This window comes from Nycticebus coucang, chromosome 3 (genome assembly GCF_027406575.1).
Source record: "Nycticebus coucang isolate mNycCou1 chromosome 3, mNycCou1.pri, whole genome shotgun sequence".
NCBI lineage: Eukaryota > Metazoa > Chordata > Mammalia > Primates > Lorisidae > Nycticebus > Nycticebus coucang.
The window spans coordinates 62,409,551-62,481,639 of record NC_069782.1 but is presented as its reverse complement, the minus strand read 5'-3'; the positions used below and the strand labels follow the sequence as shown (position 1 = coordinate 62,481,639).

At 41.3% G+C, this 72,089-nt stretch overlaps 1 protein-coding gene, 1 non-coding gene and 1 pseudogene across 10 annotated transcripts; all 3 read right to left on the bottom strand.

Annotated features, from left to right (window-relative positions):
* Positions 1-19,709: 19,709 nt before the first annotated feature.
* LOC128581747 (nucleoside diphosphate kinase 7-like) lies at positions 19,710-20,820 on the bottom strand (annotated as a pseudogene).
* A 1,161-nt stretch (positions 20,821-21,981) lies between these two features.
* Positions 21,982-42,087, bottom strand: LOC128581744 (zinc finger protein 121-like). Of its 9 annotated transcripts, none has more exons than XM_053584908.1 (6): positions 42,026-42,068; positions 28,116-28,184; positions 26,473-26,632; positions 25,758-25,828; positions 25,182-25,257; positions 21,982-24,721 (listed from the first exon to the last, which is right to left on the bottom strand). In XM_053584908.1, the coding sequence occupies exons 5-6, from the start codon at positions 25,182-25,184 to the stop codon at positions 23,555-23,557; spliced, it is 1,170 nt and encodes a 389-aa protein (XP_053440883.1). In that variant the 5' UTR covers positions 25,185-25,257; positions 25,758-25,828; positions 26,473-26,632; positions 28,116-28,184; positions 42,026-42,068; the 3' UTR covers positions 21,982-23,554. The 9 variants fall into 9 exon arrangements, with proteins under 9 accessions (XP_053440883.1, XP_053440886.1, XP_053440885.1 ...); XM_053584911.1 differs by lacking the exon at positions 42,026-42,068 and adding an exon at positions 37,303-37,827; XM_053584910.1 differs by lacking the exon at positions 42,026-42,068 and adding an exon at positions 28,356-28,373.
* On the bottom strand, positions 31,294-31,395 carry LOC128582776 (U6 spliceosomal RNA). Its single transcript, XR_008379220.1, has one exon. It is a non-coding gene; the product is annotated as a U6 spliceosomal RNA (small nuclear RNA).
* Positions 42,088-72,089: the final 30,002 nt, after the last annotated feature.

Genomic DNA, 72,089 nt, shown 5'->3' with positions numbered 1-72,089 from the left:
TGCAGTATAAATATATTCCTACGAAAGTTGATCCCTACGGCAGACATATAGATGTATATAGGTATATTTCTACACGCAAGAATATTTTTGAAGTTGGTGCGTTTCTTTTTTTTTTTGTTTTGTTTTGTTTCTGGTTTTTTGGGGTTTTTTTGTTTTGTTTTGTTCTGTTTTTCCTCACCATTTTCTTGGAGGAGCTTTCGATAATTTTTATTAATACTTTTTATATAGATATATTTTTTATTTCTCTGTTTTCTAATTTTATTATTTTTTTTATTTTGAAAAGAGTAAGCAAAAAATTCTCTTATCTTTTATTTCTCCTATCAGAGTTTATCTGTTTTCTAATTTTAATTTCTTCTTTCTTCTCTTTTAACATTTCTACTAACACCACTTTTTTCTCTCTTTATTTCTTTCTTTCAATTATTCACGATTATCACTATTTTCATTGCAGTTGTTTTTATATTGATATTGCCTGTTTATCTATCTGTTTACGTCTGTCTCTGTATCTATGGGCCCGTGTGCCTGGTAACCTTTGTATCTCTTTATTTGTTCATTTGGTCTCAATGAGCTTGGTGTTACGACCTGCAAATCTGAGCTCCCAGCACTCCCCTCCACTCTCACTCAATGATCTGAGACCTTCCCCCTGGGAGTCCAGATTCTTGGGTGAACTCTCGAGAGGTGTAGACAGGACCTGGACTGCAGCTGGCCAGTGCTGATTCTGCAGCACAGGAGTGAGAAGACGACAGTTAGCGAAGAGGGAATCACACTGGAGCAGTGGTGCCCCGAGGTGCAGAGCAACAGCCGACTTCAGCAATAACAAGGCCCACCCCCAGATATCCCATAGCCTCTCCTCCTGTCTCTCTGGGCAACCAGATGAGGCTGAGCATCTTCTCAGATGGCAACCACCACAGAACAGAACTGAGACTGAAACACAGGCCCCGTGAGTAAAGGGTTTGCCTGAGGCAGTAGTGACCTGGGTGGAACACAGAGACTAGAAAACACACCCACAGAGCTGGGAAACTCCCAGGGTGGGGCTGATACAGAGAACCACTTCACTGAGCCTAAGATGCACCTGGCCCTCAGGGGATCACCAGCCTATAGACAAAGGAGGCCAAGAGGCTACAGCCAACAACTGATCGTGCTGCAAATACAAACCCGCGGGAGTAAATGTAGGGCCTGAGGAACAGGTTCTGGGAACTCGAATCAGCCTCTCCTCTGCAGAGGAATCTAGCAGGGTCAGAAACAAACTCCCACAGGGTTGTTCTGTTCACCCAGTAACATAAACTAAGGGTGGGGCTGGAACTGAGTGAACACCTCCAGCCTCCATCAAGTGCCCGAGGTTGACAGGCCACACCACTCCCTCCTGGATAAAGACATAGAGCAGCGGCCGAGACGAGCAGACACAGACTACCCTGTGACTTAGGCAGGTACAAACCTAAGGAGTATCTGCTTACTGCAAACAACTGACTGAGTCACAGCCCTGTGGGGCTAGCAGTGACTGGGTGTGACAGAGCTGCAAGGTGGGGAAGGAGGCATCAACCTTCCCAGACTGATCTATTTACTGGGTGGCTCCTCCTGACTCCACGCAGCACTGGAGCAAGCCATATTAGATCTGTCACCAGATCCCTATGATCCAGTTCCCAGGGACCTCTTGAACTCTCCCACCCGAGACAGCTCCTGACTGAGACAATTGATTTCGACCTTTTGAACTGAGCCACTCACCTGGGGACTATCCAGGTGGTGCCCTGAGTGTGTGGTTGTAGGAAGGTTTGATTTTCCTTTTCCATTTGTTGCCTGTGGTGGGTGGGGTGACTTAATTGCTGGTATTTCTCCACAGCTCAGACTTCAAGCTAAAGTAACTGTTTCACTAGGGTCAAACAGAAACCAGCTGAAAACAAGACAGAACCACTTAGCCCCTCTAAACCAAACAGGGCCCCAGGTTCTCAGGCCACAGTACTGTACGGATCCTTGACAAAATGCCAGGGGACAAATCAAAGGGAGAAAAACAATCATGGGGCGGAATCAGTGGAAAAATTCTGGTAACATTAATAACCAGAATAGATCAACCCCTCCAAGGAAAGATACAGCAGATGTAATTGAAGATCCCATTCACAAACAACTGGCTGAGATGTCAGAAATCGAATTCAGAATTTGGATGGCAAACAAGATTAACAAAATGGAACTAGGAATTCGAGGAGAAATTCAAAAGCTGTCTCAAGAATTTAATGAATTTAAAGACAAAACCACCAAAGACTTAGACATACTGAAGCAAGAATTTGCAACCCTCAAAGATATGAAAAACACAGTAGAATCCCTTAGCAACAGAATGGACCAAGCAGAAGAAAGGATTTCTGACATTGAAGATAAAGCCTTTGAACTCTCCCAAACTCTCAAAGAGGAAGACAAATGGACAGCAAAAATGAATCATTCCCTCAGAGAGCTCTGTGATAACTCGAAGAAGGCAAATATCCAACTCATAGGAATTCCTGAAACAGATGAAGTGGCCTCACCGGGCACAGAGGCCCTTCTGCGTGAAATTTTGAAAGAGAATTTTCCAGACATGCCGAGAAAACCTGAAATTCTGATAGCAGATAGCTTCAGAACTCCAGCATGACTCAACCCCAATAAGACATCCACCAGGCATATCATAATTAACTTCACTAAAGTTAATATGAAGGAGAAAATTCTCAAAGCAGACAGGTGAACGAAAACTATTACCTTCAAAGGGAAGAACATTAGAATGAGTGCAGATCTCTCTGCTGAAACTTTTCAAGCCAGAACAGGGTGGTCATCGACCTTTAATCTCCTAAAGCAAAATAACTTTCAGCCCCGGATCTTGTGTCCAGGTAAACTGAGTTTCATTTACGATGGAGAAATTAAATACTTTAATGACATTCATATGCTAAAGAAATTTGCCATAACCAAACCAGCTCTTCAGGATATTCTCAGACCTATCCTCCATACTAACCAACCCAATCCTCTACTACAAAAGTAAACTCACTCAGAAACTTCTCATCAAACTCCAACTTCCACAATGGTGAAAGGATTAAAAATGTCCACTGGACTTTGGAAAACTCGATACCCAAAATTTCACCAAACTTACCAATACTCTCCATTAGTATCAATGGCTTAAACTGCCCTCTAAAGAGACATAGGTTAGCTGACTGGATACAAAAACTCAGGCCAGATATTTGTTGCATACAAGAGTCACGTCTTAACTTAAAAGACAAATACAGACTCAGGATGAAAGAATGGTCATCCATATTTCAGGCAAATGGTAACCAGAAAAAAGCAGGTGTTGCAATTTTAGTTGCAGATGCAATAGGCTTTAAACCAACAAAAGTAAGGAAGGACAAGAATGGTCACTTCATATTTGTTAAGGGTAAGACTCAATATGATGAGATTTCAATTATTAATATCTATGCAGCCAACCAGAATGCACCTCAATTTATAAGAGAAACTCTAACAGACATGAGCAACTTGATTTCCTCCAGCTCCATAATCGTCGGAGATTTCAACACTCCTTTGGCAGTGCTGGATTGATCCTCCAACAAAAAGCTGAGTAAAGAAATTCTAGATTTAAATTTAACCATCCAGCATTTAGATTTATCAGACATCTAGAGAATATTTCATTCCAACAAAACTGAATACACATACTTCTCATCAGCCCATAAAACTTACTCCAAAATGGACCACATTGTAGGTCACAAGTCTAACCTCAGTAAATTTAAAGGAATAGAAATTATTCCATGCATCTTCTCGGACCATCATGGAATAAAACTTGAGCTGAGTAACAACAGGAATCTGCATACTCATACAAAAATATGGAAGTTAAATAACCTTATGCTGAATGATAGCTGGGTCAGAGATGAGATCAAGAAGGAAATTGCCAAATTTTCGGAAAAAAACAACAATGAAGAGACGAAATATCAGAACATCTGGGACACCGCAAAGGCAGTTCTAAGAGGGAAATTTATAACACTGCAAGCCTTCCTCAGGAGAACGCAAAGAGAGGAAGTAAGCAACTTTATGGGACATCTCAAGCAACTGGAAATGGAAGAACACTCCAACCCCAAACTCAGTAGAAGAAAAGAAACAACCAAAATCAGAGCAGAACTAAATGAAATTGAAAACAAAAGAATAATACAACAGTTCAATAAATCAAAAAGCTGGTTTTTTGAAAATGTCAACAAAATAGATAAACCTTTGGCCAACTAATCAGGAAAAAAAAGAGTAAAATCTCTAATCTCATCGATCAGAAATGACAAACACAAAATAACAACAAACTCCTCAGAAATCCAAAAAATCCTTAATGAATATTATAAGAAACTTTACTCTCAGAAATATGAAAATCTGAAGAAAATTGACCGTTACTTGGAAGCACATCACCTTCCAAGACTTAAACAGAATCAGGTGGAATTGTTGAACAGGCCCATATCAAGTTCGGAAATAACATCAACCATACAAAATCTTCCTAAAAAGAAAAGCCCGGGACCAGATGGTTTTACGTCAGAATTCTACCAAACCTTTAAAGAGGAATTAATACCTATATTACTCAACCTGTTCCAAAAGGCAGAAAAAGAAGGAAGACTACCCAACACGTTCTATAAAGCAAACATCACCCTGATCCCCAAACCAGGAAAAGACCCAACAAGAAAAGAAAATTATAGACCAATATCACTAATGAATATAGATGCAAACATATTCAACAAGATCCTAACAAACAGAATCCAGCAACATATCAAACAATTCATACATCATGACCAAGATGGTTTTATCCCAGGGTCTCAAGGCTGGTTCAATATCCGTAAATCTATAAATGTAATTCAGCACATAAACAAATTTAAAAACAAAGACCATATGATTCTCTCAATTGATGCAGAAAAAGCTTTTGATAACATCCAACATCCCTTCATGATCAGAACACTCAGGAAAATTGGTATAGAAGGTACATTTCTTAAACTGATAGAGGCCATCTACAGCAAACTCACAGCCAATATCATATTGAATGGAGTAAAATTGGAATCTTTCCACTTAGATCAGGAACCAGACAAGGCTGCCCATTGTCTCCATGGCTTTTTAACATTGTAATGGAAGTTTTAGCCACCGCAATTAGGGAAGAAAAGGCAATCAAGGGTATCCACATAGGGTCAGAAGAGATCAAACGTTTGCTCTTCGCAGATGATATGATTGTATATATGGAAAACACTAGGGACTCTACTACAAAACTCTTAGAAGTGACCAAGGAATACATCAGCATCTCAGGTTACAAAATCAACATTCATAAATCGATAGCCTTTATATATACCAACAATAGTCAAGTTGAAAAAACAATTAAGGACTCTATCCCATTCACAGTAGTGCCAAAGAAGATGAAATATTTGGGAGTTTAACACAGGACGTGAAAGATCTATATAAAGGGTACTATGAAACTCTAAGAAAAGAGATAGCTGAGAATGTTAACAAATGGAAAAATATACCATGCTCATGGTTTGGAAGAATCAACATTGTTAAAATGTCCATAATACCCAAAGCAATATATAATTTCAACATAATCCCCATTAAAGCTCCACTGTCATACCTTAAAGATCTTGAAAAAACAATACTTCGTTTTATATGGAATCAGAAAAAACCTTGAATAGCCAAGACATTACGCAAAAATAAAAACAAAGCAGGAGGAATCACACTACCAGACCTCAGACTATACTACAAATTGATAGTGATCAAAACAGCATGGTACTGGCGTAAAAACAGAGAAGTAGATGTCTGGAACAGAAGAGAAACAAGAGGTGAATCCACCTACTTACCGTTATTTAATCTTTGACAAACCAACTAAAAACATTCAATGGGGAGAAGATTCCCTATTTAACAAATGGTGCTGGGTGAACTGGCTGGCAACCTGTAGAAGACGGAAACTGGACCTACACCTTTCACCATTAACCATGATAGACTCTCACTGGATTAAAGATTTAAGCCTAAGACATGAAACTATAAAAATACTAGAAGAGAGTGCACGGAAAACCCTTGAAGAAATTGGGTTGGGCAAGTTTTTTATGAGAAGGACCCCTCGGGCAACTGAAGCAGCTTCAAAAATACACTATTGGGACTTGATCAAACTAAAAAGCTTCTGCACAACCAAGAACACAGTAAGTAAAGCAAGCAAACAGCCCACAGAATGGGAGAAGATATTTGCAGGTTATGTCTCCGACAAAGGTTTAATAACCAGAATTCACAGAGAACTCAAACGCATTAGCAAGAAAGGAACAAGGGATCCCATCTCAGGCTGGGCAAGGGATTTGAAGAGAAACTTCTCTGAAGAAGACAGGTGCACGGCCTACAGACATATGAAAAAATGCTTATCATCTTTAATCATTAGAGAAATGCAAATCAAAACTACTTTGAGATATCATGTAACTCCATTGAGACTAGCCTATACCACAAAATGCCAAGACCAGAGATGTTGTCGCGGATGTGGAGAAAAGGGAATACTTTTCCACTGCTGATGGAATTGCAATTTAATACATTCCTTTTGGAAAGATATATGGAGAATACTTAGAGATCTAAAAATAGACCTGCCATTCAATCCTGTAATACCTCTACTGGGAATATACCCAGAAGACCAAAAATCAAATCATAATAAAGATATTTTTACCAGAATGTTTATTGCAGCCCTATTCATAATTGCTAAGTCATGGATAAGCCCAAATGCCCATCGATCCACGAATGGATCAATAAATTGTGGTATATGTGCACCATGGAATACTATGTAGCCTTAAAGAAAGATGGAGACCTTACCTCTTTCATGTTTACATGGATGAAGCTGGAACATATTCTTCTTAGTAAAGTATCTAAAGAATGGAAGAAAAAGTACCCAATGTACTCACCCTTATTATGAAACCAATGTAGGACCTTCACATGAAAGCTATAACCCAGTTACAACCTAAGAATAGGGAGAAGGGGTAAAGGGAGGGGAGGGAGGGGGGAGGTAAGTGGAGGGAGGGGGATTAATGGGATTACACCTGTGGTGCATCTTACAAGGGTATATGTGAATCTTAGTAAATGTGGAATGTAAAGGTCTTAGGAAATTAACTAAGAAAATGCCAGGAAGGCTATGTTAACTAGTGTGATGAAAATGTGTCAAACGGTCTATGAACCAAGTGTATGCTGCCCCATGATCATACTAATGTACACAGTTATCATTTAATTAAAAAAAAAAAAAAGGAAGAAAGGAAATAAAAATGAGAATTCTCTACTTTATGAGGAAGACCCCCCCCCGGGCAATTGAAGCAACACCAAAAATACATGACTGGGATCTGATCAAACTAAAAAGCTTCTGTACAGCCAAGAACACAGTAAGTAAAGCAAGCAGACAACCCTCAGAATTGGAGAGGATATTTGCAGGTTATGCTTCCGACAAAGGTTTGATAACCAGAATCCACAGAGAACTCAAACTTATTAATAAGAAAAGAACGAGGGGGAGGAGACAAGATGGCTGACTGAAACCAGCTTTCCACAGAGGCTCCCGTTCAGAAGGAGAGTTAAAGGACAAAAATTCTGCAAGTAACCTCGTGGATTTGAGCTGCACTAAGAGAGAATGTTGAAGAATGCACGTCAACCCCACTGAGGCCAGCTGCAACCACAAGGATACAAACAAAAGGTACAAAATCCATCACCAAGCAGACGGGAGTTCCCTCCCCCATGAGAACGTCTCAGAGTGCCCCACAAACAACCGGGCAGAGTTCAAAGGTCCTCCCACTACACTCCACGGGAGAGACCCTCTAAAAACTGGACCAACCTCCCCTACTGGGGTGCCACGGCGTCCTCCTGCCAGGCATAAAACTGTATAAACTGTATATGGTCTCCACCTGGAATTCTGAGCTCCCAGAGCTCTCCTTCGCCTCCACTGGGGTCTGGAGGCCAGTCCTGGTTGGTCAGCGGAGAGGGGACTGCACCAGAGTGGCAGTTCCCTGAGGCACAGTGTGACAGCCGTCTTTTGGTCATAATACGGCCAGGCATAAAACTCTGTAAAGCTGTGTGCGTTCTCTGCCCGCAACCCCAGGCTTCCAGCGCTCCCCGCGCTCCACTCTGCTCTCGCTCCAAGGTCTGGAGACCTGTCCCCCAGGGGTCCAGACTCTTGGGCGATTGCTCGAAGGGTGTAGACAGTGCTGGGCTGCAGCCTGTCGGTGCAGACTCTGGGGTACGGAGCAGAGAGAGGACGATTGGCCGGAGGGGAGCTACACCAGAGCAACGGTTGCCTGAGCCATAAGGCAGCAGCCCTCTTTTGCTAGCAACACGGCTCACTACAGAATAGTCTGAAGCCACACCCCCTGTCTCCCTGGGCAACCAGAGACTTTGAGTTTGCCTGAGGCAACATAAACTTGCAAACCAGGGAAACTCTCAGGGCAGGGCTGACCCAGAGGTCCGCTTTACTAAACCTAAGACGCACCTGGCCCTCAGGGGATCATCAACCTATAGACAATACAAGAGCAAAGACAAGCTGATTTGGAACTCAATTCAGCTTCTCTTCTGCAGGGGAAACGCAGAGTTGTTCTGTTCTGTTCTGTCAGTAACATTAATCAGGGGTGAGACTGGACCTGAGTGAAAACATCTAGTGCCCGAGGTTATCAGGCCTCACCTCCTCCTGCTGGAGAGAGGCAGAGCGCAGCGGCCTGGCAGACTTCCTTGTGATTCAGGCAGGTACAAACTCCTGGAGTACCGATTCACTACAGGCAACTGGGTCAGCCAACTGCAGGGCTATTAGTGACTGGGTGTGAAGGGGTGCAAGGTGGTGAAGGAGGCAGCAACATTCCCAGACTGATTTATAGGCTGGGTGGCTTCTCCTGACTCCACGCAGCACTGGAGCAAGCCACACCAGAGTAGTCACCAGAGGCCTATGATCCAGATCCCAGAGACCTCTTAAACTCTCTCACCTGAGAGGTGCAGACTGACACAATCGATTTGGAAATTTTTGAACTGAACCAATCACCTGAGGACAAATAAGGTGGTGCCCTAGGTGCACAGTGGTAGGAAGGTTTGATTTTTCTTTTCCAATTGTTTGCCAGTGAGGGCTGGGGTGACTTAATTGCTGATATTTCTCCACAGCTGAAACTTCAATCCAAAGTATCTGTTTCACTAGGGTGGAACAGAAACCAGCTGAAAACAAGGCAGAACCATTTAGCCCCACCACACCAGACAGGGCCCCAGTTTCTCAGGCCACAACACTGTACGGGCCCTCGACAAAGCCCCAGGGGAAAAAAATAAGAGGGAGTAAAACAACCATGGGTCGGAATTAGTGGAAAAACTCTGGTAACATGAATAACCAGAATAGATCAAACCCCCCCCCCCAAGGAAAGATATGGCAGATGCAATTGAAGATCCCATTCATAAACAACTGGCTGAGATGTCAGAAATTGAATTCAGAATTTGGATTGCAGACAAGATTAACAAAGTGGAATTAGGAATTCGAGGAGAAATTCAAAAGTTGTCTCAAAAATTTAACAAATTTAAAGACAAAACCACTAAAGACTTAGACACACTGAAACAAGAATTTCCAGCCCTCAAAGATATGAAAAATACAGTAGAATCCCTCAGTAACAGAATGGAGCAAGCAGAAGAAAGGATTTCTGGCATTGAAGATAAAGCCTTTGAATGCTCCCAAACTCTCAAAGAGGAAGAGAAATGGAGAGCAAAAACGGATCACTCACTCAGAGAGCTCTGGGATAATTCGAAGAAGGTGAATATCCAAATTATAGGAGTTCCAGAAACAGATGAAGTGGCCTCACGGGTCACAGAGGCCCTTCTGCATGAAATTATGAAAGAGAATTTTCCAGACACACCTAGAGATTCTGAAATTCAGATAGCGGACAGCTTCAGAACCCCAGCATGACTCAACCCCAATAAGACATCCCCCAGGCATATCATAATTAACTTCACTAAAGTTAATATGAAGGAGAAAATCCTAAAAGCTGCCAGGAGAAAGAAAACCATTAAAGGCAAGAATATTAGAATGACTGCAGATCTCTCTGCTGAAATTTTCAGGCCAGAACAGGGTGATCACCGACTTTCAATCTCCTAAAGCAAAATAACTTTCAACTCCGGATCTTGTATCCAGCTAAACTGAGTTTCATTTATGATGGAGAAATTAAATACTTTAATGACATTCATATGTTGAAGAAATTTGCCATATCCAAACCAGCTCTTCAGGATATTCTCAGACCTATCCTCCATAATGACCAACTCAATCCTATACCACAAAAGTAAACTCACTCAGAAACTTCGGATCAAACTCCAATTTCCACACTGGCGAAAGGATTAAAAATGGCCACTGGACTTTTGAAAAACTCGATACCCAAAACTTCACCAGACTTATCAATATTCTCCATTAATGTGAACGGCTTAAACTGTCCTCTAAAGAGGCATAGGTTAGCTGATTGGATACAAAAACTCAGGCCAGATATCTGTTGCATACAAGAGTCACATCTTAACTTAAAAGACAAATACAGACTCAGGGTGAAAGGATGGTTGTCCATATTTCAGGCAAATGGTAATCAGAAAAAAGCAGGTGTTGCAATTTTATTTGCAGATACAATAGGCTTTAAACCAACAAAAGTAAGGAAGGACAAGAACGGTCACTTCATATTTGTTAAGGGTAAGACACACTATGATGAGATCTCAATTATTAATAGCTATGCACCCAACCAGAATGCACCTAAATTCATAAGAGAAACTCTAATAGACATGAGCAACTTGATTTCCTCCAGCTCCATAATCGTCGGAGATTTCAACACTCTTTGGCAGTGTTGGATCAATCCTCCAACAAGCTGAGCAAAGAAATCTTAGATTTAAACCTAACCATCCAATATTTAGATGTAGCAGACATCTACAGAACATTTCATCCCAACAAAACTGAATACACATACTTCTCATTAGCCCATGGAACTTACTCCAAAATCGATCACATCTTAGGTCACAAGTCTAACCTCAGTAAATTTAAAGGAATAGAAATTATTCCATACATTGTCTCAGACCACCATGGAATAAAACTTGAGCTGAGTAACAACGGGACTCTGCATACTCATACAAAAACATGGAAGTTAAATAACCTTATGCTGAATGATGGCTGGGTCACAGATGAGATTAAGAAAGAAATCACCAATTTTTTGGAACAAAATGACAATGAAGACACAAGCTATCAGAACCTCTGGGACACTGCAAAGGCAGTTCTAAGAGGGAAATTTATAGCACTGCAAGCCTTCCTCAAGAGAACGGAAAGAGAGGAAGTTAACAACTTAATGGGACATCTCACGCAACTGGAAAAGGAAGAACATTCCAACCCCAAACCCAGTAGAAGAAAAGAAATAACCAAAATTAGAGCAGAATTAAATGAAATTGAAAACAAAAGAATAATACAACAGATCAATAAATCAAAAAGCTGGTTTTTTGAAAAGGTCAATAAATAGATAAACCCCTGGCAAACCTAATCAGGAAAAAAAGAGTTAAATCTCTAATATCATCAATCAGAAACAACAAAGATGAAATAACCACAGACTCATCAGAAATCCAAAAAATCCTTAATGAATATTACAAGAAACTTTATTCTCAGAAATATGAAAATCTGAAGGAAATAGACCGATACTTGGAAGCACGCCACCTGCCAAGACTTAACCAGAATCAAGTGGAAATGTTGAACAGACCCATATCAAGTTCAGAAATAGCATCAAATATACAAAACCTCCCTAAAAAGAAAACCCAGGACCAGATGGTTTCACGTCAGAATTCTACCAAACCTTTAAAGAGGAATTAGTACCTATATTACTCAACCTGTTCCAAAATGTAGAAAAAGAAGGAAGACTACCCAACATGTTCTATGAAGCAAACATCACCCTGATCCCCAAACCAGGAAAAGACCCAACAAGAAAAGAAAATTATAGACCAATATCACTAATGAATATAGATGCAAAAATATTCAACAAGATCCTAACAAACAGAATCCAACAACACATCAAACAAATTATACATCATGACCAAGTTGGTTTTATCCCAGGGTCTCAAGGCTAGTTCAATATACGTAAATCTATAAATGTAATTCAGCACATAAACAAATTAAAAAACAAAGACCATATGATTCTCTCAATTGATGCAGAAAAAGCTTTTGATAATATCCAGCATCCCTTCATGATCAGAACACTCAAGAAAATTGGTCTAGAAGGGACTTTTCTTAAACTGATAGAGGCCATCTACAGCAAACCCACAGCCAATATCATATTGAATGGAGTTAAATTGGAATCATTTCCACTCAGATCAGGAACCAGACAAGGCTGCCCATTGTCTCCATTGCTTTTCAACATTGTAATGGAAGTTTTAGCCACCGCAATTAGGGAAGAAAAGGCGATCAAGGGTATCCATATAGGGTCAGAAGAGATCAAACTCTCGCTCTTCGCAGATGATATGATTGTGTATCTGGAAAACACTAGGGACTCTACTACAAAACTCCTAGAAGTGATCAAGGAATACAGCAGCGTCTCAGGTTACAAAATCAACATTCATAAATCGGTAGCCTTTATATACACCAACAACAGTCAAATTGAAAAAGCAGTTAAGGACTCTATCCCATTCACAGTAGCGCCAAAGAAGATGAAATATTTGGGAATTTACCTAACAAAAGACGTGAAAGATCTCTATAAAGAGAACTATGAAACTCTAAGAAAAGAAATAGCTGAAAATGTCAACAAATGGAAAAACATACCATGCTCATGGCTAGGAAGAATCAACATTATCAAAATGTCCATACTACCCAAAGCAATATATAATTTCAACGCACTCCCTATTAAAGCTCCACTGTCATATTTTAAAGATCTTGAAAAAACATTACTTCGTTTTATATGGAATCAGAAAAAACCTCGAATAGCCAAGACATTACTCAGAAATAAAAACAAAACAGGAGGAATCACACTACCAGACCTCAGACTTTACTACAAATCGATAATGATCAAAACAGCATGGTATTGGCACAAAAACAGAGAAGTAGATATCTGGAATAGAATAGAGAACCAAGAGATGAATCCAGCTACTTACCGCTATTTGATTTTTGTCAAGCCAATTAAAAACATTCAGTGGGGAAAAGATTCCCTATTTAACAAATGGTGCTGGGTGAACTGGCTGGCAACCTGCAGAAGACTGAAATTGGACCCACACCTTTCACCATTAACTAAGATAGACTCTCATTGGATTAAAGATTTAAACTTAAGACATGAAACTATAAAAATACTAGAGGAGAATGCAGGGAAAACCCTTGAAGAAATTGGTCTGGGTGAGTATTTCATGAGGAGAACCCCCCGGGCAATTGAAGCAGCTTCAAAAATACACTACTGGGACTTGATCAAACTAAAAAGCTTCTGCACAGCTAAGAACACAGTAAGCAGAGCAAGCAGACAGCCCTCAGAATGGGAGAAGATATTTGCAGGGTATATCTCTGACAAAGGTTTAATAACCAGAATCCACAGAGAACTCAAACGCATCAGCAAGAAAAAAACAAGGGATCCCATCGCAGGCTGGGCAAGGGATTTGAAGAGAAACTTCTCTGAAGAAGACAGGCGCACGGCCTTCAGACATATGAAGAAATGCTCATCATCTTTAATCATCAGAGAAATGCAAATCAAAACTACTTTGAGATATCATCTAACTCCAATGAGACTAGCCTATATCACAAAATCTCAAGACCAGAGATGTTGGCGTGGATGCGGAGAAAAGGGAACACTTCTGCACTGCTGGTGGGAATGCAAATTAATACATTCCTTTTGGAAAGATATATGGAGAACACTCAGAGATCTAAAAATAGATCTGCCATTCAATCCTGTAATTCCTCTGCTGGGCATATACCCAGAAGACCAAAAATCACAACATAACAAAGATATTTGTACCAGAATGTTTTTTGCAGCCCTATTCATAATTGCTAAGTCATGAAATAAGCCCAAGTGCCCATCGATCCACGAATGGATTAATAAATTGTGGTATATGTATACGATGGAATACTATGCAGCCTTAAAGAAAGATGGAGACTTTACCTCTTTCATGTTTACATGGATGGAGCTGGTACATATTCTTCTTAGTAAAGTATCCCAAGAATGGAAGAAAAAATACCCAATGTACACAGCCCTACTATGAAACTAATTTGGGACTCTCACATGAAAGCTATAACCCAGCTACAACTTAACAATAGGGGGAAGTGGGAAAGGGAGGGGTGGGCAGAGGGAGGGGAATCGGTGGGATCACACCTGTGGTGCATATTACAGGGGTATTTGCGAAACTTGGTAAATGTAGAATGTAAATGTTTTGGCACAGTAACTGAGATAACGCCGGAAAGGCTATGTTAACCACTGTGATAAAAATGTGTCAAATGGTATATGAAGTGAGTGTATGATGCCCCATAATCATATCATTGTATACAGTTATGATTTAATAAAAAAATTAAAAAAAAAAAGAAAGAAACCGCCAATTTTTTGGAATAAAACGACAAGGAAGACACGAACTATCAGAACCTCTGGGACACCTCAAAGGCAGTTCTAAGAGGGAAATTTATAGCACTGCAAGCCTTCCTCAAGAGAACGGAAAGAGAGGAAGTTAACAACTTAATGGGACATCTCAACCAACTGGAAAAGGAAGAATATTCCAACCCCAAACCCAGTAGAAGAAAAGAAATAACCAAAATTAGAGCAGAATTAAATGAAATTGAAAACAAAAGAATAATACAACACATCAATAAATCAAAAGCTGGTTTTTCGAGAAGGTCAATAAAATAGATAAACCTTTGGCCAACCTAATCAGGAAAAAAAGAGTAAAATCTCTAATCTCATCGATCAGAAACAACAAAGACGAAATAACAACAGACTCCTCAGAAATAAAAAAAATCCTTAATGAATATTACAAGAAACTTTATTCTCAGAAATATGAAAATCTGAAGGATATTGACCAATACTTGGAAGCACGTCACCTTCCAAGACTTAGCCAGAATCAAGTGGAAATGTTGAACAGGCCCTGATATCAAGTTCGGAAATAGAAATCAACCATACAAAACCTCCCTAAAAAGAAAACCCAGGACCAGATGGTTTCACGTCTGAATTCTACCAAACCTTTAAAGAGGAATTAGTACCTATATTACTTAACCTGTTCCAAAAGGTAGAAAAAGAAGGAAGACTACCCAACATGTTCTATGAAGCAAACATCACCCTGATCCCCAAACCAGGGAAAGACCCAACAAGAAAAGAAAATTATAGACCGATATCACTAATGAATATAGATGCAAAAATATTCAACAAGATCCTAACAAACAGAATCCAGCAACACATCATACAACTTATACATCATGACCAAGTCGGTTTTATCCCAGGATCTCAAGGCTGGTTCAATAGACGTAAATCTATAAATGTAATCCAGCACATAAACAAATTAAAAAACAAAGACCATATGATTCTCTCAATCGATGCAGAAAAAGCTTTTGATAATATCCAGCATCCCTTCATGATCAGAACTCTTAAGAAAATTGGTATAGAAGGGACATTTCTTAAACTGCTAGAGGCCATCCACAGCAAACCCACAGCCAATATCATATTGAATGGAGTTAAATTTGAATCATTTCCAATGAGATCAGGAACCAGACAAGGCTGCCCATTGTCTCCATTGCTTTTTAACATTGTAATGGAAGTTTTAGCCACTGCAATTAGGGAACAAAAGGAGATCAAGGGTATCCATATAGGGTCAGAAGAGATCAAACTTTCACTCTTCGTGGATGATATGATAGTATATCTGGAAAACACTAGGGACTCTACTACAAAACTCTTAGAAGTGATCAAGGAATACAGCAGCGTCTCAGGTTACAAAATCAACATTCATAAATGGGTAGCCTTTATATATACCAACAACAGTCAAGTTGAAAAAACAGTTAAGAACTCTATCCCATTCACAGTAGTGCCAAAGAAGATGAAATACTTGGGAATTTATCTAACAAAGGACATGAAAGATCTTTATAAAGAGAGCTATGAAACTCTAAGAAAAGAAATAGCTGAAAATATTAACAAATGGAAAAACATACCATGCTCATGGCTGGGAAGAATCAACATAGTTAAAATGTCTATACTACCCAAAGCAATATATAATTTCAATGCAATCCCTATTAAAGCTCCACTGTCATACTTTAAAGATCTGGAAAAAACAATTCTTCGTTTTATATGGAATCAGAAAAAACCTCGAATAGCCAAGACATTACTCAGAAATAAAAACAAAACAGGAGGAATTACGCTACCAGACCTCAGACTATACTACAAATCAATAGTGATCAAAACAGCATGGTATTGGCACAAAAACAGAGAGGTAGATGTCTGGAATAGAATAGAGAATAAAGAGATGAATCCACCTACTTACCGTTATTATTCTTTGACAAGCCAATTAAAAACATTCAGTGGGGAAAAGATTCCCTATTTAACAAATGGTGCTGGGTGAACTGGCTGGCAACCTGTAAAAGACTGAAAGTGGACCCACACCTTTCACCATTAACTAAGATAGACTCTCACTGGATCAAAGATTTAAACTTAAGACATGAAACTATAAAAATACTAGAGGAGAGTGCAGGGAAAACCCTTGAAGAAATCGGGATGGGCGAGTATTTTATGAGGAGGACCCCTCGGGCAATTGAAGCAGCTTCAAAAATACCCTACTGGGACTTGATCAAACTACAAAGCTTCTGCACAGCCAAGAACACAGGAAGTAAAGCAAGCAAACAGCCCTCAGAATGGGAGAAGATATTTGCAGGTTATGTCTCCGACAAAGGTTTAATAACCAGAATCCACAGAGAACTCAAATGCATTAGCAAGAACAGAACAAGGGATCCTATCTCAGGCTGGGCAAGGGATTTGAAGAGAAACTTCTCTGAAGAAGACAGGCGTGCGGCCTTCAGACATATGAAAAAATGCTCATCATCTTTAATCATCAGAGAAATGCAAATCAAAACTACTTTGAGATACCATCTAACTCCAGTGAGACTAGCCTATATCACAAAATCCCAAGACCAGAGATGTTGGCGCGGATGTTAAGAAAAGGGAATACTTTTGCACTGCTGGTGGGAATGCAAATTAATAAATTCGTTTTGGAAAGAGATATGGAGAACACTTAGAGATCTAAAAATAGATCTGCCATTCAATCCTGTAATTGCTCTACTGGGCATATACCCAGAAGACCAAAAATCAAATCATAACAAAGATATTTGTACCAGAATGTTTATTGCAGCCCAATTCATAATTGCTAAGTCATGGAAGAAGCCCAGGTGCCCATCGATCCACGAATGGATTAATAAATTGTGGTATATGTACACCATGGAATATTATGCAGCCTTAAAGAAAGATGGAGACTTTACCTCTTTCATGTTTACATGGATGGAGCTGGAACATATTCTTCTTAGTAAAGTATCTCAAGAATGGAAGAGAAAGTACCCAATGTACTCAGCCCTACTATGAGACTAATTTAGGGTTTTCACATGAAAGCTATAAGCCAGTTACAACCTAAGAATAGGGGGAAGGGGGAAAGGGAGGGGAGGGAGGGAGGGTAAGTAAAGAGAAGGGGAGTGGTGGGATTACACCGGCGGTGCATCTTACAAGGGTATATGTGAAACTTGATAAACGGTCTGTGAAGCTAGTGAATGATGCCCCATGATCATATCAATGTACAGAGCTATGATTCAATAAAAAAAAAAAAAAAGAAAAGAACGTAATGAAAGAATGAAAGTAATCCCAGTTCATTGTGGGCAATGGATTTGAACAGAAGCTTCTCTGAAGATGATAGGTGCAGGCCTACAGACACATGAAAAAATGCTCATCATCTTTAATCATCAGAGAAATGCAAATTAAAACCACTTGGAGATATCATCTAACTCCAGTAAGAGTGGCTCACAACAAAATCCCAAAACTACAGATGTTGGCGTGGATGTGGAGAAAAAGGAACACTTCTGCACTGCTGGTGGGGGTGCCAGCTAATACGTCCCTTTTGGAAAGAAGTATGGAGAATAGTCAGGGATTTAAAAGTAGACCTACTGTTTGATCCTGCAATTCCCCTACCAAGCGTATATCCAAAAGACCAAAAATCACTTAATAAGAAAGATATTTGCACCAGATTGTTCATTGCAGCTTAATTCATAATAGCAAAGTCATGGAAGAAGCCCAAGTGCCCGTCAACCCATGAATGGATTAATAAATTGTGGTATATGTATACCATGAAATATTATGCAGCCTTAAAAAAGATGGAGACTTTACCTCTTTTATGTTTACATGGATGGAGCTGGAATTTATCCTACTTAGGAAAGTATCTCAAGAATGGAAGAAAAAATATCCAATGTAGTCAGTACTATTATGAAACCAATTTACAATTACTCACACTTTCATATGAACAATCGTGGTCCAAAATGAAAGAGGGAGGAGGCGGGGAGGGGGAGGTCAGGTTAAGGGAGGGTGAATGGTGGGATCACACCTATGGTGCATATTGCAAGGGTACATGTCGGATCTATTAAGTATAGAGTATAAATGTCTTAACACAATAAGTAAATGAGATGAGGTATATATTAAGAAGCGTTCCTAATTCTATATGAAATCAGCACGTTGTATCCCATAAATGCATTAATGTATACATGATCTATATGTTTCTGATTTAATAAAAAAAATTTTAATAAAAAAAAGAAAGAAGCTGATAGTTAAGGTGATTGCCAGTGACCAATGATTTAATCAATCATGCCCATGTAATGAAGCCTCCATTAAAATCTCAAAGGCAGAGTATGGAAAATGTAGGAATAGCTGAATGCCTGGAGGTTCCTAAAGGGTGGTGCACCTAGAGAGAATACAGTCGCTCCTCAACCCTTGTCATAGGTTGCCATGTGCACCTCTTCATCTGTATCCTTTGTGACAACCCTTTTAATAAATCGGTTAAACGTGTTTCCCTGAGTTCTGTGAGCTGAACTCAAGGTGGGGATCCAGAAAAACTCCAATTTATAGTCAGTCAGTCAGAAGCACAGCAGTAACAGCCTAGGACTTGTAACTGGCACAGGAAGTGGGGGCAGTCACATAAGACCAAGGTCTTAACCTGTAGGATGATGCTACCTCCATGTAGGTAGAGACAGAAGAGAAATGAATTAGATGACAACTAGCTGTGGTCTCCTGAAGAATCTGCTGCAGAACTAATAGGCTGTTGGTGAGTGGAAAGCCCCACATACTTCTTGATGACCAGAGGTCACAAAAGTCTTCTGTGTTCACTCTTGTGGTGTAAAGACAGAGGGAGCACTAGTTTGGTTTTTCTACAAAGATTAGCTCTTATATGTAATCATCACACACAAAAATGTGAGATGAATGTACCAACTTGACTGTAATACTCATCCCACAATATATCTGTATCTCAAGTCATCATACCGTACACCTGATATCTCTATAATTATTTTTGTCAATTTATACCTCAATAAAGTTGAAAAAGATAAACCTATGAGAAATGCACACAAGAGAATCAAAACTAATCAATATCATACCTGTTCTGACAAAAAAGAAAAAAAAAGTGTAGCATTCCAATAAACTCAGACCATCGAGAAGGCTTCTATATTCCTAAGTCCTTGGCCCACTGGAATGTCCTAGATTTGCACTGTCCCATACGGCGGCCATATGTGGCTATGAAGCCCTTGACACATGCCTAGTTTGTATTGAGATGCATTCCAAGTGTAAATCAAGTGACAGATTTCAAACAAGGATCAGCAGGTCTACAGAATTCTCTGTAAGATCATTCTGTTGAATCTCTATTGCTACACAAGGGCCAGAATACATTTCTATTACCATCTCATTATACTCAGATACTACTCCTTTATAAACTTCATAGAACTCTTTCACATTAACCTGATCCATGTTGAACAGCTGTACAGCTGAGATTTCAAAACCTGCTTCTCGGATAGCCTACAGGACCTTCCCTAATAGTCCTTCACCGACAGCGTGGGACTTAACAATGCAGCAAGTACAGTTGGTAAATTTAGCAGTATTTGCTGACCCACAACCTCCACTGGAAGGAAAAAAGAACTGTATTTCTCTGGCAGCAGAAGCAAAACAATCAGGGCCATGCATTTCTTACACTATCTGTTCCAGAGGGCTCTAATGTATCCAGAAGCATGTGTGTGTGCCTCCCCAGAGTTTGCAGGTCCAAGTAGTCTTTTCCATTCACAGATAGCATCATCTTTGAAAATCTGCATGGCAATAATAGGACCACTTATAATGAACTGGATTCGCTCATTATAAAAGGGACTTGATTGATGGTCTAAATGAAAATCCATTGTTTCTTTCCTTGAAATCATCATCATTTTGAGTTTGGTTATAGTATACCCAACTTTATTATGTCAATTATTTCTCCAGCCTTTGATACTGCATCTGGTTTAATCAGGGCTATTTTTATCTTTCCTACTGCCCAGTTGATTAGCTGTATATTGATTCCCATAGTCAACCAACACCAAGTTGTAAAGACATTCACTTAGTTGCCTATAAATAAATCTTCCAAGTGCCGGCTGTCATATTTGGTCGTCTTCCAAAAGGTACAATGATTCTTTACATCATGCATTTCAACAGATCCATCTCCTGGGTAAAATAAAAGTTCGTAACACCGAAGTGAAGCATTTGGATCATACCATTCTGCAATGAAAACAAATCTTTCACTATGATTCATAGTTTCAGAATGTCAGTACAAGGAAACTGGTAACGTTGAGGCAGTAAGACAGCACCACCAACACCATTATCCAGTTACTTTGGCAACAGAGCCCCACTCGTTAATTTTTTATTATTAGAGTAAAAGTATCCACATCGTCATTACTCATCTTAATGTACATTAAACAGCTTTCTCTACGTAGAGAAATGCAAGGTTGCATAATATCCCCCTATTGTAAAGTGGTTATCTCTTCAAAGTATTCCTATTCTAGACTAAACTTACAGTTAAGTCTATGCTCCAGGCCTGGGGTTGGGGTAGAGGGAAGGGGCTCCAGTTATCAGTGTTGGAGTCACCGGAGGATCAGGGTGTGTTGTCATTCTCCAGAGGCCACGTAGGTTGGGTGTCCTGCAGCTGATCATCCAAGTTTTGGCAGAACACCCGTGATCCTCCCAGAACCCAGGTTTGTGAGTTGCCACAAGGCCATGTCCCTAGCCTCCATCCTCCCAGAAGGCTGCCCCTGCACCATGGTCCTTAGAGTGTCTATAACAGAAGAGCTTATACATGAATAAACTCCAGACAGCAGCACATGGGTTCATCCGCCCCACCAGGGCCTGTTCAGCAGCATCCTGCATGTAATGGTTCTTTAGGATAACAGTGGCTACCATCATGAGCAGTATCCCTCCAGCAACCAGTCTGTTGGGCTCGTTCCCACAATTGCAACATTTTCCATCTGGGAAGCCTACCTTGGTGCAGGCTGAGGTGGGGTCGCAAACACCCAGAGCCAGGGCAGCCCCTCCTTACTCCACATTTTCAAATGGCAAAATGAAACGTGCATGACCTCATCCTGCACCCCAGATACCACTGTGGTGCAGCTGTCCAGAGAAACTACCTTTCAAGCCTCTAACGCTTCTCCAAGCACCTGGCTTGGGTTGGTTATCTAAACCAACCACAAGGCTCTTACCTCCATTCCTCAGGTCTCCAGTAACAACCCCAAGAAACAGATTTTACAATTAAAAATCAATTTATTTTTTTGGGGGGGACAGTTTCACTATGTCTCCCTCGGTAGAGAGCTATGGCGTCACAGCTCACAGCAACCTCAAACTCTTGGGCTTAAGCGATTCTGTTGCCTCAGCCTCCCAAGTAGGTGGGACTACAGGCACCTACCACAATGCCCAGATTTTTTTTTGTTGTTGTCATTGTTGTTTAGCAGGCCCGGCCAGGTTCGAACCCACCAGCCGCAGTGTACATGGCCAGCACCCTAACCACTGAGCTACGGGTGCCAAGCCTAAGCCTAAAAATCAAAACTTCTAAGTACATATTAATAAAACTTTGTTTCATACAGGCAGAGCCTGTAGCTCAGGGGGTAGGGCGCCAGCCACATACACTGGACCTGGCGAGTTCAAACCCAGCCTGGGCCAGCTAAAACAACGACAACTGCAACAAAAACATTCGAGGTTGCTGTGAGCTGTGACACCACAGCAATCTACCCAGGGTGACAGCTTGAGACTCCGTCTCAAAAAACAAACAAACAAACAAAAAACCAACTTTGTTTCATACAGAACCAAACTATGGTCCTGTCAGTACAACACTAAAACAAACACTTAATGTTTAGGAAAAAAACGTATACACAATTTATTTCCATTCCAACCAACCCAATCATACATACCATTTTTTTCAGAAGACAGTCTTGCATAAAGCCTCCTGAACATAAGATTTTTTTTTTTATCATTTTCTTAAATTCCCTAGTCTTAGTCCTGTAATTATTTTTATATTGGAATCAAAGACTCTACCAGAGGACAAAAATTTACCATGCCAAGATTCTTTCTCATACAAAATGACTTTTTTCCTAAATTTATATTTTGATTAATATATCTAAAGAAATGTAGTCCTTTTCTTTGGCTGGGTGCCCATAGCTCAGTGGTTAGGGCGCTGGCCACATGCACTGGGGCTGGTGGGTTTCAACCCAGCCCCAGCCTGCTAAACGCACACACAAAAAATAGCCAGGCATTGTAGTGGGTGCCTGTAGTCCCAAATACTTGGGAGGCTGAGGCAAGAGAATCACTTAAGCCCAAGAGTTTGAGGTTGCTATGAGCTGTAATGCCACAGCACTCTACCAAGGGGGACATAGTAAGACTCTCTTCTCTCAAAAAAGAAAGAAAAAGAAAAAAATAAAACTTCATTCTTACTTTAATTAACTGCCACATCCATCTCCAATCTTCAGCAACCACCACCTCAATCTGTCAGCTGCCATCAACATCAAAGCAACACTCCATACCAGCAAGAAAATTTTTGACACAATGAAGGCTCAGATAATCATTAACATTTTTAAGTATGTTGTTTGTTAGACATAATGCCTTCACACACACTGTAAATGTAACATGTATGTACTGAGAAGCCAAAAATTTGTATGACTCACTTTATTGCAATATTTAGTTTATTGCAATTGTCTGAAAACGTGAACCCACATTCTCTAAGGCATGCTTGTGATCCCACATATTTAGTTAAGACCCAAAAAAATAGGTGAAGGTAGTCCCTGTTTCCTACACTGTATGGCTCCAGGGTGAGTTCTTAATTGCTTCATTGTGATTAGATTGCAATGAGAAGAATGTGTATTTTCAAACAAACAAAAAACCCCAGATAGATTCTAGTAGCTCTCCTACTTTCTTAAAATCCATGGAGGATCCTGAGACTCTCAGTTCTTTTATGTCTTTGAAGTATAGGGGGATGCCTGCAGACTTTCCCACATTCTTTAATACCAATAGATTTCTCCTCAATGTGAACTTGGATGTGATAACTGAGGTGTGAGAAATTCTTCTAAAGGATTTTCTGCATTACTTACATTCAAAGAGTTTTTTCAGTGTGTTTTTAAATGTTTAGTTAGCAGATAAAATCTATTGTAGGCTTTCCCACACTCTGTACATTTGTAAGGTTTCTCTCCAGTGTGAATTATAACATGTTTTTGTAGGTGTGAAGAAGCACGGAAGGTTTTGCCACATTCCTTACATATGTACGGTTTCTCTCCAGTGTGTGTTCTTATATGTTCAATAAGTTGTGAAGATGTAGCGAAAGATTTCCCACATTCCTTACATTCATAGGGCTTCTCACCAGTGTGAGTTTTTATGTGATTATGTAGGCTTGAGGAAACAGTGAAGGCTTTCCCACAGTCCTTACACTTATAAGGTTTGATTCCAGTGTGAATTCGAACATGATTCTTAAGGCACGAGGAACTTCTAAATGATTTTCCACATACCTTACATTCAAAGGGCTTCTCCTCTGTGTGAGTCTTAAAATGTTCAGTTAGTAGGTAAAGCCTATTGTATGCTTTCCCACATTCATTACATTCATAGGGCTTCTCTCCAGTGTGTGTTCGTACATGTTTAGTAAGGCCTGATTGCCCAGTGAAGGCTCTTCCACATTCCTTACATTCATAGGGTTTCTCTCCAGTATGAATTCTTACATGTTCAACTAGGTGTGAAGAACCAGTGAAACATTTTCCACATTCCTTACATTCATAGCGTTTCTCCCCAGTATGGGTTCGCATGTGACTATTAAGGTATGAAATACATCTAAAGAATCTTCCACATTCCTTACATTCGTAGGGTTTTTGCACAGTACACATTGGAAGAGACATAGCATGGCTTGTGGAGTAAGTAAAAGCTCCCTCACATGGCTCTTGCTCATAGAGTTTTTCTCCATCAGGTGCAATCCCATGTGCCTGAAGGTATGGCTGATTAACAAAAGCTTGCTCAAAGTCACTGCATTCAAAGGATTTGTCTTCCAAGCACATTCCCTGGTGAACATCATCATCTGGTGGAAGGCTGAAGGCTTTTCTACACTGACTAAACCACTTCTCTCCAGTAGTGGTTTTCTTGCACAAAGGAGAGTTTTCTCCATTCTGATTACAGTCATAAGTGTTTCTTGTATTTTGAGTTATAGTGTGTGTCTGAAAGCATGGGTGTTCATGGAAGACTTCTCCAGGTTGCTTATAGTCAGAGAGTTCCCCTTCATTGTGGCTTTCTGCCTGTTGAAGAGATGAATGATAATTAATTGATTTTTCAGACTTAATAGATCCCACCTATCTGCAATCAGACACATTATAATGATGATGATGAAATTTTGCCATTTTCATTACATACACACAGTTCCTACCCTGTGGATTTCTTACATATTGAATGTCACCCTATTTCAAGGGTCTTATGCCATCTCCTCTAACTTTGAAAAAATTCCTGAATGGTTTTGTAAAATTGTTTTCAAAATCTTATTACCTAGTTATACATGTGGTAATCTGTACTTGTACCAAGTTTCAAGATACGATTAGGCTACCCCCTTACATATTTTACAGTATCCCTCTACAGACATTCTTCCTGCTTAGGTGAACATTACAACTCTCAATTATTGGTCATTTGTGTTGATTACCTACAATGGAATTCCCAATATTTTTTTGAGTGTAGTAAATAAGAAATCTTCCTTATTAATCTTACCATTTGTATGCAATTTGATGTTTTTAACCAAAAAATATCCTGCTGAAGTGCTGATACTTTGGTTTAAGTTGCCATTCTGAAGTAAGACAAAAAAATAAGGGTTTACAGAATAAAATGGTAGGTTAAATAAGTTAAAAATGATAAAGGTAATTTGTATTTTTCATATTAAACACACTAAAAAAATTAAGCAAATACAGATTGGAGCAGTTTCCCTATGTCTATATGTGAATCATACGAGTCAAAATTTATTAATTTTTTAAAGCATTTATTCTATGGAACTTAAATAAGATAGTGAACAGACAGCATTACCAAGGAAAGAAAGCAGACACAATCTGAATAATCATATATTAAAATCATAAACTAAAAGAAAAAAAAGAACAAGTCATTTGTGAAATCATAGCATAGTGTTTATGAGATAAATAAAAAATTAAGGGGGGGCCTGAACATAGCATAAAACTTCTGAGTCCAATGGTTTCACGGTCTGTGACAAAGTACACCTTAAGAAAGTTTTCGTCATTATACTTCCAAACATACTGAACTTCTTATTGCCCAGGAATGATCTCCACAAACACTTACCTTGGATCTCTCTTCTTGCAATTCCTTTTCCTCTAACCAAGAGATCAGACTGGGCTTAAACAGCTGATATCCTGTACAAAGAGAAAAGAGAGATCTTCATTTTCTTTTTTTTTAGGCAGAGCCTCAAGCTATAGAGCCCTGGGTAGAGTGCCACGGTATCACAGCTCACAGCAACCTCAAACTCCTGGGCTTAAGTGATTCTCTTGCCTCAGCCTCCCAAGTAGCTGGGAATACAGGAGCCCACCACAATGCCCAGCTATTTTTTGGTTGTAGTTGTCATTGTTTGGCAGGCCTGGGCTGGATTCGAACCTGCCCACTCTGGTGTATATGGCTGGCGCCTTAGCTGCTTGAGCTACAGGTGCCACCAGAGATCTTTGTTTTCTTAAAAAAGAAAACTACTGGCCTGGCATGGTGGCTCACAGCTGTAGTCCCAGCGCTGTGAGAGGCCGAGGCAGATGAATTTTCTGAGCTCAGAGGTTTGAGACCAGTATGAGCAGCAGTGAGCCAGAGTAAGATCCCGTCACTACTAACAACATCAAAAACAGCCGGACGTTGTGGTGAGCATCTGTAATCCCAGCTACTGGGGAGGCAATGGGAAAGAGCATCACCAGAGGAAGAAGAAAATGAACAAAAAAAAAGAATACTTCAAATGAAGAAGAATGAACAAGAAAGCTGAAATTAAAAAAAAAAAAAGAAAGAAAGAAAACTACTATACCTGTGGTTCTCAACTTAGGAGTGAATCAGATTTATCTGGAGGTCTTGTTAAAACACAGACAAACATGGCTCGGCACCTGTAGCACAGTGTTTGCGGCGCTGGCCACATACATCAAGGCTGGCAGGTTCAAACCTGGCCCAGGCCAGCTGAACAACGACAACTGCAACAGGAACAACAACAAAAATAGCCGGCTGTTACGGCAAGTGCCTGTAGTCCCAGCTATTCAAGAGGCTGAGGTAAGAGAATCGCTTAAGCCCAAGAGTTTGAGGTTGCTGTGAGCTATGATGCTACAGCACTCTACCAAGGGCGATATAGTGAGACTCTGTCTCAAAAAACAAACAACAACGACAAAAAAAACAGACAACAGGACCACAGATTTTCTGATTCACCATATTAAAAGTGGAGTCTGCAAATGTACGTTTCTAACAGAATGACAATGGTGCTATTTATCTTCAAACCACATTTTAAAAGCCAGCACACTAGATTAAAACCACTACTGTAGTGACTATCTCTGCTATTTTGCAGTTTTCAGATTTGACATCACTGACCCTGAAGTGTTATTCCATAATATGTATGTGTTCCATAGGAGGCTACAAGGAATGAGTCTTATCTACTGAGGGCATGTTCTTATTGTTCTCCATGATCACATCTCTATATAGGATTTTCTAAGTTTGATACAATAAAATCCACTCTTCTTGGGTGAACTCTAGAGCCACATCATCAAAGGTCATAAGTCCTAAATCCTAATACACATGCTGGTTCGAGCCCTGCAACATGTCTACCAATATTCACTGACAATAATGAAGGAAGGGAGAACCCAATGCCTGCACAGGGTTGTGAGAGCTCCCACTGCCTACCCTAGAGTCCAGTGGTCCTAGGAACTTTTCTCTATCTGCACTCACTGTCAGTCTTTGCCAGTCATATGGCTTTCTTTCTTTCTCCTTTTTTTTTTTTTTTTGAGACAAAGCCTCAAGCTGTTGCCCTGGGTACAGTACCGTGGCATCACAGCTCACAGCAACCTCAAACTCCTGGGCTCAAGCGATTCTGCTGCCTCTGCCTCACAAGTAGCTGGGACTACAGTCGCCCGCCACAACGGCTATTTTTTGGTTGCAGCCGGCATTGTTGTTTGGCGGGCTGGGGCTGGATTCGAACCCACCAGCTCTGGTGTATGTGGCTGGTGCCTTAGCCACTTGAGCCACAGATGCCAAGCCAGTCATAGGCTTTCTAACACATGAACTTATCTCCCCACACCTAGACCAGGAACTCTTCTCATTTCCCTGTACTACAGCACACTTCTGAGCATATTGCATGCACTTGATAAAATGATGTATCAATCAATTCTTTAAGGACAACCTCCCTCTTCCTTATTGTACGTCAGAGCACTTTGCAAAATAAGAAACAGGCATTTCGCACCACGAGGGTCAAATTTACAGCCAATTACTGAAATATTGGGATGATTTTCCAAGTAATACCTAATTAATATATAGCCTTCAGTCTACCAATAAATTCAACAGGGGACTCAAAATCCTTGAGGTTTTGTTTCAAGAAGCTCTGAAGACCAATTAATCCAGAAGCAAATGTGTCTACCAGCTGGATACAAAGCATGACATTTTTTATGTCATTTATGCACTTTTATCAGTTACCCATCATCCTTGCAGCCTTCAACTTTTTTCCATGAAGGCAGAAGATGAAGACCCGAGAAAAGTAACTTCCTGAAAAAGAAAAAAGGCATGAGAACCCAGAGTTGACTGTAATTTCCACATTCACGCTATCTGGAAGTCACTCCATCCCAGTATGTAATTCCCATGTAATCCTGCACATTCCAGAAAACAAACACATATGAACAACCTACTGCCATACAAGGTCAGAGAAGTCTGTCTCACCTCAAGTTCCAGAGAGGAATGGTGAACTATACCTCTATCCCTAAGGAAAAGAGCAACAATCTCAACTTAAAGGTAAGGAAAGTTAAGTCCTGAGAAATGTGAGTCTTAATTTACCCAAGGTGATGATACTTACGAAAGAGATTAGGCAGCACCTCTCCCAAAGCAACATTCTCTAGCCCACTCCAGCACCACTGAAACAAACCCGGGCCAAGACTGCTCAGCCCCATACCATAGGGTTCTATTGTATAGGGGGTACCCAAGGCAGAGTCCTTTAAAAAACAACAGAACTCACCATGGGACAAAAATTAATGGCTGCCATTCAGATGTCAATGAAATCTGCCTCAATACTCCTTTCTTTGATGTCAAGACCACTTCACAGAAACTTATGAATCTAAATGGATAACACAATCGCCATTCCGCTTGATACAGGAACATCTACATATTTCATATTAACCATTGATCATAAGGTCAAACACCACACATTAATATTCTCTCTACAGATGATATATGTGATAGCTACTAAAAAACCAGAGTACTCCATAAGCATTGGTAATCTTCTACTGAACAACAGTATATGTCAAACATCTCAGTAGGAGCCTTATATATACAAAATGTAAAAAAAAAAAAGTATGCACATTTAAAAGATGTTATCTATGTATTACTTTTTTTTTTTTTGAGACAGAGGCTCACTACATTGCCCTTGGTAGAGTGCTGTGGCATCACAGCTCATAGCAACCTCAAACTCTTGGGCTTAAGTGATTCTCTTGCCTCAGACTCGCAAGTAGCTGGGACTACAGGCACTCGCCACAACGCCCAGCTATTTTTTGTTGCAGCCGTCATTGTTGTTTAGCTGGTCAAGGCGGGGTTTGAACCCACCACCCTCAGTGTATGTGGCTGGCGCCATAACCACTGTGCCATGGGTGCCAAGCCTATGTATTACTTTTTGAAGTTAAATTGAATTATGGTAGCAATGTGCAGCATGACCTTCACAGCACCTCTTATAACTGCAGAAGTCAAACGTGATTTGTAGTCATCTTTTGTCATCAGTATATTAAGTACAATTTTAATAGTTTTTCCCTTTCTTAAAATGTGTGTACTTTTTTGGCACTCTCTGTATAAGCTCACTTAATTATCATGACAGTACTTCACAATAGAAGTTACCCCTGTTTAATAGTTAATCCTCATCCATTCAGATGACACTAACAGGTTCAAAATCAGCTACTTAAAAACTGGTGAACCAGGGAGGCGCCTGTGGCTCAGTGAGTAGGGTGCCGGCCCCATATACCAAGGGTGGTGGGTTTGAACCCAGCTCTGGCCAAACTGCAAAAACAACAACAACAAAAAAAAAAAAAAACAGCTGGGCGTTGTAGTGGGCACCTGTAGTCCCAGCTACTCGGGAGGCTGAGGCAAGAGAATCACCTAAGCCCAAGAGCTGGAGGTTGCTGTGAGCTGTGACACCATGGCACTCTACCAAGGGCGACAAAGTGAAACTCCGTCTCTAAAAAAAAAAAAAAGAAAGATTGGTGAACCAAAGCTTGTATGCAGGTTAGTTTGCTCAAAACCATGAACTCCTAGCTGGGTACAGTGGCTCCCACTTGTAACCCTAGCACTCTGAGGCGAGATGGGACAATCACTTGAGCTCTGGAGTTCAAGACCAGCCTGAGCAACAGGAAGACCCCCATCTCTATTAAAACTAGGTCTAAATCTGCTCTACACAATACCACAGAAAGGAGCCACATGTGCTCCTGTGGACTTCATATGTACCTAGTATGACTTTAGAACAAGCTTTATTATTTCATTTAATTTAGTTAAAATTTAAAAATTTATACTTTATTTAGTTATTGGAAATCTTTTTTTTAAAACTTGGATACATGAATGTCCCTTTTCAACTGTGAATGGGGTCTAAATATAAATTATGTATACTGATTATATAAACGTTTATATAATCTTTTTTGCCATGCTACATATTATATTTACTCCATATGTTGTTTAAAGATTAACTCTTTGTCAAAAATTCACAACAATCTTTAATAAATCAAACACTGAACAGAAGCCCAAAAAGTGATATATGGAATGATATTCAAATGATACAAAAATTCTGGCCGTGCGCAGTGGCTCATGCTTATAATCCCAGCACTCTGGGAGGCCGAGGAGGGTGGACTGCTTGAGCTCAGGAGTTCGAGACCAACCTGAGCAAGAGCAAGACCCCATCTCTAAAAATAGCTAGTGTTGTGATGGGTGCCTGTAGTCCTAGCTACTTGGGAGGCTGAGGCAGGAGGATCTCTTAAGCTATGAGTTTGAGTTTGCTGTAAGCTATGACGCCACGGTCTTCTACCCAAAGCAACAGAGTGAGACTCTCAAAACATAAATAAATAAATAAATCCAAAAACTCAATGTTCCACAGTTCACTACTTATGAACTCAATTCACCCTCACAACTTTACAAATGAGAGAAGCAAAACCCTGAAAATTTCACAGGGGCACAAAAATGATTACAGTTCTAGTGTAAATTGAACTTTCTATCAGCAGCCTCAAACTGGGGATCCTCAAGCTGAACAGGTCCCCAAATGTTTTTAGTTTGGTAGCATCTTCATAGGCTCTTCCTTTTTTTAAAAAAGTGAACCATGACAAACATAATGAAATGCACATATCAGAAGTATTCAGTAGATGAGTTCTGACAATTGCATATACTTGTATAAGCACAAGATACAGAACATATTCACCTCCAAGAAAGCTCTCTGCACCCCCCAAGTCCATTCCCAAATTCTCCAGACAAGCACTGTCTGATTTCTATCAGTTACTAAATACAGAATTCTGAATAATAGCATTAGGCAGTATACACATTTTAATTTGTATATCTGTATTATTTCCTTCATATTTTAGAAAAAATATATGAGAAACATGGTAAAATCTCTCACTAGAATTCTGGACTTATCCAGAATTCTATCTAGTATTTCTATCTAGTATTATTTTGCGCAGGGGCCATGCTAATCGTCTCTGTATTGTTCCAATTTTAGTATATGTGCTGCCGAAGCGAGCACTCTAGTATTATTTTGTATGTAACATTACCAAGTGGACGCACGTTTTGAATTTATTTATTTATTTATTTTACTTTTTTGACACAGGGTCTCACTTTGTCACCCTAGGTAAAGTGTGGCATCACAGCTCACAGCAACCTCAAACTCGGCCTTAAGTGATTCTCTTGCCTCGGCCTCTCAAGTAGCTGGGACTACAGGCACCCCCCCCCACAGCTCCTGGCTACTTTTTTGTTCTAGTTGTCGTTGTTTGGCTGGGTTTGAACCGAACCTGCCAGCTCTGGTGTATGTGGCTGGTGCCCTAGTGGCTGAGCTATAGGTGCTGAGCTGAATTTTTGTATTTTTTTTTGTGAAAGAAAATCTTTTATCAGCTGGGTACAGTGGATCACACCTGCAATCCTAACACTCTGGGAGGCTGAGGCAGGAGGATCACTTGAGCTCAGGAGTTTGAGAGCAGCCTGAGCAAGAGTGAGACCCATTTTCTATTAAAAATAGGAAAATTAGCCCACATTGTAGCGGGCACCTTCAGGCCCCCCTACTTGGGAGGCTGAGACAAGAGGATTGCTTGAACCTAGGAGTCTGAGGTTGCTATGAACTAGGCCAATGATGCCATGATACTCCAGCGTGGGCAACAAAGTGAGACTCTGTTTCAAGGGAAAAAAAAAAAAACTTTTATCGCAATGAATGCTATTTTTCAACTAGCCAGGAATTGTAGTGGGTACCTGTAGTCTCAGCTACTGAAGAGGCTGAAGCAAGAGTTTCAGGTTGCTGTGAGCTATGGTGCCACAGCACTCTACCCACAGCGGCTCTCAGAAAAGGAAAAAAATAAGAATGCTATATCTCTAAGTAATTATTTGTGACAATGTTACCTAAACATAGGCTATTCTGTCTTTTCTAGAGTTTTTCTTCCTATCTTGAGCAGCATTATGTCTCTTTTTGATACCACTGTTTGCCAGTACCTGGCAACAGAGCCTGGCTCACTAAAGGTACCTGGTGACTGTTCTCTGACAGATGAGGTCTTTCTCAACATGGTCAAAGTACACACATAGATGATAGCTAAATAACAGTTCATAACCAAATGTAAACCTGTTTTCCAGGGGTCCTCAAACATTTTAAACAGGGGGCCAGTTCGCAGTCCCTCAGACCGCTGGAGGGCCGGACTATAGTTTGAAAAAAAAAAAAACTATGAACAAATTCCTATGCACACCACACGTATCTTATTTTGAAGTAAAAAAACAAAACGGGAACAAATACAATCACACCACCTCACGTGGCCCGCAGGCCATAGTTTGAGGACCCCTGCGAATGTTTTCAGTATGTACTAAATTATTCTAAGAATCCAGTAGTGGGAGGAACATTCCTCTAAGCACTCACATATGACCCATGCCTTGTCTGTTTACTGGAGACTGTTTTTAAGGCCTCCTGAGATGAATGCTTAATGTTCTAGGTATTTTGTTTTTTGTTTTTTTTCGAGACAGAGTCTCACTATGTTGCACTCAGTAGAATGCCGTGGCGTCACAGCTCACAGCAACCTCTAACTCTTGGGCTTAAGCCATTCTCTTGCCTCAGCCTCCCAAGTAGCTGGGACTACAGGCACCCGCCACAACACCCAGCTATTTTTTGCTGTTGTTGTCATTGTTCAGCAGACCCAGGCCGGGTTCAAACCCGCCAGCCCCAGCATGTGTGGCCAGCACCCTAACCACTTGAGTACAGGTGCCAAGCTAATGCTCTAGGTTTTGCACCTACCATAGCATCCCAACTTCTACATATCTGCCCAACAAACATGGCTGGTTTGCATTCCAAGGGTTGTACAATGCTTGCCAAATGATTGCTAATCACCTCTTGCCTCTAGTGACCCAAGCCACCCCAAAATTTCTTCACTGTCTTTAATAATATTTTCTCTAATAAAGTCTGAACTCAACTCCTGGAAAGAGGCCTCTACCCCAATAAGCTTGGCCTTCCCTAGCTATTCCCCATCAACTCTAGAGTATCTACTAGGGTTTTCTTTACATTTTAAAATTATACTTTCGCTATTCAAAACAAGTAACCAAGGCATGATTGCTGTGGACTGTAAAGATGAAATATGGAAACTGGCTTGGTCAAGGTTTTGGGGGTAAGGAGAGAGTTAAGGTTCTTGACGATGGAAAAGACATGCAGTGGCATCATAATAATGACACTTACATACAGTTGATTCTGATGAAGTGCTTGCTTTAAGTGTCCAAGTGAATGATGTTTTTTATTAGTACAGCAGTAATGATCACTATAAGGATTACAAGTGAGATGAGTTATACAATCTTCTGAATATATTTGCAAGAAAAATGACAAGCTTGGGTGGCACCTGTGGCTCAGTGGGCAGGGCACCAGCCCCATATACTAAGGGTGGTGGGTTCAAATCCAGCCCCGGCCAAACTGCAACAAAAAAATAGCTGGGCGTTGTGGCAGGCGCCTATAGTCCCAGTTACTCCGGAGGCTGAGGCAAGAGAATTGCCTAAGCCCAGGAGTTGGAGGTTGCTGTGAGCTGTGCTGACACCATGGCACTCTACTAGGGGGATAAAGTGAAAACTCTGTCTCTACAAAAAAAAAAAGAAGAAGAAGAAAAATGACAAGCTCAGATCTCCTACTCTGCAGATCAAGTCAAGGTCTGAGAACCAAAGAACTTTTTACAGATACTCCTTAAAGAAAGCTATTTCTTGTGGCCAAGGGGCTGAAATCATTCAAAATCAAACCCCCCCAAAACTGCACAGGTTAAACTACAACCACAGGTAAAGTCAAAAGGAATCACTGATTTTTTTATTTGAAAATTAGACCATTCCTATGGGAAAAACAAGAGCATGAAACTTGAAATGAAGGCATCTAGTTGGGATCCAGATGAAACTAGAAACCCCTAATTCTAGTGCCTCCACTCTCTCACCTGCAGGCCTGTTCAGTGTGCCATGGAGAGCAGTGTCCCAAATATAGCAGTTGGTAAACAGTGGGGATTAAGAAAAAAAGAAAGAAAAATAGAAACTCCCCAAATAAACCTCCCTTACCAGAAAGATACCTTGCCCTTTGGTTTCAGGAGACCAGCTTTCCTCTACTTTGAAAACCCTGTGTTCTTGGGTAGTGCCTATGGCTCAGTGGGTAGGGTGCCGGCCCCATATACCAAGGGTGGCGGATTCAAACCCAACGCTGGCCAAACTGCGACAAAAAAATAGCCAGGCATTATGGCGGGCGCTTGTAGTCCCAGCTACTTGGGAGGCTGAGGCAAGATAATCACGTAAGCCCAGGAGCTGCTGTGAGGGTGCTGAGAGCTGTGTGACACCAGCCCTTTACCGAGGGTGACAAAGTGAAACTGTCTCTACAAAAAAAAAAAAAAAAAAAAACCTGTGTTTTCACTTAGGGTTTCTAAGGGCAGGAATAGGACACAATAAAACAGAAAATAGCTCACACAATAAAATAATTCCAATTCTGATAATACATACCCTAAAAAACTAGGGAACATGTCACGTACAGGATGTTTAACCACAGAGGTTGGGCTATATATAACACAATAGACCACGTTCATTTACAGGAGGCTCATTATTAGACATTGTGAATTTAATACATACCTCATGGACACAAGGATGGCTGAAACAGCTTACAGGGTTGGATGATGGAAACCTGGGCATAAATGGTGAACTATGTACAATAAATTAAGTTCAGCATTTTCCCAACATAATGTGATAGGGAATCCTAGAGAGCTGGGAGTACTGTCCTGGATTTATTATACATCATCTGTACAACCCTTTTCCCAAACTATGTTGAGACACCAGAAGATACTCTTCACAAAGGTATTTAGAAAGAGATTAGTGAAAGGTGTACTGCAATCCTCGAATAGCAGAATTCTGTATTCTTCTTTATAAGTTAGGTATGACTGTACAGAATGCCACACCATCACTGAGATGAGTTCCCTGATTCCAACCAGGATTACAGTGTTCCAGAGCACAGAAATCAAGTGGGTAGAATTTAACCACCAGGCTTGGCACCCATAGCTCAATGGTTAGGGTGCCAGCCACATGCACTGGGTCTGGTGGGTTTGAATCTGGCCCAGGCCTGCTAAACAACAACAAAAAATAGCTGGGCGTTGTGGCGGGCACCTATAGTCCCAGCTACTAGGGAACCTGAGGCAAGAGAATCGCTTAAGCCCAAGAGTTAGAGGTTGCTGTGAGCTGTGACGCCACAGGATTCTACTGAGTGTGACATAATGAGACTCTGTCTCAAAACAAACAAACAAACAAAAAAAAAAACCCAACAAACAAAAAAAAGAATTTAACTACCGAAGACAAGGTGGGCAAAGTAACCATCAAGCATGTTAGAAATATACCAGTAAATCAGAATGCCCTGACCCAGAGAGATCTTTGGTGGTAGCTAACTGATAATGGTGTCCCTAGGAATTTAACGGATAAGCAGTTAACAAACGCTTCTTTCTCTAAATGGCCACATAACATGTTAGGCATGTGGACCATACAGTCTCTGTTGCAACTACTCAACTCTGCTAATACAGTATGAAAGAACCCATAGAAAATGGAACAAGGCTCAGCACCTGCAGCACAGTAGTTACCACACCACCCACATACACCATGGTTGGCAGGTTCAAACCTAGCCTGGGCAAGCTAAAACAACAATAACAACTGCAATAAAAAATAGCCGGTGTTGCGCCGGGCGCCTGTAGTCCCAGCTACTTGGGAGGCTCAGGCTATAGAATTGCTTAAGTCTAGGAGTTCTACCGAGTGCAACATAGACTAAAAAAAAAGAAAGAAAAAAGAAAAACCCGAACAAATTAATATAGCTGTGTTCCGATCAAACTTTATATACAAAAACAGTTGCAAGGCCAGTTGTCACTCACGGATAACAGTGCACCAAGTTCTATACTTGAATGCTGCTCCATCTATGTAACAAAGAAGTCTAAAGTACGGTAGCCAAAAACCTGACTTGAGTCATTCGAGTGCCTTCTACCCAATTACCACACCTAAGTCAATTCACAAACCTATGGGCCCGTCATCAAAGGACCCTGCACCATCACCTCAATTCATACTATAAATCTTCCTTCAAGACTTCCCCAAAGGAATTGGTACTCATTTACTAGAGTGATTATGCACTAGAGCCAAGACATACCCAGACTGGCCTCTAAGATGACACTAAATCCTGGGGACCCAAAATACTGCTGTGGCCCACCACCAAAGTGGTAGGTTTATGGTCATAGTAGTCAGGTGATAGATTGAGTCTGTTAAAATAAATCAAATGGAGAATAGGTCTGAAGCATCTCTGAATAGACAAAGCTAGTGAGGTCTCATAACGACCTTAATCTTGCTCAATATGCAAACTTAAGAGAAACTTAAGACCATCCAATCAGCAATTGCCAACTAACTTATAGTTATGTAACACTGGACTTTCCAACAGTATAGACCGAATAAGGCAGCAATCAAAACTAACCAAATATTTTCTCTACTTTACTTCTATGTTTTTCCTGTAACAGCCGTCCTCTTTAGCAGAGCCCCCAAACCCTGTCCAATCTGGAGCTGCCCAATTCATCAGTTGCTGCTTGTACAAAAAAACCGTCTAAATTTTTATGGTGCCTCAGGTTACCTTTTAACAGGTCTTAATTCAACTCATAGAAGGCCCAATCTTGTGATTATTCCACAGATTCCATAACTGGAACATGAATATTCTTGTGATTGGCAGAATCCCCTAATTGGCTCTCTGATCAATGGGGTCACTTTTATGACAGGAAAAACTACAAGGAGACTCCTAGAACTCCCACACAGAACAAGCCTGAAATAATACATTCTTGGACAACTACAAAAATGAACAACATCAAAGACTTGAAATGATGAAGTATCCCAACACTTAGCCCATTCCAATTTAATTTAGCATGTCAGCCGGTGCCAAAGTCACCTGGATCTTGGAGAATGACTGTCATTGATCATGATCTTAGGTGGTCACTCCAACTGTAGCCATTTTTCAAAATGCAGGCTCTTTACTAGAGCAAATCAACATAATCTCTATCACTGGGTAGAGAAGATATATTGACATAGCTAATGCTTTTTCTCCCAAATCAATTAAAAAAAAAAAAAAACAAGAACCAACAGTATACCTTCACAGCATTGCCCCCAGGCTATCAATTGCCAGGTCTCTGCCATAACATAGTCCCCAGAGGAATTGACATTGCACAAAACACCACACTGGTACATTATGTTGACATACTAATTATATCCAATCAGTGAGGAGAAAATATTTTTCTGCTTTTTACTTCTGTAAGAAACATGGGACTCCCAGTTCCAAAATCATGGCATAGAATAGTCTGTAGACTGGTTTCACTAACTCACTAACTTTATTTTTGGAGAGAGCATCTTACTCTGTCACCCACATGAGTGCAATGGCATCAGCCTATCTCACAGAAATCTCAAATTACTAGATTCAAACGATCCTCCAGCCTCAGCCTCCCAAGTAGCTGGGACTACAGGTGCTCACCACACCCTGATAATTTTTCTATTTTTAGCAGAGATGGGGTCTTACTCTTGCTTACACTGGTCTCAAACTCCCGAGTTCAAGTTCAAGCAATCCTCCCACCGCTGCCTCCTAGAGCAAAGACTTTTTGTATAGCACCTAAAAAGCAAAAATCAATCTGAAAAGCTTCTCTGCACAGTAAAGAAGGTAATAAACAAAGCAAAGTGACAAGCCACAGAATGGCTGAAAATATCTGCAAATTATTCATCTGATAAGGGATTAACACAATGAGCTAAAACAACTCAATGACAAAAAAGAAGAAAAAAAGAAAATTACAGACTCGGCGCCTGTAGCTCAGAAGCTAGGGCGCCAGCCACTTACATCAGACCTGGCGAGTTCAAACCCAGCCCAGGCCAGCTAAACAATGACAACTGCAACAAAAAATAGCAGGGCATTGTGGTGGGCGCCTGTAGTCCCAGGTACTTTGGAGGCTGAGGCAAGAGAATTGCTTAAGCCCAAGAGTTTGAGGTTGCTGTGAGCTGTGATGCCACAGTACTCTACCAAGGACGACATAGGGAGACTCCGTCTCAAAACAAAAACAAAAAACAATGACGACAACAACAACAACAAAAAAAAATAGCTGGGCCCTTGTGGTGGGCGCCTGTGGTCCCAGCCACGTGGGAGGCTGAGGCAAGAGAAATCATTTAAGCCCAAGAGTTGGAGGTTGCTGTGAGCTGTGACACCACAGCACTCTACCCAGGGTGACAACTTGAGACTCTATCGCCACAAAAAAAAAAAAAAAATCTAATTACAAAAATTGGCAAAACATCTGGATAGACATTTCACAAAAGAAGACACAAAAACTGGCCAACAGGTTTTTGAAGAAAAAAAAAAATATGCTCAACACCAGTCCTCAGAGAAATGCAAATCAAACCACAATGAGATGCCATCTTCCTCTAGTTAGAATAGCTTTTATCAAAAAGACAAGTAAGAGCGAGACCCCATCTCTACTAAAAATAGAAAAACTATCTAGGTGTGGTGGCACATGCCCATAATCCCAGCTACTCAGAAGGCTGAGGCAAGAGGATGGATCCCCTGAGTCCAAAAGTTTGAGGTTGCTGGGAGCTACGATGATGCCACAGCACTCTACTCAGGGTGATGGAGTAAGACTCTGTCTCAAAAAAAACAAAAACATCCCCAAACTAAAAATAAAACGTATGATCCAGTAATACCACCACTGGGTATATACCCAGAAGGAAAGAAAGCAATACTTAAAGAGATTATCTGCATTCCCTAGAGTCTCACTTTTATTACACTCCGTAGAGTGATATGGCATCAGAGCTCACAGCAACCTCAAACTCTTGGGCTCAAGTGATTCTCTTGACTTAGCCTCCTGAGTAGCTGGGACTACAAGTGTCTGCCACAAAGCCCAACTATTTTTAGACTGGAGTCTCACTCTTGCTCAGGCTGGTCTCGAACCTGTGAGCTCAGGCTATCTACTCGCCTTGGCCTCCCAAAGTGATAGGATTACAGTCATGAGCCACGGGGCCCAGCCTTGCATTCCCATGTTTACTGAAGCACTATTCACAATAGCCAAAATATAGAATTAACCTAAAACCCACCAATGGATGAATGGATAAAAAAATGTGGTATATATACCCAATGGACTATTCAGTCATAAAAGAATGAAATCCTGTCCTATGCAGCAACATGGATGGAACTAGAGGTGATTATATTAAGAACAATAAGTTAAGCACAGAAAAGACAAATATCACAAGTTCCCACTCATCTGTGGTATCTCATGAAAACAGAGAGGGATAATGAAAGGTTTATTAACAGTTACAAACACAGTTTGGTAAAAGAAATAAGAACTGGTGTTCTACAGATCAGTAGGAGACTAGAGTTAACATTAATTTACTGTACATTTCAAAATAGGTAGAAGAGAATATTGTGGGCATTAAAGAAATATTTAAGGTAATGGAAATCCCAATTTGATTTAGTGTATCAAATTATCACATGTACCCTAAAAATATGTACACCTATTATACATAATAATGCATCAAAAAATTAAATGAAAAATTTAAAGGAGAAGATGGGAAGATTCAGGAACCAGTTTCTGTTGGTCTCCCGTCTGGATCATATAAAAACACCCCCTACAAGATAGCTCCAAGTTACTAAACTTCAAACCATCTACCAGCAAAATGGAGGCACAACACTCTGTAGACCTTCTGCACTTTGAAAGCAACATGTACAAAATTTGAATATGCTTTAACACCCCACACAGTCACCTGAAGGCTTCTAATTTCAATGAATCAGAGCAAGTTCAGGCTGTAGTACAAGTTTCTCAAGCACTTGATCCAGCAGACCCAATGATAGTCAAAGTGTCCATGGTAAATAAGATACTGTTGGAAGCCTCTGGCAAACACAGATAGGACACAGTTCAACCCTTTGGTATTTCAGAGCAAATCTATGCCCTCTTCTGCAGGTAGTTGTTTTTATTTTGAGAAACAGGTTTTATGGTTTGCCTTAAGTGACTTAAGACAAGACTGAGTAATTTGAGATCTTATGGTTCCCACACCATAAAATACTATCAGCCCTTATCAGTAAGTTTGCCAATCTCTCCTATGCACCAAGTTACAAGTTTATAGGAAACAGCATGAAATGGAGGAAGATCTAAAGACAACTTGAGAATACAATCAGAAATGTCTGATTGTGTGACTCCTAAAAAAGGTGTAACTCTTCAAAAGTCAATATAATAGACAATAATAACTATTTTAGGTGAAAAAATGCTAAGACATAAACAATTGCAATGTATAAACCTTGAATGGGATCCAAAAGCACCCAAACAACGTGTGTTGGGAAAATGTTGAGTGTTTTAGTTATTATACAAAGTAGACATTAGATGACACCATTATGTTTAATTTTCTTAGGTAAAATACTAGTATTGTGGTTTTATTAGGAAAAAGTCTTTATGAGATGCATTACTAGATATTTAAAGGTCAAGTGTCCTATGTGTAATTGATGTTCAACTTACACTCAAATAATTGTTCACCATAAAATGTATTTCTCTATTTGAGTAGAGAGCAAACAAGGACGATGCTAAAAATGAGTAAATCTACCATAATGGATGTTTCTTGTACTGAACGTTCAAATTTTCATTAAATCCAAATTTTTCATCCAAATATGCTGTTAATAATGAATTCCATTACTCTAGTATATCAGTGTAATAAAGTCCCTATCCTTTCATACTAGAGGCCCCCGTTTTTTGTTTTGTTTTGTTTTTGTGAGACAGACTCTCACTATGTCACCCTGGGTAGAGTGCCGGGGCGTCACAGCTCACAAAACCTCCAACTCTTAGGCTTAAGCAATTCTCTAACCTCAGCCTCCCAAGTAGCTGAGACTACAGGCGCCCGCCACAAGGCCCGGCTATTTATTTGTTGCAGTTGTTTAGCTGTTGTTTTAGCTGGCCCGGGTCGGGTTTGAACACGCGACCTTCCGTGTTATGTGGCTGGCGCCCGTAACCACTATGCGACGGGTGCCTGGCCTAGAGGCCCCCGTTTTTTAAGCTCTGTAGGGATGCACAGTCCTAGGATCTTTAGTTGAAGAGAACGGCTAAGTATTCCTGCTTTTCTTTAAGAGAAAAGCTTGTGATCTACGTGTTCATATTTATATACAGAAATAGGCACACCCTAGACAACTAACCATCTTTTCACCCAAATGTAACACGTCAAAAATAAAGGATACCAAAACAAAGGCAAATTCTCAGATGAAACACTTTTAACGAAAAAATAGCAGCAGAGCCCCACCCCCAAACCAACTTTCTACGAAGTGCTCACTAGGAACACGCTGGAATCGCCAGGTAGTCCACGTGATGCGACTGGTGGAAATTATTTTCCCTTTGGAGAAAACAAAATTCACAAACGTCGCTATGGAAGCTTTAGAAGAGGAAAACAGAGCGGATGAAAACACCCCGCGGAAGACAGGTAACAGCAGGTCCCAGAGACTGAAGGCCCGAGCGGCCTCAGGGAACTGGCCGCGCCGGGAGGACCCGTGGCCCCAGCAAGCCGGGCTCCCTATTCAGAGGCCCCTCGGCGGCCTCGCCCTATCCTCCCTTTGATGCGCACCTGCTACCTCCCCACCCTCCTCCCACCACCAAGCACATTGAACTCACCAATGCCGGAGCGAACCCCACCACGATAAAGACCAAATGCACCACAAGCGCTTGGGCCAGAACCGGAAAACATGGCGGCTGTCCTGACGCCACTTCCGCCTCCAGCCCCCGGCCGGGCGGGGCTCCCGGACTGGAGCGTCGGCCGCGCCGGACCCGCGGAATACAGGAATTATAGTTTCCTCCATGGAGGTGTGGATGCCCTTGTTGTTCCTTTAGTCAGGGACCCAGAAGTGGAACTGGAGGTAGAAACAGGCGAAAAGACAAGAGGAGGTTAGGATCTGGCCCACTGGGCGGGGCCGGAGCCGGGGGCGGGATTGGAGATGGCACTAAGCCAGCGGTTTGGACCAAGGGATGGATTGGAAGACCCAGTTTGGGAATGAGGGCACACCCCGGAGGACGCTCATGAAAAGCTCTTCTATATGTCTCCCGGCTCCCTCCGCATTCAATAGAGCCTTTCCGGGGTTTTTTGGTGTGTGTGTGTGTTTTTTTTCTTTTTTTTTAAGAGACAGAATCTCATTCTGCCGCCCAGGCTAGATGCCGTGGCATCATCTTAGCTCACAGCAGCCTCAGACTCTTAGGCTCAAGCTATCCTCTTGGCTCAGCCTCCCAAGTAGCTGGGACTACAGGCACGTTCCACCACGCCCGCTAGTTTTTCTATTTTTTGACAGGGTCTCGCTCTTGCTCTGGCTGGTCTGGCACTCTTGAGCTCAAGTGATCCTTTAGCCTCACCTTCCCAAAGTGCTAGGATTACAGGAGTAAGCCACTGCACCTGGCATCTTATTCCTTTATGTATATCGGAACAACACGGTTAACTCTAGTAGTTGATTCCTTTGCGTTTTCAGTGTAATTGTATCTTCTGCAAATCTTGATTATTTTCTCGTCATCAAATATTTCTGTAATTTTCTCGTCATCAAATATTTCTGTAATTTTTCTTATCTACCCATATTGGTCAGGACTACTTATAAGTTTATATGGAAGTACAAACATGGTAATAACCAAGAAAATGTTGACAAATGAAAGCAAGATATTAAAACTCACTATAAAGTCTATGATTAAAACTATATAATACTGGCACATGAGCAGGAAAAAGATTAATGGAATGTCTAGAAATAGACTCAATAAGAATATGTGGAAATTTAGTTCATAAATGTGTCATTTCATATCAGTGGGGCAAAAAAAGCAATTTATTTTCTTTTTGGATTAATATCAGGGTACAGACGATTAAGTTACCCTATTTGTGTTGGTTAGGTAGAGTCCAAGTTGTAGCTGTGCCCCTCACCCAGTAGATATGCCATATATGCTTACAAAAAAGCCGCAGTTTCTAATGAAAGGTACTAAAACAACTGGTAGGCTGTTTGACAAAAGACAAAATTAAATCTATACCTTGCAATATGTGTAAGAATAAATTCCAAATGGATCAAAGATCTAAATGTGAAAAAACAAATAATACATAAATGTAGGTGTTCAAGAGATATCTTGGCTAATTAGGGGAAAAGATGTGATCACAAGCCAGCAACAAGCTTTATTTGGGATGTGCTTTGACAGGTTAGCCATGGGGGAAGATCCATGCAGCCTGTGAGTATCCACAGGCTTCCACTTGTGAGTCCCTGCCCAGAAATGGTAGAGGGAAAGAGAACTCCCAAAGGAAAAGGAAATCAGAGAGGAGGCAATATGTTAGGTGATGTTCTGCAGCCTGGCGGAGTGTCTCTGCATCCAAAAATTCTGCACCACAGGTGCAGTAGCGTAGGCCTGTAGTCCAAGCTACTCCAGAGGCTGAGACAGGACAATCGCTTTAGCCCAGCAGTTTCAGATTGCAATGAAGTATGATGATGCCACTACATTCCAGCTGGGGGTTGAGTGGGGTGGGGGGAGAGAGAGAGAGAGAGAGGGAGACTGACTCTGTCTCAACAAGAAAGAAAAAAAAAAGCCAGCAACAACAACAAAAAAAAAAAAAAAGAAAGAAAGAAAGAAAAAAGCTCTGAAGGACAGCAGTGACTCTGGGTTTTAACAGACCCAGGGTTTATTTTATCCAAGGCTGACAATCTCACAGAACATACAAAGCAGGCACACTCTAGATGCCTAAAAAAAAAATACACTCCTTTACAGTATATTTTCAACAATCAAATGTGTTATAATTTCAGTGTGGCAGTGGTGGGGTCTTCACAACAATGCTGTAAACACTGGTGTACAAAAGCTCTTTGAGTCCCTGCCATTAGTGTTGGGTTTCAAGGCAGCTGCCTGTGTCGTATGTGTGTTTCAGAAAGCTGCCCAGATCCTCAGTTACTGAAGTGCTCTTGGACAAAAAATGACCAGACTCCCCAGAGCAGTGATTCTCAACCTTCCTAACGCTGAGAACCTTTAATACAGTCCAAAAGGGAACCTTTAATACAGACCCACAGGTTGAGAACTGCTGCTCCAGAGTAAGGCAAGCATGAAACAGAGTTTATTGAGCAAGAAAAAGATAGGTTTACAGAGTAAGAAAGTTTACAAAGACACACATTCACCATTGAGAGAGAGAATGGGCCTCCATTGCCAGAGCAAGTAGGTAAAGAGGCAAGTGTAATGGCCAGCAGTGCTCTTTTATACCACCTGGGCAAGGCTTACCTCATATTTCAGAGACCGCCTTGGAACCAGAATTTTACTGTGCATACTGACTTCCCATGAGCCTCTCTTAGAGGCTCTTAGAGACCATTAGAGGGCTGTGGACCACAATGTAGATTTAAGCTAATGACATAATTAGTCTTAAGGCTATTTTAGGTCACCTTTAAGACTCTTGTACTAGTTGTTACGCTAAAACAGTGTTTCTCAATGTTTTTTAATCTCACAATGTGCTTGAACCTATAAAACATGTACACTTAAAATATGTTGATCAAAAGAAAAGTAAAAAAAGGTATATACTTACTGTGCTTTGAACTTCCTTTGAAAATAGTTTAATTAATGATCTTTTTTATTTTTTATTTTTTTATTGTTGGGGATTCCTTGAGGGTACAATAAGCCAGGTTACATTGATTGCAATTGTTAGGCAAAGTCCCTCTTGCAATCATGTCTTGCCCCCATAAAGTGTAACACACACCAAGGCCCCACCTCCTTCCCTCCATCCCTCTTTCTGCTTTTCCTCCCCCACATAACCTTAATTGTCATTAATTGTCCTCATATCAAAATTGAGTACATAGGATTCATGCTTCTCCATTCTTGTGATGCTTTACTAACAATAATGTCTTCCACTTCCATCCAGGTTAATACGAAGGATGTAAAGTCTCCATTTTTTTTAATAGCTGAATAGTATTCCATGGTGTACATATACCATAGCTAGTTAATCCATTCCTGGGTTGGTGGGCATTTAGGCTGTTTCCACATTTTGGTGATTGTAAATTGAGCTGCAATAAACAGTCTAGTACAAGTGTCCTTATGATAAAAGGATTTTTTTCCTTCTGGGTAGATGCCCAGTAATGGGATTGCAGGATCAAATGGGAGGTCTAGCTTGAGTGCTTTGAGGTTTCTCCATACTTCCTTCCAGAAAGGTTGTACTAGTTTGCAGTCCCACCAGCAGTGTAAAAGAGTTCCCTTCTCTCCACATCCACGCCAGCATCTGCAGTTTTGAGATTTTGTGATGAGGGCCATTCTCACTGGGGTTAGATGGCATCTCAGGGTGATTTTGATTTGCATTTCTCTAATATATAGAGATGATGAACATTTTTTCATGTGTTTGTTAGCCATTCGTCTTTCATCTTTAGAGAAGGTTCTATTCATGTGTCTTGCCCATTGATATACGGGATTGATGGCTTTTTTCATGTGGATTAATTTGAGTTCTCTATAGATCCTCGTTATCAAGCTTTTGTCTGATTGAAAATATGCAAATATCCTTTCCCATTGTATAGGTTGTCTCTGTGCTTTAGTTATTGTCTCCTTGGCTGTACAGAAGCTTTTCAGTTTAATGAAGTCCCATTTGTTTATTTTTATTGTTATTGCAATTGCCATGGCAGTCTTCTTCATGAAGTCTTTCCCCAGGCCAATATCTTCCAGTGTTTTTCCTACACTTTCTTTGAGGATTTTTATTGTTTCATGCCTTAAATTTAAGTCCTTTATCCATTTTGAATTAATTTTTGTGAGTGGGGAAAGGTGTGGGTCCAGTTTCAGTCTTTTACATGTAGACATCCAGTTCTTCCAACACCATTTATTGAATAGGGAGTCTTTCCCCCAAGGTATATTCTTGTTTGGTTTATTGAAGATTAGGTGGTTGTGAGATGTTAGTTTCATTTCTTGGTTTTCAATTCGATTCCAAGTGTCTATGTCTCTGTTTTTGTGCCAGTACCAAGCTGTCTTGACCACTATGCCTTTGTAGTACAGAATAAAATCTGGTATACTGATGCCCCCAGCTTTATTTTTATTACTAAGAACTGCCTTAGCTATACGGGGTTTTTTCCAGTTCCATACAAAATGCAGAATAATTTTTTCCAAATCTTGAAAGTACGATGTTGGTATTTTGATAGGAATGGCATTGAATAGGTAGATTGCTTTGGGAAGTATAGACATTTTAACAATGTTGATTCTACCCATCCATGAGCATGGTGTATTCTTCCATTTATTAAAATCCTCTGCTATTTCCTTTCTGAGGATTTCATAATTTTCTTTATAGAGGTCCTTCACCTCCTTCGTTAGGTATAGTCCTAGGTATTTCATTTTCTTTGAAACTATGCTGAAGGGAGCTGTGTCCTTAATTAGCTTCTCATCTTGACTGTTATTGGTGTATACAAAGGCTACTGACTTGTGGACACTGATTTTATATCCTGAAACATTACTGTATTTTTTGATGACTTCTAAGAGTCTTGTGGTTGAGTCTTTGGGGTTCTCTAAGTATAAGATCATGTCGTCAGCAAAGAGGGAGAGTGTGACCTCCTCTGCTCCCATTTGGATTCCCTTTATTTCCTTGTCTTGCCTAATTGTATTGGCTAGAACTTCCAGCACTATGTTGAATAGTAAAGGTGACAGAGGACAACCTCGTCTGGTTCCATGAACCAAGGAGAAAAGCTTTCAGTTTTACTCCATTCAGTAAAATATTAGCTGTGGGTTTGTCATACATAGCTTCAATCAGTTTTAGAAATGTGCCACCTATGCCTATACTCTTCAGTGTTCTAATTAGAAAAGGATGCTGGATTTTATCAAATGCTTTTTCTGCATCTATTGAGAGGATCATGTGATCTTTCTTTTTGCCTCTGTTAATATGGTGGATAACGTTTATGGACTTGGGTATGTTAAACCAGCCATGCATCCCTGGGATGAAGCCTACTTGATCATGATGAATGAGTTTTTTGATGATAAGCTATAATCTATTGGCTAGGATTTTGTTGAGAATTTTTGCATCTATATTCATGAGTGAGATTGGTCTGAAATTCTCCTTTTTGGTTGGGTCTTTTTCTGGTTTTGGTATCAGGGTGATGTTTGCTTCATAGAATGTGTTGGGGAAGATTCCTTCTTCCTCAATTTTTTGAAATAATTTCTGCAGTACAGGAATAAGCTCTTAAAGGTTTGATAGAATTCTGGTGTGAAGCCATCTGGCCAGGACATTTTTTGGTTGGAAGATTTTTTATTGTTTCTTTGATCTCAGTGCTTGAAATTGGTCTGTTCAGGAGCTCTATTTCTTCCCAGCTAAGTCTAGGGAGAGGGCATGATTCCAAATACTGATCCATTTCCTTCACATTGTCAAATTTATGGCCATAGAGTTTCTGGTAGTATTCAGAGATGATCTCTTGTATCTCTGTGGGATCAGTTGTTATTTCCCCTTTATCATTTCTGATTGAGGTTACTAGAGATTTTACTTTTCTATTTCTCGTTAGTCTGGCCAATGGTTTATCTATTTTATTTATTTTTTCAAAAAACAAACTCCTTGTTTCATTAATTTTCTGAATGATTCTTTTGTTTCCAATTTCAATGATCTCTCATTTGATTTTGGACATTTCTTTTCTTCTACTGAGTTTAGGCTTACATTGTTCTTTTCCAATTCAATAAGATGGCTTGTGAGGTTGATGCGCTCTCTTTCTGTTTTTCGAATGTAGGCATCTAAAGCGATGAATTTTCCTCTCAAAACTGCTTTTGCAGTATCCCACAGGTTTTGGTAGCTTGTGTCTTCATTGTTGTTATGCTCAAGGAAGTTAATGATTTCCTGTTTTATTTCTTCCTGCACCCATCTGTTATTCAACAGCAGATTGTTTAATTTCCATGCCTTTGTGTGAGGTCGAGCATTTTTGTTAGAGTTGAGTTCCACCTTTAGTGCCTTATTGTCTGAGAAGATACAAGGTAAAATTTCAATTCTTTTGATTCTGTTGATATTTGTTTTGTGTCCCAGGATATGATAATTTTGGAGAATGTTCCATGGGGTGATGAGAAGAATGTATATTCTTTATCTTTGGGATGGAGTGTTCTATATGCGTCTATCAAGCACAGTTGTTCTAGGGTCTCCTTTAAATATCTTATATCTTTGTTTAATTTCTGTTTAGAGGATCTGTCCAGCTCTGTAAGAGGAGTGTTAAAGTCCCGTGTTATTATGGTATTATCAGATATCATATTGCTCCAACTGAATAAGGTCTGTTTCAAGAATCGGGGAGCATTTAAATTGGATGCATAAATATTTAGAATTGAAACATCTTCATGTATTTTTCCCTTGACCAATATAAAGTGACCATCTTTGTCTTTTTTGACTTTAGTTGCTTTAAATCCACATGTATCTGAAAATAAGATCGCAACTCCTCTTTTCTTCTGAATTCCATTTGCCTGAAAAATTGTCTTCCAACCCTTGACTCGGAGCTTTAATTTGTCTTTTGAAGCCAGATGTGTTTCTTGCAGGCAGCAAATGGATGGCTTATGTTTTTTAATCCAGCCAATCTATGTCGCTTCAGTGGGGAATTCAAGCCATTAACATTTATTGAGATAATTGATAAGTGTGGTAGTATTCTATTCATCTTATTTTGTGAGAGCCCATTGCTTAGTTTTATCTTTTGCATCAGTGTGGAGGTTAGGTTCTGTCCTTTGATTTCTGAGTTCTTACTTTGCTGCTGATCCATTGTGGTGGTCAGTGTGCAGAACAGGTTGAAGTATTTCCTGTAGAGCTGGTCTTGTTGTGGCGAATTTCCTCAATGTTTGTATATCCGTAAATGATTTGATTTCTCCGTCAATTTTTAAGCTTAGCTTAGCAGGGTACAGAATTCTGGGCTGGAAATTGTTATCTTTAAGTAGATTAAAGGTAGATGACCATTGTCTTCTTGCTTGAAAAGTTTCATTAGAGAAGTCTGCAGTCACTCTGATGGATTTGCCCCTGTAGGTCAACTGGTGCTTACTCCTGGCAGCTTGCAGAATCTTTTCTTTTGTCTTGACTTTGGACAGGTTCATCACAATGTGTCTTGGAGATGCTCGGTTAGAGTTGAGGGGACCTGGGGTCCGATATCCCTCTGAAAGCAGTGTGTCAGAATCCTTGGTGATATTTGGGAAATTTTCTTTTATAATATTCTCTCGTATGGCTTCCTCATTCCTATGGGGCATTCTTCTTCCCATTCTGGGATTCCTATAACTCGTATGTTGGAGTGCTTCCTAAAGTCCCATAATTCTGACAGTGAACGTTCTGCTTTCTCTCTCTTCTTTTCTGCCTCTTTTACTATCTGATTTATCTCAAGAACTTTGTCTTCTACCTCTGAAATTCTTTCTTCTGCATGGTCTAACCTATTGCTGATACTTTCCATTGCATCTTTAAGTTCCCTAATTGACTGTTTCAGTTCCTTCAGGTCTGCTATATCCTTTTTATATTCTTCATATCGTTCATCTCTTATTTGATTCTGTTTTTGGATTTCCTTTTGGTTATTTTCCACTTTATTAGCAGTTTTCTTCATTGTTTCCATATTTCTTTCATTGTTTTTATCATGTGTATTCTAAATTCCCTTTCTGTCATTCCTAACATTTCTTTATAGGTGGAATCCTCTGCAGTAGCTACCTCACGTTCCCTTGACAGGGTTGTTCTGGACTGGTTCTTCATGTTGCCTGGAGGTTTCTGCTGATTCTTTCTCATGAGTGATATCTTTTATCTGTTTCCTTGCCCTAATTTTCCTTTCACTTCCTCTTGCTCTTTAAATTCTCGTGCCTGTGGAAGTTGCGGGCGGGTTTAGACTGATTGAACACATGCGACCACTTGCCGGTTTTCCACTGCTTTACTCCTCCTCTTGTGGTCCAGCAGTCTCTCACTGACTCCCTGTATCCTCACAGGGGTTACGATAGGCAGATCACACCAGCCGGAGATGCCTGGAGTCCTATCTCCCCAGACTCACAGTGCCCAGATGCAAGGAAGCTGTTACTCGGCCGCCATCTTGTCTTCATACCTGTCTATAGGCATAGAGGCTGAGAAGTCCAAGGTTGAGGGCTTTCTTGCTAGTAGAGACTCCCTGCATTGCCCTGAGGCAATGCAGGACATCACATGGCAAGGGGTCCTAATTAATGGTCTTTAAAAAGTTTCACATTACACCATTAAAAATCACTGCTCTGGAGCGGCGCCTGTGGCTCAAAGTAGTAGGCTGCTGGCCCCATATGCCAGATATGGCAGGTTCAAACCCAGCCCCAGCGAAAAAAAAAAAAAATCACTGCTCTGACGTATCTTTGCTTTCCTGGCAGTGTCTGTACACATGTAGACTTCCTGGCTCCAAATTCCTGAGTTGCACAAACTTCTGCTTCTCTATTGGAATCACTGGGCATGTTAAGTTAAAAAGACTCCACTCTACCAGAGCAGGGGATGCCAAACTTTCTATAAAAGGGCACAGAATAATTTAGACCGTGTCATATGGTATCTGTGGCATCTATTAAATGCATCTGGAGGGCAGCACCTGTGGCTCAAAGGAGTAGGGCACTGGTTCCATATGCCGGAGGTGGCAGGTTCAAACCCAGCCCCGGCCAAAACTTCAAAAAAAAAAAGTGCATCTGGAGCTGGAAGAGGTTGGAGCAGGACCCAGCAGAAAGAGGGGTGGCCAGTGGGGTCACACAGCCAGCAGCCATGACTTGCTGGGCACCCAGCCCAGGGCTTGCTGCTGCTCTGCTGTAAGCACTTGGCCACCTGAAGATGGGGTTAGAAGTAAGGGAGAAAGGGTGTGAGGGTAGGTTCCCAGCAATTTCTTCTTTATCTAGCAGTGGCTTCTTCCTCCTGGGAAGGTTTCTGTCCTTAGCTCAGGTCTGAACTGGGAGCCTTTGATGTGCTGCCTGGGATGGTCAATCCTCTGCAGCTGGATTCACAGAAATGAAGGAGAAGAAGAGGAAAGAAAAGTAGCAACAGTAGTAGATTCCACTGATTCATGATCTTGTGAAAGGCAGAGAATCCTATCCATGGATTCGTTGATCTCATTGTACCACTACCATTCACCAGTAAATTATCTAACTGAGATATACTCTTTTTACTGAGACACACTGTTAGTGAAAAGGGATAGAAATAAATAATGTGGGGGGAGGGAGCATGATGGCGGACAGGACGGACGTGTAGCCCACCTCTCCCAAGCCATCAGGTGAGAGGAAAGGCAGTCTGGACCTTCCCTGTGTGTGGATTATTGGAGTGGATAGACAGCTGGAGACGCCCAGCGAACTGGCAGATTGCTATATATGAGGGGTAATTTAAAACCACAGACTCTGTTGTAGAGAGTCTTCCCTGCCACGGCCCCTCCCTTATGGAGGTCAGCAGCTTGTAAATGCTGACAAAACCCAATTGACAAATAATTATTCCTGAGCCGAGGAAGGCATCCGAAAGGAGAGCCACTCAAAACCACGGGGAGCTGGGCAAACTGTTGGACAATTGAAAGGAAGAGATCCTGCCTAGGAAACAGATATTTTGAACAACCCTAAAGGGCAGGCACATTTCCCCCAGGTGTTGGAGGGGGCTGGCAGTTCAGGCTGCACGGCGAACTGGCGGGCGCCGATCCAAAAGGGAAACTCTGAACCATAAAACTCAGAATAAGTCCCCCAGACGCTCCAACCACGGAACCAGCTACAGCTACTGAAGCTGCGGACCTGGCTTTAGCTGCTAAAGCCGCAAACTTGGCTTCAGCCCCGGGAGCCAGCTACAGCAGATAAAACCACAAACAACCCCACGAACTAAGCACCACTCCCCCTACAGCCGATTGCAGTCGCCAGTTTGCAGGAGAACCTGGGAACAGAGTGGAAAGACTTAAGAACCGTGGACACCTGCACTGAGTGGGAAGGTCGGTTGCAAGTGCTGTCTGGAAAAGAACAGCCGAGGTTACACAATTCTTAGGTGACAAACTTTTACAGAAATTCCAAAATGGCGAATCGGCCATGGAAGGTGGTTACCATGGTAACAGTATGAACTGTAAATCAGGTATAAGCCTCAGAACCACTCACAGCGCCACCTGCTGTCCATAAAGTATATTGCAGTATGAATATATTCCTACGAAAGTTGATCCCTACAGCAGACATATAGATGTATATAGGTATATTTCTACACACAAGAATATTTTTGTAGTTGGTGCCTTTCTTTTTATTGTTTTGTTTTGTTTTTTTGGTTTTCATGTTTTTTTTGTTTGTTTTGTTTTTGTCTGTTTTTTCTTCACCATTTTCTTAGAGGAGATTTCGATAATTTTTTATTATTACATTCTATATAGATATATTTTTTATTTCTGTCTTCTAATTGTAATTTCTTCTAGCTTCTCTTTTAACATTCCTACTAACACCACTTTTTTCTCTCTTTTTTTCCCTTTCGTTCAATTATTTTATGATTATCAATATTTTTATTGCAGTTGTTCTTATATTGCTGTTGTCATGGCTGTGACATGTATGTCTATGTGTTTCCGTCTGTCTCTGTATATATGGGCCCGTGTGCCTGATAACCTTTGTATCTGTTCATTTGTTGTCAGTGAGCTTGGTGTTACAACCTGCAACTCTGAGCTCCTAGCACTCCCCTCCACTCTCACTCCGTGATCTGGAGACCTGCCCCCCAGGAGTCCAGATTCTTGGGTGAACTCTCTAGAGGTGTAGACAGGACCTGGACTGCAGCCAGACAGTGCTGACTCTGTAGCAAAGGAGCAAGAAGACGATGGTCGGCTAAGAGGGAATTACACTGGAGCAGTGGTGCCCCGAGGTGCAGAGCAACAGCAGTCTTCAGCAATAAGAAGGCCCACCCCCAGATATCCCATAACGGATATCCCAAGATAAAGATATACCTTTACTCTTGGGGCCTGTGTTTCAGTTCCAGGTCTGTTCCATGGTGGTTGCCATCTGAGAAGATGCTCGGCCTCATCTGGTTATGGGAGATGAGGCCGAGCATCTTCTCAGATGGCAACCACCATGGAACAGACCTGGAACTGAAACACAGGCCCCAAGAGTAAAGGGTTTGTCTGAGGCGGCACTGACCTGGGTGGAACACAGGGACTAGAAAACACACTCGCAGAGCCGGGAAACTCCCATGGTGGGGCTGATCCAGAGGACCACTTTACTGAGCCTAAGATGCACCTGCCCTCAGGGGATCACCAGCCTATAGACAAAGGAGGCCAAGACACTACAGCCAACAACTGATCGTGCTGCGAATACAAACCCACAGGAGTAAAGACACGGCCTGAGGCACAGGTTCTGGGAACTCAAATCAGTCTCTCCTCTGCAGAGGAATCTAGCAGGGTCAGAAACAAACTCCCACAGGGTTGTTCCGTTCACCCAGTAACATGAACTAACAATGGGGCTGGAACTGAGTGAACACCTCCAGCCTCCATCAAGTGCCTGAGGTTGACAGGCCACACCACCACCTGCTGGATAAAACAGAGTAGCGGCCTAGATGAGCAGACACAGACTACCCTGAGACTTAGGCAGGTGCAAACCCCTGGAGTATCGGCTTACTGCAGACAACTGACTGGGTCACAGCCCTGTGGGGCTGGCAGCGACTGGGCGTGACAGAGCTGAAGGTGGGGAAGGAGGCATCAATCTTCCCAGACTGATCTATTTACTGCTTGGATCCTCCTGACTCCACGCAGCACTGGAGCAACCCATATTAGAGCAGTCACCAGACCCCTGTGATCCAGTTCCCAGGGACATCTTGAACTCTCCCACCCGAGGCAGCTGCTGACTGAGACAATTGACTTGGACCTTTTGAACTGAGCCACTCACCTGGGGACTATCCAGGTGGTGCCCTGGGTGTGTGGTTGTAGGAAGATTTGATTTTCCATTTGTTGCCTGTGGTGGGTAAGGTGACTTAATTGCTGGTATGTCTCCACAGCTGAGACTTCAACTCAGAGTAACTGTTTCTTTAGGGTCAAATAGAAACCAGCTGAAAACAAGACAAAACCATTTAGCCCCTCTACACCAAACAGGGCCCCAGTTTATCAGGTCACAGCACTCTACGGGTCCTCAACAAAACACCAAGGGAGAAATCAAAGGGAGTAAAACAATCATGGGGTGGAATCAGTGGAAAAACTCTGGTAACATGAATAACCAGAATAGATAAACCCCCCCAAGGAAAGATACGGCAGATGTAATTGAAGATACCATTCACAAACAACTGGCAGAGATGTCAGAAATCAAATTAGAATTTGGATGGCAAACAAGATTAACAAAATGGAACTATGATTTCCTGGAGAAATTCAAAAGCTGTCTCAAGAATTAACAAATTTAAAGACAAAACCACCAAAGACTTAGACACACTGAAGCAAGATTGTGCAGCCCTCAAGGATATGAAAAATACACTAGAATCCCTTAGCAACAGAATGGACCAAGCAGAAGAAAGGATCTCCGACATTGAAGATAAAGCCTTTGAATGCTCCCAAACTCTCAAAGAAGAAGAGAAATGGAGAGCAAAAATGGATCATTCTCTCAGAGAGCTCTGGGATAACTCAAAGAAGGCAAATATCTGACTCATAGGAATTTCTGAAACAGATGAAGTGGACTCACTGGGCACAGAGGCCCTTCTGCATGAAATTATGAAAGAGAATTTTCCAGACATGCCTAGAGAACCTGAAATTCAGATAGCAGATAGCTTCAGAACCCCAGCATGACTCAACCACAATAAGACATCCCCCAGGCATATCATAATTAACTTCACTAAAGTTAATATGAAGGAGAAAATTCTCAAAGCGGCCAGGCAAAAGAAAACTATTACCTTCAAAGGGAAGAACATTAAAATGAGTGCATATCTCTCTGCTGAAACTTTTCAAGCCAGAAGAGGGGGGTCATCAACGTTTAATCTCCTCAAGCAAAATAACTTTCAACCCCAGATATTGTACCCAGCTAAACTGAGTTTAATTTATGATGGAGAAATTAAATACCTTAATGACATTCATATGCTAAAGATATTTGCCATAACCAAACCAGCTCTTCAGGATATTCTCAGACCTATCCTCCATACTAACCAACCCAATCTTCTACTACAAAAGTAAAATCACTCAGAAAGTTCTGATCAAACTCCAACTTCCACAATGGCAAAAGGATTAAAAATGCCTACTGGACTTTCGATAAACTCAATACCCAAAATTTCACCAACCTTATCAATACTCTCCATTAATGTTAATGGCTTAAACTGCCGTCTAAAGAGCCATAGGTTAGCTGACAGGATACAAAAACTCAGGCCAGATATTTGTTGCATACAAGAGTCACATCTTAACTTAAAAGACAAATACAGGGTATTTGGTAAAGACAGGGTAAAAGGATGGTCATCCATATTTCAGGCAAATGGTAATCAGAAAAAAGCAGGTGTTGCAATTTTATTTGCAGATACAATAGACTTTAAACCGACAAAAGTAAGGAACTACAAGAATGGTCACTTCATATTTGTTAAGGGTAAGACTCAATATGATGAGATTTCAATTAATATCTATGCACACAACCAGAATGCACCTCAATTTATAAGAGAAACTCTAACAGAAATGAGCAACTTGATTTCCTCCACCTCCATAATAGTTGGAGATTTTAACACTCCTTTGGCTGTGATGGATCGATCCTTCAACAAAAAGCTGAGTAAAGAAATTCTAGATTTAAATCTAAACATCCAGCATTTAGACTTAGCAGACATCTACAGAACATTTCATCCCAACAAAACTAAATACACATACTTCTCATCAGCCCACAGAACTTACTCCAAAATGGACCACATTGTAGGTCACAAGTCTAACCTCAGTAAATTTAAAGGAATAGAAATTATTCCATGCATCTTCTCGGAACATCATGGAATAAAACTTTAGCTGAGTAACAACAAGAATCTGCATACTCATACAAAAACATGCAAGTTAAATACCCTTATGCTGAATGATGGCTGGGTCAGAGATGAGATCAAGAAGGAAATTGCCAAATTTTTGGAACAAAACGACAATGAAGACAAGAACTATCAGAACCTCTGGGACACCACAAAGGCAGTTCTAAGAAGGAAATTTATAGCACTGCAAGCCTTCCTCAGGAGAACGGAAAGAGAGGAAGTAAGCAACTTAATGGGACATCTCAAGAGACTGGAAATGGAAGAACACTCCAAGCCCAAATCCAGTAGAAGAAAAGAAATAAACAAATCACAGCACAACTAAATGAAATTGAAAGCAAAAGAATAATAAAACAGATCAATAAATCAAAAAGCTGTTTTTTTGAAAAGACAACAAAATAGATAAACCTTTGGCCAACCTAATCAGGAAAAAAAGAGTAAACACTCAAATCTCATCAATCAGAAATAACAAAGACGATATAACAAAAGAGACCTCCAAAATCCAAAAAATCCTCAATGAATATTACAAGAAAATTTACTCTCAGAAATATGAAAATCTGAAGGAAATAGACCGTTACTTGGAAGCATGTCACCTTCCAAGACGTAACCAAAATCAAGAGGAAATGTTGAACAGGCCCATATCAAGTTCGGAAATAACATCAACCATACAAAATCTCCCCAAAAGGAAAAGCCCGAGACTAGATGGTTTTACATCAGAATTTTACCAAACCTTTAAAGAGGAATTAGTACCTATATTACTCAACCTGTTCCAAAAGGTAGAAAAAGAAGGAAGACTACCCAACACATGTTTGATGAAGCAAACATCACCCTGATCCCCAAACCAGGAAAAGACCCAACAGAAAAGAAAATTATAGACCAATATCACGAATGAATATAGATGCAAAAATATTCAACAAGACCCTAACAAACAGAATCCAGCAACATATCAAACAAATCATGCATCATGACCAAGTTGGTTTTATCCAACGGTCTCAAGGCTGGTTCAATATACGTAAATCTATAAATGTAATTCAGCACATAAACAAATTAAAAAACAAACACCATATGATTCTCTCAATCGATGCAGAAATAACTTTTCATAACATCCAACATCCCTTCATGATCAGAACACTCAAGAAAATTGGTATAGAAGGGACATTTCTTAAACTGATAGAGGCCATCTACAGCAAACCCACAGCCAATATCGTATTGAATGGAGTTAAATTTAAATCATTTCACTCAGATCAGGAACCAGATAAGGCTTCCTATTGTCCCCAGTGCTCTTTAACATTGTAATGGAAGTTTTAGCCACCGCAATTAGGGAAGAAAAGGTGATCAAGGGTATCCACATAGGCTCAGAAGAGATCAAACTTGTGCTCTTCGCAGATGATATGATTGTATATCTGGAAAACACTGGGGACTCTACTACAAAACTCTTAGAAGTGATCAAGGAATACAGCAACGTCTCAGGTTACAAAATCAACCTTCATAAATCAGTAGCCTTTATATATACCAACAATAGTCAAGTTGAAAAAACAGTTAAGGACTCTATCCCATTTACAGTAGTGCCAAAGAAGATGAAATACTTGGGAGTATATCTAACACAGGACGTGAAAGATCTATATAAAGAGAACTATGAAACTCTAAGAAAAGAGATAGCTGAGAATGTTAACAAATGGAAAAATATACCAAGCTCATGGTTGAGAAGAATCAACATTGTTAAAATGTCCATACTGCCCAAAGCAATATATAATTTCAATGCAATCCCCATTAAAGCTCCACTGACATACTTTAAAGATCTTGAAAAAAACAATACTTCATTTTATATAGAATCAGAAAAAACCTCGAATAGCAAAGACATTACTCAAAAATAAAAACAAAGCAGGGGGAATCATGCTAGATACCTCAGCCCATACTACAAATCGATAGTGATCAAAACAGCATGGTACTGGCACAGAAACAGAGAAGTAGATGTCTGGAACAGAATAGAGAACCAAGAGATGGATCCAGCTACTTACCGTTATTTAATCTTTGACAAGCCAATTAAAAACATTCAATGGGGAAAAGATTCCTTATTTAACAAATGGTGCTGGGTGAACTGGCTGCCAACCTGTAGAAGACTAACTGGACCCACACATCTCTCCATTTTTTTTTTATTGAATCATAACTGTATTCATTGATATGATCATGGGGCATCATACACTTGCTTCATAGACCATTTGACACATTTTCATCACAATGCTTAACATAGCCTTTCCGGCGTTATCTCAGTTACTGTGCCAAAACATTTACATTCTACATTTACCAAGTTTCGCAATTACCCCTCTAAGATACACCACAGGTATGATCCCACCGATCCCCCTCCCTCTACCCACCACCCCCCTCCCTTTCCGACTTACCCCTATTGTTAGGTTGTAACTGGGTTATAGCTTTCATGTGAGAGCCCCAAATTAGTTTCATAGTAGGGCTGAGTACGTTGGGTACTTTTTCTTCCATTCTTGAGATACTTTACTAAGAAGAATATGTTCCAGCTCCATCCATGTAAACATGAAAGAGGTAAAGTCTCCATCTTTCTTTAAGGCTGCATAGTATTCCATGGTGTACATATACCACAATTTATTAATCCATTCGTGGATCGATGGGCACTTGGGCTTTTTCCATGACTTAGCAATTATGAATTGGGCTGCAATAAACATTCTGGTACCAATATCTTTGTTATATTGTGATTTTTGGTCTTCTGGGTATATGCCCAGCAGAGGAATTACAGGATTGAATGGCAGATCTATTTTTAGATCTCTGAGTGTTCTCCATATCTCTTTCAAAAAGGAATGTATTAATTTGCATTCCCACTAGCAGTGCAGAAGTGTTCCCTTTTCTCCACATCCATGCCAACATCTCTGGTTTTGAGATTTTGTGATATAGGCTAGTCTCAGTGGAGTTAGATGATATCTCAAAGTAGTTTTGATTTGCACTTCTCTGATGATTAAAGATGATGAGCATTTTTTCATATGTCTCAAGGCCGTGTGCCTGTCTTCTTCAGAGAAGTTTCTCTTCAAATCCCTTGCCCAGCTGTGATGGGATTCCTTGTTTTTTTCTTGCTGATGCGTTTGAGTTCTCTGTGGATTCTGGTTATTAAACATTTGTCAGAGATATACCCTGCAAATATCTTCTCCCATTCTGAGGGCTGTTTGTTTGCTTTACTTACAGTGTTCTTAGCTGTGCAGAAGCTTTTTAGTTTGATCAAGTCCCAGTAGTGTATTTTTGAAGCTGCTTCAATTCCCCGGGGGGTTCTCCTCATGAAATACTCACCCAGACCAATTTCTTCAAGGGTTTTCCCTGCATTCTCCTCTAGTGTTTTTATAGTTTCATGTCTTAAGTTTAAATCTTTAATCTAATGAGGGTCTATCTTATTTAGTGGTGAAAGGTGTGGGACCAATTTCAGTCTTCTACAGGTTGCCAGCCAGTTCACCCAGCACCATTTGTTAAATAGGGAATCTTTTCCCCACTGAATGTTTTTAATTGGCTTGTCAAAAATCAAATAGCGGTAAGTAGCTGGATTCATCTCTTGGTTCTCTATTCTGTTCCAGATATCTACTTCTCTGTTTTTGTGCCAATACCATGCTGTTTTGATCACTATCGATTTGTAGTAAAGTCTGAGGTCCGGTAGTGTGATTCCTCCCGTTTTGTTTTTATTTCTGAGTAATGTCTTGCCTATTCGAGGTTTTTTTCTGATTCCATATAAAACGAAGTATTGTTTTTTCAAGATCCTTAAAATATGACAGTGGAGCTATAATAGGGAGTGCGTTGAAATTATATATTGCTTTGGGTAGTATGGACATTTTGATAATGTTGATTCTTCCCAGCCATGAGCATGGTATGTTTTTACATTTGTTAACATTTTCAGCTATTTCTTTTCTTAGAGTTTCATAGTTCTCTTTATAGAGATCTTTCACGTCTTTTGTTAGGTAAATTCCCAATCATTTCATCTTCTTTGGCACTACTGTGAATGGGATAGAGTCCTTAACTGCTTTTTCAACTTGACTGTTGTTGGTGTATATAAAGGCTACCGATTTATGGATGTTGATTTTGTAATCTGAGACCCTGCTGTATTCCTTGATCAGTTCTAGGAGTTTTGTAGTAGAGTCCCTAGTGTTTTCCAGATACACAATCATATCATCTGCGAAGAGTGAAAATTTGAACTCTTCTGACCCTATATGGATACCCTTGATCGCCTTTTCTTCCCTAATTGCGGTGGCTAAAACTTCCATTACAATGTTGAAAAGCAACGGAGACAATGGGCAGCCTTGTCTGGTTCCTGATCTGAGTGGAAATGATTCCAATTTAACTCCATTCAATATGATATTGGCTGTGGGTTTGCTGTAGATGGCCTCTATCAGTTTAAGAAAAGTCCCTTCTAGACCAATTTTCTTGAGTGTTCTGATCATGAAGGGATGCTGGATATTATCAAAAGCTTTTTCTGCATCAATTGAGAGAATCATATGGTCTTTGTTTTTTAATTTGTTTATGTGCTGAATTACATTTATAGATTTACGTATATTGAACGAGCCTTGATACCCTGGAATAAAACCAACGTGGTCATGATGTATAATTTGTTTCATGTGTTCCTGGACTCGGTTTGTTAGGATCTTGTTGAATATTTTTGCATCTATATTCATTAGTGATATTGGTCTGTAATTTTCTTTTCTTGTTGGGTCTTTTCCTGGTTTGGGGATCAGGGTGATGTTTGCTTCATAGAACGTGTTGAGTAGTCTTCATTCTTTTTCTACATTTTGGAACAGGTTGAGTAATATAGGTACTAATTCCTCTTTAAAGGTTTGGTAGAATTCTGACATGAAACCATCTGGTCCCGGGCTTTTCTTTTTAGTGAGGTTTTGTATAGTTGATGCTATTTCTGAACTTGATATGGGTCTGTTCAACATTTCCACTTGATTCTGGTTAAGTCTTGGAAGGTGGCGTGCTTTCAAGTATTGGTCAATTTCCTTCAGATTTTCATATTTCTGAGAATAAAGTTTCTTGTAATATTCATTAAGGATTTTTTGGATTTCTGATGAGTCTGTTGTTATTTCATCTTTGTTGTTTCTGATTCATGATATTAGAGATTTTACTCTTTTTTCTGATTAGGTTTGCCAGGGGTTTATCTATTTTATTGTCCTTTTCAAAAAACCAGCTTATTGATTTATTGATCTGTTGTATTATTCTTTTGTTTTCAATTTCATTTAATTCTGCTCTAATTTTGGTTATTTCTTTTCTTCTACTGGGTTTGGGGTTGGAATGTTCTTCCTTTTCCAGTTGCTTGAGATGTCCCATTAAGTTGTTAACTTCCTCTCTTTCCGTTCTCTTGAGGAAGGCTTGCAGTGCTATAAATTTCCCTCTTAGAACTGCCTTTGCGGTGTCCCAGAAGTTCTGATAGTTTGTGTCTTCATTGTCGTTTTCTTCCAAAAAATTGGCATTTTCTTTCTTAATCTCATCTCTGACCCAGCTATCATTCAGCATGAGGTTATTTAACTTCCATGTTTTTGTATGAGTATGCAGATTCCTGTTGTTACTCAATTCAAGTTTTATTCCATGATGGTCCGAGAAGATGCATGGAATAATTTCTATTCCTTTAAATTTACTGGGGTTAGACTTGTGACCTAAAATGTGGTCAATTTTGGAGTAAGTTCTGTGGGCTGATGAGAAGTATGTGTATTCAGTTTTTTTGGGATGAAATGTTCTGTAGATGTCTGCTAAATCTATATATTGGATGGTTAGGTTTAAATCTAAGATTTCTTTGCTCAGCTTCTTTCTGGAGGATCGATCCAACACTGCCAAAGGAGTGTTGAAATCTCTGACGATTATGGGGCTGGAGGAAGTCAAGTTACTCATGTCTGTTAGAGTTTCTCTTATAAATTGAGGTGCATTCTGTTTGGGTGCATAGATATTAATAATTGAGATCTCATCATATTGAGTATTATCCTTAATAAATATGAAGTGACCATTCTTGTCCTTCCTTACTTTTGATGGTTTAAAGCCTACTGTATGTGCAAATAAAATTGCAACACCTGCTATTTTCCTGATTCCATTTGCCTGAAATATGGATGACCATCCTTTCACCCCGAGTCTGTATTTGTCTTTTAAGTTCAGATGTGACTCTTGTATGCAACAAATATCTGGCTTGAGTTTTTGTATCCAGTCAGCTAACCTATGCCTCTTTAGAGGACAGTTTAAGCCATTCACATTGATGGAGAGTATTGATAAGTCTGGTGGAATTTTGGGTATCAAGTTTTTCAAACGTCCAGTGGACATTTTTAATCCTTTCGCCAGTGTGGAAGTTGGAGTTTGATCCGAAGTTACTGAGTGAGTTTACTTTTGTGGTATAGGATTGGGTTGGTCATTGTGGAGGATAGGTCTGAGAATATCCTGAAGAGCTGGTTTACTTATGGCAAATTTTTTCAACATATGAATGTCATTGAAGTATTTAATTTCTCTATCATAGATGAAACTCAGCTTAGCTGGATACAAGATCCTGGGTTGAAAGTTATTTTGCTTTAGGAGATTAAAAGTTGATGACCACTCTCTTCTGGCTTGAAAAGTTTCAGCAGAGAGATCTGCAGTTATTCTAATATTCTTACCTTTGTACGTAATAGTTTTCTTTCGCCGGTCTGCTTTGCGAATCTTCTCTTTCATGTTAACTTTAGTGAAGCTAATTATGATATGTCTGGGGGATGACTTATTGGGGTTGAATCGTGCTGGGGTTCTGAAGCTGTCTGCTATCTGAATTTCAGATTCTCTAGGCATGTCTGGAAATTTTTCTTTCATAATTTCATGCAGAAGGGCCTCTGTGCCCTTCGAGGCCACTTCATCATTCTCAGAAATCCCAATAATTCGTATATTGCTTCTTTTCAAATTATCTGAGAGCTCTCTGAGTGAGTGATCCGTTTTTGCTCTCCATTTCTCTTCCTCTTTGAGAGATTGGGAGCATTAGAAGACTTTATCTTCAATGTCAGAAATCCTTTCTTCTGCTTGCTCCATTCTGTTGCTGAGGGATTCTACTGTATTTTTCATATCTTTGAGGGCTGTAAATTCTTGCTTCAGTGTGTCTAAGTCTTTGGTGGTTTTGTCTTTAAATTCGTTAAATTCTTGAGACAACTTTTGAATTTCTCCTCGAATTCCTAATTGCATTTTATTAATCTTGTCTGCACTCCAAATTCTGAATTCGATTTCTGACATCTCAGCCAGTTGTTTATGAATGGGATCTTCAATCACATCTGCCGTATCTTTTATTGGGGTGGTTGATCTACTCTGGTTATTCATGTTACCAGAGTTTTTCCGCTGATTTCGCCCCATGGTTATTTTACTCTCTTTGATTTTTCCCCTGGGGCTTTATCAAGGGCCCATACAGTGTTGTGGCCTGAGAAACTGGGGCCCTGTCTTGTGTGGCGGAGCTAAGTGGTTCTGTCTTGTTTTCAGCTGGTTTCTTTTCGATCTTATTGCAACTTCTACTCTGGCTTGAAGTCTCAGCTGTGTGGAAAAATCAGCAGTTAAGTCACCCCGCCTGCCCCCCTCTGTCCCCAGTTGGAAAAGGAGAATCAAACCTTCCTACAACCGCACACCCAGGGCACCGCCTGAAAAGTCCTCAGTCTATTAGCCCAGTTCAAAAGGTCCAAATCAACTGTCTCAATAGGCACCTGTCTCGGGTGGGAGAGTTCAAGAAGTCTCTGGGAACTGAATCACAGGGGACTGGTGACTCCTCTGACACGGCTCATCCCAGTGCAGCATGGAGTCAGGAGGGTCCACCCAGCAAACAGAGCAGTCTGGGAAGGTTGACGTCTCCTTCCCCACTTTGCCCCTCCGTCGGACCCAGTCACTGGTATCTCTGCAGATGGCTAACCCAGTTGCCTGCAGTGAACAGACACTCCAGGGGTTTGCACCTGCCTGAATGGCAAGGAAGTCTGCCAGGCCCCCGCAGACTGCCGCTATTTAGCAGGAATAGATGGGACCTGACATCTTTGAGTGCTTGATGCAGGTGATGGGAAGGAGGTGTTCACTCAGGCTTAGCCCCATCCCTGATGGATGCTGCTAACAGAACAGAACAGACAACTTTGCGGGATTCTGTCTCTGTTCCTGCCGAAATCGCCTACAGAAGACAGGCTGTTCTGAGTGCAAACGTCTTTGCTGCTGGAGGTTTGTGTCCTCTTTGCTGCTGAAGGTTTGCGTCCGATCACCTCTCTGGGTTGGCCCCGCCCTGGAAGCTTCCCGGGTTTGTGAGCAGTGTCAGGAAATCCCCCGCTCACTGGTGGCCTCCTCTGGTTGCCCAGGGAGACAGGGGGTGTGGCCTCAGAATATCCAGAAGTGAGCCGTTCTGCCATTAAAGAAAAAAACGGCTGTTGCTCTGCCTCCAGGGAACTGCCACTCTGGTGTGGGCACTCAGCCGACCCTTTTCTCCTCTGTCTCGCGCCCCAGAGTCCGCACTGAGCAGCCGCAGTTTATGCTGGGTCCATACCCCTCGAGAGATCCCCCAAGAATTCGAACTCTTGGGGGACAGGCCCCCAGACCCCAAGTGGGAGTGGGGGGGAAGCTAGAGTTTCATTCAGTTTTATGCCCGGCCGTATTGTTGCCTGGGCAGGGCTGCTGCACCGCACCGCGGAAGTACCGCCAAGGCTTGATTTCCCCTCAGCAGAGTGCCCTCTCCTCGCTCACGTGTCTCAGAGTCAGCGCTGACCTGACGCAGCTCGGGCACTGTGCACTCCCCTCGAGAAATCACCCAAGGATCCGAACTCCTAGGGGATAGGCCTCCAGACCCCGAGTGAGAGTAGGGGCGCTAAGTGGGGAAGCTAGAGTTTTGTTCAGTTTTGTGCCCGGCCGTAATGTTGCCCGGGGAGGGCTGCTGCACCACACCGCAGGGAAGTGCCGCCGAGGCATGACTCCCCCTCAGCCCGGAGCCCTCTCCTCACTCGCGTGTCTCAGAGTCAGCGCTGACCAGTCGCAGCTCGGGCACTGTGCGCTCCCCTCGAGAAATCACCCAAGGATCCGAACTCCTGGGGGACAGGCCCCCAGACCCCGAGTGAGAGTGGGGGGGAAGCTAGAGTTTCATTCAGTTTTATGTCTGGCTGTATTGATGCACGGGGAGGTCTGCTGCACCGCATCACAGGGAAGTGCCGCCGAGGCGTGACTCCCCCTCAGCCCGGTGCCCTCTCTTCACTCGCGTGCCTCAGAGTCAATGCTGACCAGTCACAACTCAGGGACTGTCCACTCCCCTTGAGAAATCACTCAAGAATCCAAACTCCTGGGGGACAGGCCTCCAGACCTCAGTGGGCGGGAGGGGAGTGTTGGGGATTCAGGGTTGCCGGCAAAGGATTTTTAAAGTTTTATTCAGTTTTATGCCCGGCAGGAGAACGCCACGGCACCCCAGTAGGGGAGGTAGGTCCAGTTTTTAGAAGTTCTCTCCCGTGGAGTGTAGTGGGACGGCCTTTAATTTCTGCCCGTTTGTTTAATTGTGGGGTTCTTGAGCCGGTGTCATGGGGGAGGGGGACTCCCGTCCGCTTGGTGGTGAATTTTGTACCTTTTGTTTGCGTCCTTGTGATCACAGCTTGCCTCAGCGGTGTTGATGTGGGTTCTTCAAACTTCTCTCTTGGTGAGGCTCAAGTCCACCAGGATACTTACTAAATTCCTGTCCCTTAACTCTCCTTCTGGACAGGAGCCTCTGTTGAAAGCTGGCTCAGAGTTCTAATCAAAATAGCTCTGCCAGCTCTAGCTCCACCCACCAAATCAAGCTCACCTGGCTGCCCAGCTGACAGTGCTGGCACAGAGTTCAGGAGAGCAACCTATGTGCTGGGCACCATCAAGCCAATCAAATGCTGAGGGTCTCATCTCTGTGGACAGTGTACACTCAAACCTCAGACAAAGTCAATCAGGCATTGGGTGCTGCCTGTCCAGTCAAGCTAATTGGCTGCTACCCAGTGGGGGGGCACAGGTCTAAAGTTCAGATAAGAGTTGCTCAGGCACCAGGCACAGCCCACCTAATTGAGCTCAGAGAGCCTCCTCCCAGTGGAGTGTGCTAATCCAAAGTTCAGTCCAAAGTTGCTTAAATCGACCCCACCCACCTAACTGGGCCCAATCTGGTGGAGTACAGAGGCCCAAAGTTCAGTCCAACATCACTTAAACCTTGACCTTATCTACCCAATTGGGCTCAGAGAGCCCCACCTGGTGGAGGCCAGAGTTCCAAGGTTCAGACCAAAATCACTTAATCCTCGGCCTCATCTACCCAATTGGGCTAAGATAGCCCTCTCTTGTGGAGGTCAGAGGTCCAAAGTTACCTGATTGAATGAATAGAGCCTTGCCTGGCAGAGCCTGGTGGTCTAAGGTTCAGTTCAAAGTCGCCTAGACACTCACCTGTCCATACAATCAAGCTCAGAGAGCCACACGCCTGGTGGAGGGGGCAGGTCCAAAGTTCAGTCAAAAGTCAGTCATTTAAGCAGTGGCCCTGCCCACCCAATGGAGCTCAGAAGTTGTCCTGAAGGGCAGAAAACAGCTGCCTGATAATTCCCGAGGATCTGGAGATGCGTAGTTCACCGTCTCCCCACCAAACCTTAGACTGCTGTGCTATACTCTTCTCACACTGCAGCTCAGGAGCCAGCAGACTTCCCAAGCTTCTCAGTGATCTGGTCAAACACTCTGGACTCTACAGAGGGCAGCTCTTCCAGCATCTAGGGTGGGGGAAGGGTGATCTGAATGCTCATGATTGCAGGAAAAATATTTGGTCTTTTGTGCCGGACAGAATGGGACCTAGGCTCAGTGGTGGGACCTCAATAATGAAGGAGGACTGGGACTTAGCAACTGCTCTCCCATCAGATAAGGTGAGGAAACATTTGAACCCTGTTCACTGGCTGGCCAGTCCCCCACCATGGAGCTCCCAGTTGGAGGGAGGGGACTCCCTTCCTCTGAGAGCTGGCTCATACCTATTGTTTTTCTTCCACTTTCTTGTTTCTGCCACTTGATTCAGCCTGGGAAATGTGTACTTCATTCAGTCTTCTCAATGCGGAGCTCCTCTCATTTGGCTTCCATCCACTTCCACCCACTTATCTGAGGGGTGTAAATTCTGGATTTAAATCTATTTTTCCTGTGTTATCAGCAACCTTGCAGATCAGAAAAATGAACCTTAGACCTGGACACCATCTGTCTTTGGAGGGGTGAGTTGAATGGCATCTTCTGTTATATCTCCTTTGTCATTCCTTGGGGGAGTTGATGTACTCTGGTTATTCATATTGCCAGAGTTCTTCTGCTGGTTCCTTCCCATGATTAGAGTGCCACAGCACTCTACCAAGAGAGAAATAGTGAGACTCTGTCTCAAAAAAAAAAAAGATTCTGATAACCTTTACTGTGTAGAAAAGGTACTTCAAAATTAAAATCAAACAAACAAAAAAGGAGATAATTGCTGAGCATTTCCAAAGTTGAGAAATAATATCAAGTTACAGTTTCAAGAAATGATGCAAAAGCTAATGAGGATAGAGAGAAAACTATACCTAAAGCACAACATAGTAAAAGAACTGAAAACCAGTGATGAGTATAAAATCTTTGAAAACAATCAGAGAATAAAGACCCATTGCTTTCAAAGGAACTACAATAAGCCTAACCACGGACATTGCAACAGAAATGAGAGAGCCAGAAGATGATGAAAAGGCATCTTTAAAGTGCCAAAGAAATGGATTGCTTAGTATAAATTCCTCATCAAACACAAATATCCTTCAAAATTGGCATGATAAGCCTTCCATTTGATTCACAATCCCTTGACTAGGTATCTACTCAGAAGAAAAAAATTATTTTACCATAAGGACATTTGAACTATAATGTTAATTGAAGCTCAGGTCACACTTGCCAAGACATGGAAACGACCCAAGTTCCCATCAACTCATGAATGGATTAATAAACTATGGCACATGTATACCATGTAATAATACTCATACTCATAAGAAATATGGATATTTTATATCTCTTGTATTTACCTGGATGGAGTTGAAGTACTTTCTTCTTAGTAAAGTATTACAAGAATAGAAAAGCAAGTTGCCAATATGCTCAATACTAATGTGAAACCAATAGATAAACACATCCCCACATGAGAGAAAAACAAAATTAAATTCAAGTGGGGGGAGGAAGGAAGAGGGAAAGAGAAGAGAGAGGATGGGGATTGGCATGCTATCACCTAATGTGCATAACATGAGGGTGTTCAGCACACTCCATGGGTGAAAAGCTCAACTGCAACTTGAAATTACCTAACAAATGCAAACAATGTAACCTAATCATCTGTACCCTCATATTCATCTGAAATAAAAATAAATAAAATGTGAAGCAAAATTAAAATTTATTCAGACAAATAAAATGAAATAATTAGGCCAGGCACAGTGGCTCATGCCTGTGATCCTAGCACTCTGGGAGGCAGAAGCAGTAGATTGCCTTGAGCTCAGGAGTTTGAGACCAACCAGAGGAAAGCAAGACCTTGTATCTACAAAATATATAAAAACTAACCATATGTGTGGCAAGAACATGTAGTATCAGCAACTCAGGAAACTGAGACAAGAGAATTGCTTGAGCTCAAGATTCTCAGTTTGCTGTGAGCTATGACACCACGCCACTCAACCTCAGGGAGGCTGAGGGAAATTCTGTCTCAAAAAAAAATGAGATGAAAGATGGCAGGGATTAATTAAAGATCAGAAACAGTGGTAGTTAGTGAGACTTGAGGATCTTTCTAAATGTTTCTTAATTACTACCCTAGGAGATTTTTAAAAAATCTATAGTCAGTTGGGAGAAAGAAATTTACCTTCTTTAGATAAATATATTTTGGGTAATATATTAAATTTTGGCAGAATTATAACTTTTCTTCGAAAATACTATTATGACAGAGGGGAAGGGCAAGATGGCTGACTGAAAGCAGCCTCCAACATAGGCTCCTTTCCAGAGGGAAGGATAAGGTCCAGAGGGTATTCAACTGAGCTGAAGACAGTAAGCCCAGCAGAGAGAGAAGAGAGATAACTACAGGCCACCCTTGCTGAGGCGAGCTGTGATTCCAAGACAGCAATCTCCAGGTACAAAACTCATCTAAAAGGAAAAATGCCCAACCCTCCCCCAAGAAAGTTGCGGGTTCTTTTTTCCTTTTCCTTTCCCTTTTTGTTTCTTCCTGTGGAATTTCTACAGGCAAGTAGTGAACTGAAGATCTCTTGTCTCAACCCACAGATGAAAGCAGTAAGAAGTGGGGACTACTTCCTCCAGAGGGAACCTGAGGTGACTCTGAAAATTCTCTTACCAGGCAGAAAAATTGAACTAACATTTTCCCTGCCATTCTGAACTTTCAGTCCACCCTTCCCCACTAACCGGATAGACCAGATACCTAACCCCTGCAGAGACTGAGACAGGAGGGTCATGAGCAGTGCCCTCCCCTCCCAGCCTGCCTGAATGAGTGCCCAGTCCCTCGCCCAGCCGGACCCCCACTACCACCCCCTCTCTGAGCCATGCTGTGCCCCCAGTGCCCTCCCTACCTCTGCACTCCACCCAGCCCACCCAGAGACCACCGAGGCTGGCGTGGCACCCCGCCCACCCAGACCACCGAGGCCGCGTACTGTGCACCGCCCACCTGGAAACCACCGAAGCCTCATGCCTGGACAAACCTGCCCGGAGACTGCAGAGGCCATGTGCCATGCCTTGCCTATCAAGAGACCACTGAAGCTGCGTGCTGCACCTGCCCTGCATGTGCCAGGACCCCACCAGACCAGAATAGCCAGTGGAGTAGTGTTCTCCTTGCTGGAGTCACCAGGCACTGGATGCTGCCAGAATCACGTGCAGCATACCCTGCCCTGCTGCCAGATCCGTGTGCAGCACGCTCCTAGAGTTGCTTCTACAGCCAGAAATCTCTGGCTTTGGCTTTGGCTTTCGCAGTGGCAGTGGAGCTGGGCATGGGCACTTCCCACAAAGATCCAGCAACAATAGAGTTATCACATTGGGATCTAATCTTGGAGAAACACCCCCAAAACTCTGTGCACTGCCAGAGGAAACCAGAAGTCACTCTATAGGGATACTGGTGCTGCAGAGCAGCAGGGGGCAAAGGCCTGGTGGCTGAGGGAGATAAGCATTTGCAGGCCTGGTACCCCCAGGATTAGACTGAACCCAAGTGGAACACTTGCCAGTGGCTATTGAACACCCAAGGCAGGCAATCCTTAGCTTCCCCAGCTGGCTGGTAGCCAAGGGCAGTGGCCAGGCCTCAGGGGCATTGACCCTCCTTTGACTCTGACAGGCACTAAGCCATGGCACTTTGCATTATTGGAAGGAACAGGACTGCAGCCCTGAGGGGTCACCAGTGTTTGGGCATGAAAAAGGAACAAAGTGGAGAAAAACTCAGTCCCGTGGTCCTACTGTGCTTCCGGGCAGGCCTTTCTGACTCTGTAGAGCACCAGAGTCAAATCTGAGCAGACAGTAGACCTCTGCTATCTAGCTGCTGGAGACCTTTCAAACTCTCCCACCTGAGAGTTCATTCTGACAGGGTCAATTGGTTTGGAACCCCTAACTTGGAACAATCACCCAGGTATCACCCAGAGGGGTGATACCCTGTCTGTCTAGTAACAGGAATGGGTAGATTTTCCCATTCCAGTTGTTGTCTGGGGAGGTAGGGGTTCTTAATTGCTTGTATTTCATCACAGCTAAGACTTCACCAGAGTCAATGATCCACCAGGATTGGACAAGAACCAGTTGAATACAAGACTGAGCCACCAAACTCCACCACACCAAGCAAGTTTCCCCAGCCTCAGACTGTAATACTGTACAGTTCCTTTGCAAAGTTAAAGGGGAAAAAGCTACAGTCATCACTACCAGATGCATAACAAAGGGCTGGTTAACCAAACCCCAGGAAACCCCTTTCCAATCTCACCTTACAAGTCCACCTAGCCAACAGTGAAAAACAATCATGAGGCGGAATCAGCGGGAAAACTCTGGCAACATGAACAATTGGAGTGGATCAACTTCCCCAAGAAATGATAAAGCAGACACACCACAAGAGCCTATTCACAAACAAACGGCTGAGATGTCAGAAATCGAGTTCAGAATTTGGATAGCAAATAGGATTAACAAAATGGAGGAAATGATGAAATTAGAATTTAAACCAGAAATTCAAAAGATGTCACAAGAATTTAACGAATTTAAAGACAAACCGACCAAAGATTTTGACACATTAAAGCAAGAATTTACAGCCCTCAAAGATCTAAAAAATACAGTAGAATTTCTCAGTAACAGAATGGAGCAAGCAGAAGAAAGGATCTCCAGTATTGAAGACAAAGCTTTTGAATGCTCCAAAACATTCAAAGAGGAAAAAAAGTGGAGGACAAAAATGGATCATTCTCTCAGAGACCTCTGGGATAATTCAAAGAGGTCTAATATTCGCCTTATAGAAATACCTGAAAGTGATGAGGTTGCTGAAAAGGATACAGATGCTTTGCTTCATGAAATAATTAAAGAGAATTTTCCAGACATACCCAGAGATTCTGAAATTGAGATAGCAGACAGATTCAGAACACTGGCACAACTCAACCCAAATAAAAATTCTCATAGACGCATTATAATTTCATTAAAGTTAATATGAAGGAGAAAATTCTGAAAGCTTTAAGAGGTAAAAAAACCATTACACACAAGGGGAAGAACATTAGAATGACTGAAGATCTCTCCGCTGAAACCTTTCAAGCTAGAAGAGGATGGTCATCGACCTTTAATATCCTTAAACAAAATAACTTTCAACCCAGGATCCTGTATCCAGCTAAACTGAGTTTCATCTGTGATGGAGAAATTAAATACTTTAATGACATTCACATGTTGAAGAAATTTGCC